At 41.4% G+C, this 71,938-nt stretch overlaps 2 protein-coding genes and 1 long non-coding RNA gene across 4 annotated transcripts; 2 read left to right on the top strand and 1 right to left on the bottom strand.

Annotated features, from left to right (window-relative positions):
- Nucleotides 1-3,470: 3,470 nt before the first annotated feature.
- On the top strand, nucleotides 3,471-7,441 carry LOC101156852 (alpha-tectorin-like). The gene is made up of 13 exons (XM_023948988.2): nucleotides 3,471-3,629; nucleotides 3,931-3,997; nucleotides 4,098-4,333; nucleotides 4,446-4,681; nucleotides 4,780-4,842; nucleotides 4,951-5,150; nucleotides 5,227-5,352; nucleotides 5,433-5,617; nucleotides 5,787-5,938; nucleotides 6,180-6,425; nucleotides 6,533-6,698; nucleotides 6,790-6,876; nucleotides 6,990-7,441. The coding sequence occupies exons 1-12, from the start codon at nucleotides 3,504-3,506 to the stop codon at nucleotides 6,874-6,876; spliced, it is 1,890 nt and encodes a 629-aa protein (XP_023804756.2). The 5' UTR covers nucleotides 3,471-3,503; the 3' UTR covers nucleotides 6,990-7,441.
- Nucleotides 7,442-12,519: 5,078 nt separating this feature from the next.
- Nucleotides 12,520-37,020, bottom strand: LOC101157091 (GRB2-associated-binding protein 1). Of its 2 annotated transcripts, none has more exons than XM_023966177.2 (12): nucleotides 36,602-37,020; nucleotides 28,629-28,757; nucleotides 27,045-27,210; nucleotides 26,539-26,728; nucleotides 23,745-24,370; nucleotides 22,491-22,549; nucleotides 22,290-22,399; nucleotides 18,167-18,465; nucleotides 14,340-14,436; nucleotides 13,399-13,528; nucleotides 13,179-13,313; nucleotides 12,520-13,041 (listed from the first exon to the last, which is right to left on the bottom strand). In XM_023966177.2, exons 1-12 carry the CDS (start codon nucleotides 36,674-36,676, stop codon nucleotides 12,856-12,858), a joined length of 2,202 nt encoding a protein of 733 aa, XP_023821945.1. In that variant the 5' UTR covers nucleotides 36,677-37,020; the 3' UTR covers nucleotides 12,520-12,855. The 2 variants fall into 2 exon arrangements, with proteins under 2 accessions (XP_023821945.1, XP_023821944.1); XM_023966176.2 differs by having other exon boundaries at nucleotides 26,539-26,731; nucleotides 36,602-36,973.
- LOC144986997 (uncharacterized) lies at nucleotides 35,981-36,801 on the top strand. The gene is made up of 2 exons (XR_013650847.1): nucleotides 35,981-36,117; nucleotides 36,588-36,801. It is a non-coding gene; the product is annotated as an uncharacterized LOC144986997 (long non-coding RNA).
- Nucleotides 37,021-71,938: the final 34,918 nt, after the last annotated feature.

Genomic DNA, 71,938 nt, shown 5'->3' with positions numbered 1-71,938 from the left:
AGGAATGAGTTCATCAGAGGAACAGCTCATGGTAGGTGTTTTGGAGATACATGCAGGGATGCAGATGGTTTGGACACGCTGAGGGGAGTAAAAATGATTATGTTGGTAAAATGGTGCTGAGGTTGGAGCAAAAGGTCACGTAAAGATGAAGAGGGTCAGGTGTGTCGTACTAATATTTTTTTTTTTTGCCTCTAAATCCTGTTTATTATGTGAGGAATCCATTAATTCAATTAAGAGTGCTCTCCTTGTGTTGCAACCTGATTTTTAAAATAAAACAGGGGAAAATCAGAGTGTAGTTGGTTTGGATATCCCAAAGGTGTCGTAGAGGCCCTTAACCCTTGTGCCATCCTAAGCACTTTAACATTGGAAGTTGGGTCATCTAGACCCACTAGACAGACAGCTCTGAACCTTTTTTTCTTCAATGATTTGTGATCTTCACTGGTGTCCATGGATTACATGAAATCCTTCCACCTTTATCCACCTTTGTCATGGTAGGGAGAACACGTCAATGTAAGGGTGGGGTCATCTAAGCACAAGGGTTACGTATCACATGCACACCCCGCGGGTCACTATGGGGCTAGTGCTCACACCTTACTAATGACTGAAGTGTGGCATAAGGGCACCGTACAACAGCATCGCCCATGGGCCATAATTGCATGGAACCTCCATTAGCCTTATGAATGCTTTACTATCCACACACCACACACATGGCAATAGTATGCACCATTCTCATGACCTCCCCTAAGGTGGTGGTATAAGCCTAAAAAGAACCTGGAAGACACACCTGCACTCCCCTTACAAAGGCACTGCTCCTCTCTGTAACAACCCCAAACCCAGAAAAAGCCATATGGGTACATGTGACTAAGGCTGACCTTGGAAGATGTAGCAATGGCATCAACAAGTACATCTAGTCCTACCAGTCAGCCCAACCCACGTTACACGAGGGGAACTAGGTTGAGATGCTTTAAACTAATGAGCAGTTTAGTTAATTTGCATTTTCTTTCCTTTTACAATGATGTCAGAAATTTCTTCACAAATGAAAGATGACAAACTCTGCATGATGGATGGTAATAAAACAAGAATGTCACACAATTACCTTCCAATGTAATAAGTCCAAAATAAACCTAATTATCTTTATTAAATTCAGCCAAGCTGATTTCTTGTGAACAAATACAAGTTTAGCTGCATTCAAGCTGGCTGTGAGCCATTTCAGCTGAGTTTGGGACTAAAAGCTTTGACTTAACCGAAACCTAAAGTGAAAAAGAAAACTTCTCAAACAATAGATCCGGGTGATGTCTTGAAGATAAATCATGGCATCTAGACTTAAAATCTTCTTCATTGAACATTTTCATCACTCTCTATGTGGCTCCATTTGCCTGAGGGAGATGGAGAAAGTGTAAAAAGAACAACTGTTTGCAAGCAGGTGGAAGAAGGTTTCAACTGGATCGAAGTGATTAAGTTATCAAGAATGAAAGAAAAGCTGTAGAAGACTGTGGTGAAAGGAGACATGTTGTTGTTGTAGAGACACTGATACACAGACAAGAGGCAGAATGGAGGTGACAGAGATATAGATGTTGTAGTTTTCTTTAGAAGGATGGAGAGGATGAGGAATGAGTTCATCAGAGGAACAGCTCATGGTAGGTGTTTTGGAGATACATGCAGGGATGCAGATGGTTTGGACACGCTGAGGGGAGTAAAAATAATTATGTTGGTAAAATGGTGCTGAGGTTGGAGCAAAAGGTCACGTAAAGATGAAGAGGGTCAGGTGTGTCGTACTGATATTTTTTTTTAGCCTCCAAATCCTGTGTACTAAGGAACCCATTTACTCAATAAATAGTGCTCTCCTTGTGTTGCAACTTGATTGTTAAGATTTAGAATAAAGGGGAAAATCAGAGTGTAGTTTGTTTGGATATCCCTCGGGTGTCCTAGACGTCCTTAACTCTCACATGCACACCCCGTGGGTCACTATGGGGCTAGTGCTCACACCTTACTAATGACTGAAGTGTGGCATAAGGGCACCGTACAACAGCATCGCCCATGGGCCATAATTGCATGGAACCTCCATTAGCCTTATGAATGCTTTACTATCCACACACCACACACATGGCAATAGTATGCACCATTCTCATGACCTCCCCTAAGGTGGTCATATAAGCCTAAAAAGAACCTGGAAGACACACCTGCACTCCCCTTACTATGCCGCTGCTCCTCTCTGTAACAACCCAAAACCCAGCAAAAGCCATATGGGTACATGTGACTAAGGCTGACCTTGGAAGATGTAGCAATGGCATCAACAAGTACATGTAGTCCTACCAGTCAGCCCAAATGAAAGATGACAAACTCTGCATGATGGATGGTAATAAAACAAGAAAGCCACACAATTACATTCCAATGTAATAAGTCCAAAGGAAACCTAATTCTCTTCATTAGATTCTGCATGATCTGCTGATTTCTTGTGAACTTATTCAAGTTTAGCTGCATTCAAGCTGGCTGTGAGTCATTTCATCTGTACTTTGAACTACAAACAAATCCAACAGGTCAAGTAAAGATGAAGTAGGTCAGGTGTGTTGTACTAAACATTGAATAATTGTTTAAGATTGAACATATGCGGCGATATACTAGTTTAAATATTGAAACTTTTCTTGACTCTAGTGAAATATTTAACTAAACCTCAGCAGACGGATGGGGATTTTTGTGCCCTCCAATCCACAATTTGTTTTAAAATGTTTTGTTTTAGTTTAGACCTGTAAACACAAAGTGTCATTCAAAGTTTTGACAACATGATCCAGATATGGTTCAAAATAAAGAAATAAGGCTTGGTAATAATTTTAGCTGTGTTTCATTATTAACTTGATTAAGAAGTATGATCTAAATCCCGTCACGTTGTACTGCAAGGATAATGAGGAATGTTGGTCTTCCTGCTTAGAGTTTCAGATTCATTAGTGATGATAAAGTGCAATTTCTTTCTTCAAACTCAAACAATTAAAAGATATTCCCTAAACGTGCCAATTTTTGTACTTTGGTGTTAAAAGGTGCTGAAAATACAAAGACCTGTGCAGTTCTCCTGTTAGCGAGTGCCTTAAACTTACAAAGGACCACAAAAGTTTTCAGATTGATAAATTCTGCTTAAACTTGATATTACAAACATTTTTATACATTTTAAATACTTACTCTTCCAATTTTTCACATATCTTAAAAAAAAATTATCCATGCAAGTTATAAATGTTTGAAGTTTAAAACGTTATGACTGAAGTATTTTCTGACAAATGTTTACATAAAATAAAACTTCTTACATTGAAGTTTTTTTGTTTCAAGTTATTATATTGACTTTATTTGCTCTATGAAAAATAACATTGATGTTTCTAAGTCATGTAATTATTAATTAAAGAGGACATACTGTTGCATTCCAAGCTGCAGATTCATCACATTACAGGTTGGTTCCCCTCAGGTGATACACCTCCAGCCCTCCCCTTGAATTCTTCTGGGTGTGGATAGAGGCCAGAATGAGCATAAAAAGAGGCAGACAGAGAGCCAGAGACACAACGGTGATCTCCACCAACACCCTGAGCAGGATCTTCAGAGAAAAGGAGAAGCATCATCATCTTCACTCTTCCTCCTGTCTGCTGAGGGTAAGACAGACTGCAGACCTGTTGGAGCATCCTTCTGTCAAAATGATTCCTTACATTAATTGTTGAGAGTTTCAAACTGATTCAAAGTCATTTATACCTTTTTATCAGGTAGCATCACTTTAGCTTAAATCAGTCCATTCCAGTCGTTCTATTATCTGTTTATTTCTGCTTATTGAAATATTAGTTTGGGGGAAAATGAAATATGTTTCTGAACAATTGAACAAAATCTCAATGTGGTTTCTAAAATGGGTCGTCTATTCCAATCTGTAGATTTTAATCTATATTTACTTCTATTTCCCAGCCTGATCTGATCTCCTCCAACATGCTCCGCCCCCTGCTCTTCCTGTTTGCCGTCAGTGAACTGACAGGTAAGAACTAACAAAGTATTGATAAACCATGTTCTGAAAATCAGATGATCTATTTATACAAAGTTTGGTTTAAAACTCTCACCTGTCTCCATCTTTGCAGGCGTCCATGGAAACCTCTGCACAGTCACTGGTCCCTCTGTCATTGACATCAGTGGAAATGTCAACTCAGTGTCAGACCGGTGTGAGTACACTCTGCTGCAGGATCAGTCTGCTGGATTCACTCTGAAGGCCAACTTTCTGGAACGGCGTCGCAGAGATGTGAGCTTTGTGGACAGTCTCACTCTGGACTTCAGTGAGGGTGCTGACATTCAGCTGCTACAAGGACAGATGGTCATGGTAAGCTGACTAAAACCTCATGAGTTGATCTCCTCCACACCTCCTCTGCTCTGAAAATGATTGAGGAGTTTTACTGACTGTTTCCTCCTTCAATCTGTCTGCTGTCCAACAGGTGGGAGGCTCACCTGTGACCCTCAGTGGTTCAGTCCAGACGTTTAATGGTGTTGGTCTCTCCAAGGACCAGACTGGAGTCACTGCCAATATTTCACTCAATGGTTCATCTGTGTCTGTGTTCTTTGATGGAACCACAGCTCAGATCTACATGGATGTACCTGTCGGTTACACTTTTACGGGTCTGTGTGCAGACTCTAGCAGTTCCTCATCTTCAAGGCTGTCCAGTGACTCCAGGTAACATCTGATCACAAAGTCAGAGTCTCACTGATTGCTGCTCTGCTGCTGTTTGATGAAAGTTAGAACAGTCCTGACTGTGTGTTGTTTGTCATCAGCAAATGTCAGCTGTATAATGACGCTGCTGACGACACCATTAACCCCACTACTGTGGCTCAACAGTAAGCAGATTCATCCATTCATCTTCAGTGATTTCAGTGATAAAGAACAAGTATAAATGATCATCTGTTTAATGTCTTCTTTGTTCTTCTCTTTCCTGCATTGAACAGGTGTGGCGTCCTGTCAGCTGCACCATTCTCCTCCTGTAACATTCATGTTGATCCAGAGCCATACATGGCTGCCTGCAGAAGCACTTTGAACAAGTATCCTGCAGTGGACGGTCTCAGGTGTCAGTTCCTTAAGGCCTACGCCAAAGCCTGCCAGAAGAGTCAAGCTACCGTGCAGAACTGGTGGACAGCAGCTAAGTGCCGTAAGAACGTTACAGAAATGATCTTTGTTTGTCAAAGCCCCTACATTCTCAGAGTAACACTTGTTCTTCTCTGCAGACCACCCTGAGCCCATCTGTCAGGACAAATGCAGTGACCATGAGTTCTGTGGAGATATCCACGGAAACACTGACTGCCGCTGTAGAGCCATTTATGCCTCACAGTACACTGAACAGAACAGACTGGGTATGTCAGCTGTCAGACCTGATTATCAGAACTTAAAAAGGACTACATTTCATAGTTTGACTCATTGTTCACATGTTCAGGAGGTCCAACTGTCTGCAAGGACAACACTGCCTCCCTCACTCTGGTGGGTTGTCTCCTGAAGGAAAACGGCATCGACTACAATCACCTACACCTCAATGACAAGACCTGCACAGGTGTGATGGACCCCGAGAGTCACATGCTGGAGTTCAGCTTTAGCAGTGACAGTTGTGGAACAGAGGTCATGGTGGGTTTCCTCCTCCAACTCTTCATTCTCCTCAAAAACATCTCCACCTTCTCTCTGCTAAGTTTCTCCTGCTGCTCTATAATTTAGGAACTTCTGTTGAATTTTATTCATTTCCTTTTCAGTTGACAAGAAATTGTTTTGATTTACTTCTGAACATCTGATTCCTCAGACCAACAACAGCCAGGTCATCTTCACAAATGCAGTTGTGACCCGGAACAGCTCCTCGGATCTCATCACTCGTCAGGATAAAGTCTATATTGAGTTCTCCTGCAGCCATCCTGCACCTGAACTGCAGAATGTGGCCTTCAATATTTTGGACAAGTACGTATCAAACTTGGGTTCACCCTCCAGGGGTAGCCATTGACTTGGACTTAAGCCCAGAACATAAAAACACAGGAATGTTCTCGCATGTGGTTGCTGTAACCTAAAGCAACTGGTAGTCCATGAGGTCTTACCTTGGTTTCTGAGATCAAAGATGATCAGGCAGGTCCAGGATTAGAATGCTAATTTGAAACTTGATATCAACTGGTTGGCTAATGAACGAACCTTCTGCTTTTTTCAGCTCTGTGAAAGTTTTCCTCCAATCTGGAGAGTGGCACTACAGCTTGACCATGAAGGCTTACTCTGATGCTGCCCAAACCCAACTTTTGGGTCCAAAAAGTGATGTCAGGCTGAACCAGAAGATCTGGATTGTGCTGGAGACCGAGGGTCTGGATGCAGAGGTGGTTTCTGTGGTGACCGACTCCTGCTGGGCAACCAGTGACGAGTCACCCACCAGCGTTCCAAGATATGACCTGATCACAGACGGGTGAGTTGATCAGAACTTGCAAACTGCTGCTTTATGGCATTTATTGTTTTGTTTTTTCCATCCTTCTCAAAAGTTTTGACAGTTTGTTTTTTCTTGTTTGTCACCAGCTGTGCAAACACAGCAGATGGAACAGTTCAAGTGATGGGAAATGGACAAGGAACCTCCAACTCCTTCTCCTTCAACATGTTTGAGTTCTCTGGAAAGGAACCTTCAGAAGTCTACCTTCACTGCCAGCTGCAGCTGTGTCTCAACAAGAACAACATCTGTGAGCCGGTACGTCTCCATGGAAACTTTACTGAATAAACACGTTTAATGAGAACTATGAGGACAGAAAATGTTCTAACGTCTGAACTTTGTCTTCCAGGGTTGCTCTGGTTCAGCTAGAAGACGCAGATCTCTCAGATACAGACGTGGAGCTCCAGCCTTGATCAGCATGGTCTGGACTCCTTAGGTGAGACACTCTAGTTAGGAAAATCCTATGAGGCGTCTTTAACAGCCTGATAGAAACAGATCATGACAACAAACATAAAAAACAGCATCAGTCTCACATGATTTTTCTTTCAGATTTCTTTCATGGGGACCTTGACTAACCATCAGAGTGCTGATCCAATCCTGGTTCTGAACCTGGATGTGTGAAAAAGATCAGTTCTGGCTGCTGTTAATCAAATTTGTTAACTTGAACTTGAAGGAATTCTGCTGCTGTCTAATTCTGAAAAGGGAAGGAAACTGTCGTTTATCAACTTTATCATTTATCTGTTCTCTGCTTTATTACTGACATGGGGAAGGAACTGAGTGAGCTAAGAGCTGTTATTTCCCTTTTTTTTACTGTTAGAATGACCATTTAAGATGAAGGACCTCTGATTTTCAGCTTGTTTTGGATCCTGCATGACTAAATTTACTGAAAAACTTGCAAATCTATAACTTCTTTTTTCTGTTCTTGGAAAATTATGACTATTTGTTAAGCATCCGAAAGACAAAAAATCTGAAAGAATAAAATATTGTTGGTGAGAAACAAAGTTGTGTTGTTTTTTCTTTGAAACAATTAATGCATTATTTCCTGGGAATGAAATGTCGACTTTATGATACTTTATATTAAGCAAAGTAATTAATGCATGGACCAGGGTCCGCTTGGGTGGATTCAGACCAAAAACGTGTTCCATATTAATGGGGGAAACATACTCTGGTTCACTTTACCCCTTGTGCTATCCAATGGGGTCAAGATAACCATTGACGTGTTCTCCCTACCATGACAAAGGTGGATAAAGGTGGAAAGATTTCAAGTAATCCATGGACACCAGTGAAGATCACAAATCATTGAAGAAAAAAGGTTCAGAGCACTGTCTAGTGGGTCTAAATGACCCAACTCCCAATGTTAACGTGCCTAGGATAGCACAATGGTTAAGCAGACCAAATGTTTCCAGTCCTAATACACCCTTAGTTCTTCCATCTTCCACTTGTTACCTGTATTAATGACACCAGTTTGAACTGGTTCTTTGTATAAAAGACACATGTCAACACCCTTAACCCTCCTATTATCCTTGGGGTCAATTTGACCCCAATTCAATATTTGTCATTCAAAAACGAATAGTTAATTTTTTTCTTTTTCTTTTTCTTTTCCTAATTTGATGGGGACAACTGATTAAGCATAAAATTATCAATGTCCTAAACACAAATTCATAGTAGTAAGTTTAGGGGCTGTCATCTGGAAGTAGTTTTTAAAGTTAGACTTTGACTTCTTCTAACTTTCCAGATGACAGCCCCTAAACATACTGTTATAATGGAATCAACCTGGATGAATGAGAGTCTTCATAGACTAAACACATATTGCATACATTGTTGTTCCTCTGGGTCAATTTGACCCCAGGCTGTTTTTGCTGTGTAAAACTTGTCTGCCGGTGTGTGTGACCTAACATCCCCACACCTTCAGGTGCAGAGTTGATACTTTTGAGTGGATACATAAGAGAGAGGGATGGGGAAACTCCTATTCCTACGAGAACGTAGACATTTTCTCATGGTGTGAACTCCTGGCAAAATGAGGAAGCCAATGTAGGCTTGTGAGTTGATCACATCCAAGTCTTTCCAACTACACATGCCTCCCCTCTAAAATGATCATGTCAAGATCAATATTTTCTATTGATGGTTATATATTTTATGTTTTATATATAATAAAAAAAAACTAAAAAAAAACGCCCCTCTCACCCTCTGCGGGTGGTTTCTCCTCCATACTCAGGTCCTCTACCAGAGGCCTGGGAGCTTGAGGGTCCTGCGCAGTATCTTAGCTGTTCCTAGCACTGCGCTTTTCTGGACTGAGAGGTCTGAGGTCTTTCCAGGTATCTGTTGTAGCCACTCCTCCAGCTTGGGGGTTACTGCCCCGAGTGCTCCAATTACCACAGGCACCACTGTCACCTTAACTTTCCAGGCTTTCTCCAGTTCTTCTCTGAGTCCCTGGTATTTCTCCAGTTTCTCATGTTCCTTCTTCCTGATGTTCCCATCGCTTGGCACTGCCACATCCACCACAACGGCTTTCCTCTGTTCTTTATCCACCACTACAATGTCTGGTTGGTTCGCCATTACCATCATATCAGTCTGGATCTGGAAGTCCCACAGGATCTTTGCCCTCTCATTCTCTACCACCTTCGGAGGTGTTTCCGCATTTTGACTTTGGGGTTTCCAGTCCATATTCTGCACACATTTTCCTGTATATTACTCCAGCCACTTGATTGTGGCGCTCCATGTATGCTTTCCCTGCCAGCATCTTACACCTTGCAGTTATGTGCTGGATTGTTTCAGGCGCCTCTTTGCACAGCCTACACCTTGGGTCTTGTCTGGTGTGGTAGATCTACACCTTGGGTCTTGTCTGGTGTGGTAGATCTACACCTTGGGTCTTGTCTGGTTTGGTAGATCTACACCTTGGGTCTTGTCTGGTGTGGTAGATCTGAGCCTCTATGGCTCTGGTGCTCAGGGCTTGTTCCTGTGCTGCCAGGATGAGTGCTTCAGTGCTGTCCTGTAGGCCAGCCCTTTCTAGCCATTGGTAGGACTTCTTGATATCAGCCACTTCAGTTATGGTCTGGTGGTACATCCCATGCAGGGGTTTGTCCTCCCATGAGGATCTGTCCTCCAGCACTGAGCATCCTCTGCTCTCCATTGCCTGAGACATTCACTGAGCACACTGTCAGTTGGGGCCTTGAGCTTGATGTACTCATGCATCTTGGATGTTTCATCCTGGATAGTGGCTTCTATGCTCACTAGTCCTCGGCCTCCTTCCTTGCAGCTAGCATACAGTCTCAGGGTGCTGGATTTGGGATGGAACCCTCCATGCATGGTGAGGAGCTTTTGTGTTTTAACATCCGTGGTCTGTATCTCTTCCTTTGGCCATCTTATTATTCCTGCAGGGTATCTGATAACTAGCAGTGCGTAGCTGTTTATTGCCCGGGTCTTATTTTTGCCATTGAGCTGGCTTCTCAGGACTTGCCTCACTCGTTGGAGGTATTTAGCTGTTGCAGTTTTCCTTGTTGCCTGCTCCAGGTTGCCATTTGCCTGCGGAATTCCAAGGTACTTGTAACTGTCCTCGATGTCTGCCATTGCTCCTTCTAGGAGTGAAACCCCTCCTGTGTGGACTACCTTGCCTCTTTTTGTCACCATCCGGCTGCATTTCTCGAGCCCGAATGACATCCCAATGTCAGTACTGTAGATCCTGGTGGTGTGGATCAGGGAGTCAATGTCACGCTCGCTCTTAGCATATAGCTTGATGTCATCCATGTAGAGGAGGTGACTGATGTTGGCCCCATTTCTGAGTCTGTATCCATAGCCAGTTTGGTGATTATTTGGCTGAGGGGGTTCAGACCTATGCAAAACAGCAGTGGGGACAGAGCATCACCTTGGTATATCCCACATTTGATGGACACTTGTGCAAGTGGCTTCCCATTGGCTTCAAGGGTGGTTTTCCACAGCTTCATTGAGTTTCCTATGAAGGCTCTTAGAGTCCTGTTGATGTTGTACAGCTCCAAGCATTCAGTGATCCATGTGTGTGGCATTGAGTCATAGGTCTTCTTGTAATCAATCCATGCTGTGCACAGGAGTTGGTGTTTGGCTCCTCTGGAGTCTCTACCAATGCCCTTCTGTGTGTTGCTCATGTATTGATCCATGTGCCTATTTATCTTGGTTGCAATGATGCCTGACATGAGCTTCCATGTTGTGGAGAGACAGGTTATTGGCCGGTAGTTGGATGGGACTGCACCCTTTGAGGGATCCTTCTGGATCAGGATCGTTCGCCCTTCCGTTAGCCATTCAGGGTGAGTTCCATCTCTTAGCAGCTGGTTCATTTGTGCTGCCAGGCGCTCGTGGAGTGCGGTAAGCTTCTTTAGCCAGTAGGCATGTATCATGTCAGGGCCCGGTGCTGTCCAGTTCTTCATACCTGAGAGTCTTTCTTGGATGTCTGCCACTGTGATGGTTACTGGATTCTGTTCAGGGAGGTTATGTTCTTTTCTCAGAGAGACCAGCCACTGGGCATTGCTGTTATGTGCTGTCTCTTTCTCCCATATACTTTTCCAGTACTGTTCAGTTTCCAGCCTTGGTTGCTGCTCGGCTGTTTTGACCCTGCCACTGAGCGTACACTTTTGCAGGTGGAGTTGCGAAGAGCCTGTTTATTCGTCTGGCTATATATATATATATATATAATAATGTTGAACTGTAACACTTGAAGGTCACTTTACTCTGCTGAACATCACTTTGCTGCTGCCACAGACAACAGAATTTCTCCATCGTGGGAGAAAGTTTAATCTCATCTCTCAAATGAAGAGCTGGAATAATGACTTTGTCTTCAACATGACTGACTGTGTGTCTGGTGGGACACACTTTTAGCAAGAAATATGTCTGCACATCCTGTGTACATTGGTGCAGACTAAAAGCTTGTCTCTCAAATTGACCCGAAGGGTGAAATTTGTGAGCAATATTTGAGGATAAATGAGGGTTAAACAGTCAGATTGCAACCTCTGCACCATGACTGAGACCAAAGAGCTGTCGAAGGACACCAGGCTTTTCTTTTCCACCCAAGTCAAATTGTATTTTCCTCTTTGTTTTGAACTTTTATGAAATTTGTAAACGTTCCCTTTGATATTACTAATAATAAATGAGAAAAAACACAGTTTTCAGTAGTTTGTCATTTATTGCCTCCAAAATGTAGACAGTAATAAAGTTTAAATGCCAGAATTGCACACTGAGAATGTAGATAGTTTCAGGTAAAAAAAAAAGGGGGGGGGAAATTTCAGCTGGCGTGGGCAGTCATTCTCAGTTTTTATCATAGATTAATGTGAATGTTTTGGCTGAATTGGGTCCCATTCATTGGTTTGATCTGCCACCACTTATAATTCAATCGGTTCTTCGGGTGTGTGAGCTGATTTAAACCCTGGAAGGACTAAACAAAATCTCGCATGCAGGCGTCAGTCAAATGTACATGATCCAAAGAGTAGTATTTAACAAAAGCACTAAAAGGCTAATGCATTATGGGTAAAGAAAAAGAGCACAAAGTGGTGGGTATGATTCACGTCGGCTGCCTCTCTTTCACCACGCCGCCAATTCTCTGCTCGGCCCCACTCCAAAAATGTATTCCTAAGGTCGATGCCGCCGCGGCTTGGGAGGAGCTACCAGCTAATCTTTTTAGCCAGATCGCCGCACGCTGTCTTCATGCCGTTTCCAATGCACGGAGATCAGGTTCATTTGCTATGAGGAACTCTACAAAAGCATCAGTAATCCATGTCTGTGTCATCATCTTGGGGTAAAGTGAGATGGCGCCAGTGGGTGCGGATTGCCGCCTGCTCCCGCCTTGTGATTGAATGTTTTTGCTTTTATTGATGAGTGTGAAGCAAAAATCTATCTGCCTGCTGGTTTAGACTCCCTGTGCCGTTCTTTGTTCTTTCTCTGATTTTGTCTCGTTTTAACATTGTGAAGCACTTTCTGAGTCACTCTCTGAAAAAATGCTATATAAACAACGATTTACATGGTTACATTTAGGTTCTTTGGGGGGGGGGAGCTTACTCTTTTAAATGAAACACTTACAAAAATCGCACCCAGATTTGAGAAGAGAGAAGTCCTCATGTTAGAGTCAAAACATTTTTTTAATCACACCATACAGTAGTAAATCAAGACATCCCATAGTATTTAGTGCTATCTAAGAGACTTAAAGTGGATCAATCCAGAGAATTGTTGGAGAAAGTGAATCCTGTATTTCCAATAGCAGATTGAGTTCCATCCTCTTGTTATTAAAACACTACAAAAAGACGAGGACTGAGCAGATTTCTGGAGTTAAAGTGGACTAAAGATCTCTTTTTCTGTGGAAAACAGACCGTTTTAACACAATTTCAAAAGTCTGATGTTTGTTTACTCTAGTCAAGTAAAGTTGTTCATTCGTCCGTGCGGTGTGCGTCTTCGTCTGTTAGGTTTTCTCCTTTTCAGTCGACATTCTCCCATCATGCCATGCTTCCCGGGTGTTCTTGAGGGCTTTCGTCCGTTTGGGATCCACCACCACATAGTCAACACGCGTACGCTCGCCTCGTGCGCGCTCTTCCTCTCCGTATCCCTGCTCAGAGATGCTGGTCCTGCCTTTGGGTGTGCATCGCTTCTACCCGCAGGAACACGGGTTACATGAGGGAAGCAAAGTGTCGTTACATTTGCAGAAAGGAAAAACATGAAATAAAGTGTATTGGTGACCTGTAGTGGCCATGTAAACATGAATATATTTGGTCAGCGCCCTCCTACTTGTCTCGTTGGAGTTGATCGACCAGTATGAAGGTCCAAGTCCAGATACTCCACCTGCTTTTCACCTTTCGCCCGCCGTAGCAGCGGACTACTGGCTCCGCCCTCTGATGCTCTGTGCAGCATGAGCCTGAGAGACTACCATCAAACAAATTTAGAGTACTTAAAAAAAGAGAGATCAAAAGCTGCTGAATGGAACCAAGGAACTAAGACAAGTGTTTACCTGCTCTCCAGCACTGAAGCTGAGGTTGGAGGGGACCATGGCTACATAGCTGTCCTCCAGGTCATCCGAATCAGAGGAGGGGGAGGAGCTTTGAGCCGAGTGCGGTCTGACACAGCTCCCACTGGAGGGACTTCAATACACAGATCCATTTCAAAACTCGGGAAACATTTCCAAATTTACATACAAAACAATAAATAACATATTTATAAGAGACAAAAAAATGCTTTATAAAATAAAGATTTTCATTAAGTGCTAGAGATACTTTTCAGGTGTTGCAGTCATTGACTATATATGGGAAATGGAGCGAGTGACATCACTCATAGACAATGGTTTACTGCCGGCTCCAACCAAACAAAGTCAATTCAGTCTATATTTCTTCGCGACATGGACGCAGCCATGTTGGGGTCAGACGTCGTCAGCAAGCTGTGGTAGGCCCTAGTTGTCTGAGTCCACGATTCTATGCCAACACATTTCGCCAACTGTAGCAGGCGACCAGATATCTGTCAAATGTTTGGAACGTTGGACATGGAGATGAGAAGGCTCCACCTACTTTTATTGAGGCATCTGATTGGTCAGTTTATGACTTGAATACCTTGAATTACAGAAACAAAGGTATCAGGGCATAAATGGTTATTCTGACTAATAGAATGACTGTGTAACAGCTGTTTATTTCTCTATAGAAGTCTGTGGGATTTTGGCTTCTTGGAGCCAGCTGGTCCTTCCTGTTTGGAACATTGGGGGGAGGGGTCACCTAGTCCACTTCTCATGTAGGTCAACAGTTGCAGCTCTCTCTTTTGTGGTCTTTGACCACTTCTTTATCAGTGGCATAAATCCACGGTAAGTCTTTGATGTGACCACAAGATGGCGGCAGAGTGCCAGATGTTTTGTCGTTTAAGCGGCATTTCCACTCTGAACTTCATATGCAAACATTTCACCATTACCCTCTTCTGAAGATTTGAGTGACAGGTGATCGTACTGGAGGTGGGACTTCTTGCCAGTCTTGTGGGAGTGGAGCGATTTTTAGAGGAGCTGGTTTCACTGGGAGACATAAGAAAATTGAAAATGTCAAATCTTCTTCAATGTTTTTTCCAATCCTCTATAACAATTATGCACAATCTTGTTAATAGGATTTAAAAACGCACATTTTCTTTAATCATTGCACATTTATGTTTGGCCTGTCATCCGGTTACTGGAGGGACGCTCTCACTGATGATGCCCAAATACAAAAAAATATTTATTCAACGACTACTACTTGTGCGAAGGTCTGTAATTTTCATCAGAGGTATTCATCAACTATGAGACAAAGTTAGAAAAATAAATCAAGAAAATCACACAATTTATTTGCAAATTATGGTGGTTAAAGAGGTTTTGGTTAGCAACTGAATATTTTTATTGCATTAAATTGCATTTCTGACTACTTTTTTATTCAAATTGTAAATCAGGAGCAGACGAAAAAAATGCAGTTTGAAAAAAATCGTATTTGTGACGTACGAAAAAAACGCTGGGCGGGCCACAAGCTTCCTGCTCTACAGTCTCAGCAGGGGTTGCTCAGCGCCAACAGTCCTGCCCACAACTCAAAGGTGAATTTCTAATGAACTCCTGCTGTTCGGCAGAAACTATGTTCTAGAAAACAAGGTTTTTTGATAAGATTGGCTGAAAACGTCATAATCTTGATTATAATCAGTGTGATGGTGTAAGGAGACCAACCGGCTCCTGAACATCTCATCCACCACAGGACGAAGACAGATGACCACATCGCCGTTTTTCATCAATGGGGAAAAGGTAGAGAGAGCTGCAGATTTTTGGGGGTCCCGATTGAGGAAAGCCTAACTTGGATCACAAACACTTCTGAGCTGCTGAAAAAAGCCAAGCAGAGACAACATCATCTGCCAGACTCCTGCTGTCCTTCTAGCGGTGCAGCATAGAATCCATCCTGACCTACTGCCTCAGTGGAAAGTTCGGAAGAAAGTCCTCCAAAGGGTCATAGACTCGGCCCAGAAGATCAACGGCTGTCCTCTCCCTTCTGCACAACTCCCACTGTGCAATAAGTGGACTAATCTGTGCTGTAAGTGGAATAATCTGTGCAACAAATGGGCAAATGTATGCAATGAGCGGACGAAGATGAGAGTAGTAGTTTTCTACTTTTATCATTCATTCTGTGTTTGTGTTTTCAGACTTGCCTTAAATGCTCCATAACATTGTTTTATTTTTGTTGATTTTTTCTGAACACTGTGAGCACGCGAGGACATGTTCTTGTGCATGTTACACATCAATGAGAATATCACCTATTCTAATCCTATTCTAATTTAAAAATAGATCTAAATATGATTGTTGTGAGTCTTTTAGGGTGTGGACAGGTGTATTTTTTGCAGATAACTAGTTCAAACAGGTGACATGAATAAAGGTAACCAGTGAAGAACAAAGAAGAAGTTACAGGTGAGGGAGGGACAGAAGTCTTGCTTTTTTTTGCTAGTGGTCAAAGACTTTTTTATTGAAGACTATACCAATTATTTCATTATAAATTATAATTATATATCCCTGAATCTGTGAATTTGATTGCTTTCTGTCTCTCAAAGCAGAGGTTGAGCTTTGACGATAATTACAAGCTTCTTTGATCTTTTTAAGGGGGAGAAGTTGCACAGTCGGGGGCTGAATTAATCTTGTCCATCTATAAAGGATATGAAAGTTGGCGACTGCCCAAAACAAAAAGGAACATTTAATAAAAAATATGATTTTTTTTCCAATCATGGACAAAATCTCATTTAAATTATTTTTCGTAAATAATAATTTTATATTTTTCCATATAGATTAATTTTTATGATGTATGAGCACTTTTGGCTGAGTTTGTGTGAAAACAGAAGGAGGAGAGTAACAGTCTGTCATGTGATTCAAATCACCGCAGAAACAAGGAATCAAAGCTGTTTATATTCGTCTTCCTGCTGTTTTCTGTCATCTCAGCTGTTTCCTCTCAAACTGAAGCTCCCAGTGCGATGACATCTGCTTATCTTCATTTGCCCTCAGAATAAATAATCTACTCTGATTTTTTAATTTGCATCAGGAGAAATGTAAACTTTTTAAAAGCTCCTTAACTAAGAGGAAGAAAACTACCACCAGCGTAACCTGTTCAACCCATCCACATTTAAATCTCCTTTAGGTCAAAAGTTCATTTCCCATTTGCATTTGAACATGGATTTTTCCTTTTCCTGGAACTACAGGAAGTTCTGCAGAACTCTGAAGCATGAATGTTTCATCTGAAAGTTTGCGTGAGCGGCTGGTCATCGAGCGTTTGCGCCCGCCGCTGTCATGAGCATGTGCTGCTGCTCGTCAAGCAGAGAGGGAGGACGTGAATAATTGAAGCTGAAAGAGGCAGGAGGAGGACAAGAGGCACGAGAGGAGAAAAAAAAACAGCAGCAGGAAGAGAAATCTGCCTCAACTCAGACTAGAACAAGTTTTCACGACTCAAGAACAAAAATGCTCCCACGGTTCACCACTTCTCCTTTATCTGTCAGCAGGAATCTGCCTTTCAAAAGAAAACTGTTCTGTATTTTTTACACGCTAAGCTAAAGCTTTGCATGGGAGACCGGACTGGTTCAAAGCTTAAAGTTCCACTCCGATCCTCCTTTAAACCATTGGTAAAGCATTCACATTGGTCTTAATTATAATTATGCAGATTTTTGCATAAATAACAATGTAATTCGTGTAAACATAGTTTTTGCAGAGCGGCAGGAGTTCATTAGAAAGTTACTGCTGAATTATAGGCAGGACTGTTGGTGTGGAGCACCCCCGTCCCCCTTCCCGTCACCTATAACAGAGATCTCTGTTTAAACTCTCTCCCACTAGCTTACAGCCCCTCGTATCGGTACAACAAAAATGGTGAGCGATATCAGAGCTATCCAGGCGCAGAGTTTAGATCCAGACTCCAGATCCAGACTCCAGCTCATTTGAGGAAAACAAAGACATTCATGGATCTATTTGTCTGCAGGTGGATACATCAGAATGGAGCAGAGCACTATGCTTGTATCGATAAATTTACGTTTTTTTCCCTACAGTAAAAAACAAGGTCAAGTAAAGGTAAGTGAGGTAAGTAAAAAATTGTGGTCCCTATCCCCCGGGCTGTGGGACAGTACCAACCTTGGAACAGTTGGTACTGTCCCACAATAAAAAAAAACTACTTTTTAAATGATCATTTTAACTGAAGGAAGTTTTATTTTGAAAATCTACTGGTTTCTCTCCCTTCTTGATGCACGTCACGTCACTGAGTCACCGGTTTTTGTGACAGTTTTTGTTGTTTTTGGTGGTATTTTTTGCTGCACCTTAAAGGTCAGACGAGCCTAAAGTTGGCTTCCGATCTTTTTGTTTCCACTTCAACAGCTATGGGTTAAGGAAAAATTTGATCACATTTTAATGGTTTCTACATGAAATGTAGTGTAGAAATAAAGTTTATAATATAATATAAATATTATAATAATATAATATAAAGATATTTTACAGAGGATGAAGATAAACTTAACCCTCAAAAGTTAAGGGATCCTGGAGGCTTAAAAAATAAAATAAAATAAAAAGTCAGACCCCCACTTCAACCTCGTATAGACCCCTCTGGGAAAATACCAAGCTGGTAGGTGGCCTGAAAAGGCTTTGGGACCACTGCTTTAAATGTTTCCAGCAGAGAGGAACAAAAACAAAAAATGTCTCCACATTTCTGAGTAAAGTTTATGGGAAGCCCTTTTTTTAAAGGTGCAAAGATCAATTCTGTGCAGTTCCCACTGACCTTTTCTCTGTGGCTTCAAGTCACGGTGGATGGGAGGGGGCACGACTTCAGGTTCGCCCCTGGTGGTGGTGGTGTTGCGGGGGGTTTTCTGGAGCGGCGGTGTGAGGGGAATCACTGGGATCAACGGGGAATTACGAAATCCCATGTGAGCAGGAGGAGGCACCTGCCTGCCCAGAAAAGCCAGGTCATCTGACGGGGGGAAGGCGTGAGTGGGAAGTGAGGCTGTGTGGGGGGTCATGGGGACGTAGTTGCAGTCATGAGGGTAAGAGGAGGGGTCCGAAGGGGCATTGGGAGGCACCCTGGGACAAGACAAGGAAGTGACGATTAGAACATTACATTTGTTTTACTTTACAAAGACAATCCACAAACTAATGCAGCAGGCAGAGTGTAACCTAGGAAATGCGTTCCTATGGTGAACACCAGCTGCTGACCTACAAAGGGCTTAAAAAACGGCTTCCCTCTTGCAGTGAGAGCTGCTTCCAGTGAGCGCGGCCCCAGGCTGAGCGCGGCCCCAGGCTGAGCGCGGCCCCGGCTGAGCGCGGCCCCAGGCTGAGCGTGGCCCCAGGCTGAGCGCGGCCCCAGGCTGAGCGTGGCCCCAGGCTGAGCGCGGCCCCAGGCTGAGCGCGGCCCCAGGCTGAGCGCGGCCCCAGGCTGAGCGCGGCCCCAGGCTGAGCGCGGCCCAGGCTGCTCAGTTCAGTGGCCGTTTTTAGCTGAGTACTGCCTCAAACGCTGCTCAACGCAAAAAAGAGCGATGTCTTTGTTTATGCCCCTCTAGGGACTCCTGTGGTTGACCTCCTAGTTGCATGCCTACGTATCGCTGTTTTGCCCACGGTTTGCATCATTGTGTTTGGTACGGATGTTTCTAGCATCACTGTTTTGGTCGTCGCTACGGACTGACGTGGCACCTTTGGGACTTTAACATGTGAGCAGTCTTAGACAACAGTAAAGTAACACGCTCCTGAACTACCAAAAATCTTTGACCATTTATGCAATGAATGCAATTCCAACAGATTCTGATACAAAGAAAAGCAGCGTCAAGTTATTATGCAACAGTTTATGTTAGTACTTTAAGTTACTTTACTTTAGTTTACATTACACAACATTTTAGGTTGGTACTTTAAGTTACTTTGCATTACATAACACTTTACGTCAGTACTTTAAGTTACTTTACTCTAGTTTACATTAAATAACACTTTACGTTAGTACTTTAAGTTACTTTAGTTTACATTATGCAACACTTTTTGTTAAAACTTCATTTTGTACGTCAGTAATTTACGTTACTCAACTTTACCAGTGATGAAAGTCAGGTAAGGAAAAAATCCCTGAACTTTTCTTTGAGCGATATGGCGGGCACAGAGCGAAATTTTGGAAAAATACGTGGTCTTAGATGCATTCTGGTGCATTCTGGCAGCTAGTTATTCACTTCTTTATCAAGAAACTAAGACTAATTAGAGCATCATGATTTGTCATTCAAACCCCTAGTTTGACTCTCCATTAAGGACTTGCTGGTCCTAAAAAAGAATTTGGAAAATTGCTCATAGTAACACAATCCTACAATCTACGCTTTTCCTTAAAGCTGCAAAACATACAATTGCTAAAATATAGTAACATCAAAGCCCCAAATGGCAAAAAGAACACCAGTAACTATGATATTCTATGAAAATACCTCAGTTATTTATACATTATTTCTGCTTTAGAAATGACTCATGTACAACATCCACTTGCACTGTTTTCTCAAACTATAATTACATCAAAATATGGGATCTGCTTTAAACTTTAATTCTATAACATAATACATCAATTCTTTAACACCAATACTAAGTAATCTGGGAAATATCAAAACAAACATACAAACTAAGCTAAACATTGTAAACATTATTTTTTAAGGGAGTGCGGGTCCAAACCATCAAATACTTATAATTAATGTCAACTATACTGAACTAAATCATGGGAATTAGGAAATACAAATAAATTAGATAGAGAAATGTATTCAAAATAAAAACTGAAACTCAAAACTAAAATTGAAATTATTTCAAAATGTGGTTTTGAGATTATTTTACACAAAAAAGTATTTGACCTACACTACCTTAAAAATCTTTTTTTTTCCAGCCAAGACCACTTCAATTTGTTTTTTATCGTCTTCTCACAACTGAGGTCGTGACCACGCTCAATAATGACGATGCCTGCCATTATTTTAACACAAATTTGATCGCAAACTCTTCAGATGTCTTTGTGAAAGTTTAGCGTGGGTCCGCCAGTTTTGGTCTCTAGGGAAGCAAGTCACGCTGACCACGTGGTGCAGACAGAGCCAATCAGACCTGTCGACGCATCCAAAAGCAACTAAAACGTCCCGTCATTGGTCAATTAGGCCGGGAAGACGAGAGATGGCCACGACCATAGAGGAAGCGATCTGCGGAGAAATATAGAAAATAAAGCTAAAATTAGCTGATTTCAGACCATTTTTTAATCCGGAAAGCGATTTGTCCGTAGAGATCAGGTCTTTATTTCCCGGAAAGTACGTTCGGTTTGCTCAAAAACCCGGATTTCCGGGAATTCCCGGAAGACTTTCATCTCTGCTTTACGTTTGCACTTTCTGTTACTTTATTTTAGTTTACAATATGCAACACTTTACTTAGTACTTTACGTACTTTTGTACTTTAGTACGTTACATTACTTGACTTTGTTATACAACATTGTATTTTAGTACTTTATGCACTTACTTTATTACTTTAGTTCTTTATGTTATTTGCTTGACTTTGCTATGTGATACTTTAGGTTAGTCTTTTACTTTACTTACTGTAAGGATGGCAGTAAGGATGGGCGGATATGTCTCAGCGTTGATCACTCTCAGCACCGGAGCCCCCCAGGGTTGTGTTCTGACCCCTCTACTGTACTCACTGTACACGTACGACTGTGTGGCCTCCACCAACTCCACCACCATCATCAAATTTGCTGACGACACCGTTGTGGTGGGCCTGATCACTGATAATGATGAGACGGCCTACCTGAAGGAGATTGGACATCTGGAAAACTGGTGTGAGAGGAACAATCTCCTCCTAAACGTCAGCAAGACAAAGGAGTTGATAGTGGACTTCGCCATAAAGCAGAAGAGGAACTACCAGACCCCCGTCATCGACCAGAGCCCAGTGGAGAGAGTGAACAGCTTCCGATACCTCGGTGTCCACATCACGCAGGACCTGTCATGGTCCTGTCACATCAACACCGTAGTGAAAAAGGCCCGGCAGCGTCTCTACCACCTTAGACGCCTGAGAGACTTTAGACCGCCCTCTGTGGTGCTTCGGAACTTTTACTCTTGCACCATAGAGAGCATCCTGACGGGAAACATCACAACCTGGTTCGGGAACAGCACCATGCGGGACAGACGAGCTCTCCAAAGGGTGGTGCGTTCAAATGAGCGCTTCATTCATACCGAGCTCCCTGACCTACACTCAATCTACAGCAGGCGGTGCTGGACCAAGGCCAGGAAGAGAACGAAGGACCTCAGCCACCCCGACAACGGTTGGTTCTCTCTGCTGCGGTCAGGAAAGCGATTCCGCTCTCTGAAGGCCAACACAGAGAGACTGAGGAGGAGCTTCTTCCCACAGGCGATAAGGTCTCTTAATCAGTAATCAGTACACCACACAGTACTCCATACTCATGGACATTATACACACAAGCCACTTTCACATATGTCACTTTAGAGCATATTTGCACTCATTCGGACATTCTGTTTTTATGTTTTTATATTTTTATATTTTATATCTATTTTCATATTGATATTCTTTCTTTGTTTGAGGTCGCGGGCGGTCGCCTAAGCATTTCACTGCACATTGTACGGTGTATGATTGTGTGTGTGACAAATAAAATTTGAATTTGAAAAATTTGAATTTGTTCGACTTTACATTATGTCATAGCAGCTTTTCGGCGTCAGTACCAGCTGGTTTACGTTAACCACATAACCACCAAACTACTGTCAAGTGTTGCATATCATCCCAAAGCTGCTTTTCTCTGCATCAAAATCTATTGGAATAGCGTTGATAGACTAAACGTACAGTTCCGATCGTTCCGAAAGTCAAAAGAATGTCAACACTGGCGCCACAGCTCCGGATGTCGTCATGCATACCTTGGTGCGACAGGAGGGTCAGAAGGGGCGGTGCTCATAAACACATAATTTTCAGTCACGTCCTCATCTTCAGGACCAGAGCTGCTGAGGGGAACCATGCCTTTGTTAAACTGAAAGAGATCAAGACATTTGCCAGAATGTCTTTACAAAAGCCTGAATGAGAAGGTGCGTGTGACGGCAGCGTTGTTGGTTTTGACTCACAAAGTAACTGCTGAAGCTCTCGCTGAACTCAGGCATGGAGCGAGGAAAAGACTCACAGCCTGAAAGACAAACACGAAAACACACAAATCCCTTTGATGTCAGTGTGAGCGGATTGAACTCGGCGCTTCCCGAGAACGGAACAACGACCAGCATTGTTGGGAACCACAACAGATTCACTCAGAACAGCTGCTTTTTTTGTACATCTCAAGCGGAGCCTGACCAGATCTGTGTGCTGATGGGCATAGCGGCTAGCTGCAGCAAAGGAGGATCAGGTCCAGACATGCAGGACCTAAAGAATCATCCTCTAAATCTCCCTCCTAGAGCCGTCAGGAACAGAAGGAGTTCATACTCCTGCTAATAATGTCATGGCAGCTCCTGTGCTTTAAAAACACAGAGCAATGGAGTTTGCTGCAAAAAACCAAACAAAACAAACTGTTACGTCTGTAAAGATTAAATCCAACAATGAGGCTTAGTGAAGCCTCTAAAGCCTCTCAAGCAAAGGGCTCAAAGCACCTCTGAGCTGCCAAAGTTCAAACTCCTCATCACTAATACCAGGTGATGAAACTGCATTTTCAAGCAGCAGCACAGTTGAAGCCGTGTAAATTTTGCTTTTCTTCACATTATCGGAATTCTCTCTAAGTATTTGTGCTGCAGGATTGCAGAGCAGATACCATGAAGGAAATTGAAAAATGTGAGGGGGTCAAAAATATGGTGCCCCTGAGTTTTGATGTATTTTTACTCAAAGGCCTAGTAAGAGAGAAGACTTGTCCCACATGTGGTGATGTTGTGTTTAAACACAATTTCACCACATTTAGGGGTGTGTAGATAAAGCTAAAGTGCAACAACCGTCTTCATGCCAACAACATTTCAGAAAAAAAAGAACAAAGTAGGAATAGAGCAATGAGCCTCAGTACGCATGTGCACTTTGCTGAATCGAGGTTTTGATTTGTTTGTCTGCAACCCTGTGACGTATTTTTGAGAGTGTTTTTAAATTTCGTTATCAAAGACAAACACAAATCGGATTCACAATACAAATGTTAATAAGAAATATAAAACCAAATGTTGCATTCATATAAGTTGTGCACAGGGGATTAGTTGACGCACTATAACCTTACGTATTTATTTTTTTGACAGTTACCTTACACCATAGTTTTCATTTTTAGCAGTCCAATTAACACGGGGTAAAAAATGTGAAACTAAGAACTGAAGCGATGTCAGAAAATAGAAGTCAGACCAAAGCAGTTGTGCTCGTACTTGTCTGAGTGTGTCCTGGGATGGTAACAGTGCTGCTCCTCGACGTGTGTCCTCCATCAACACCTTCATTTCTCCGCTCTGACTCAGAACTTGTTCTTGGAAGGGTTGCAGGCCCAGCGCTCACCGAGGCGGTCTCTCCGTGGGCTGCGAAGTTGGGGGGCTTTGGAGGGCGAGGGGGAGGAGCCGGGATGGAAGCAAGGAACTCCGCCTGGGTTAAAGAGTCGACGCTCGGTGTAGACGATGGACGATACAGGGGAGGGGGTTGTGGTGTGGATGCCAGACGGGGAATCTGGTAACTACTGGAGGTAACTTGCTGCACGGTGGAGTCTTTGAGCGGGCGCATGAGGATGTCTAAAGAATGCTTTCTGGGGTGGGGGGAAGGGTGGCAGCGAGATTTGTTCACTTGTTTCTGGAAGTCCGAGGGGGCATCAAGAGACTGACTGATGGGAGTCGTCATGGCAGCCACTGTCCAAGCAGCCGTCTTATAGCTGGAGTGAGAGGGAGGTGTAAGGCTGCTGGGAGGGAGGGAAGGAGAGGAGGATGAAGAGGAAGAAGCTGCAGAGGGAGGAGGGTTGAGGGTGTCGTTGTGCTCCGTTTCAAGAGAGACAGAAGAACCCAGAGGAGGCCTGGAATGGAATTCAAACAAGAGTTATATTTAGATGTGAAGGTATCCTGATTTGTAGCATAAAGACAATTAGCCATTAACCAAAGAGATTGAAATCTTTCCTGGAAGATACAAAGATTAGAGAACGTCAGGCCTCTCAGAAACCTGTGGGTGTGGATCAGGATGAAACTCTTTCTAAAGTTCAACTTGTCTAAACTTGTAACTCGTGTAGATGTTTTGGGTTTTGACAACACTACTTTAGTCTTAGTCCCGACTGCCCCTACGGGGGTTACAGGCTGTTTGCGGGCCAAAAATAGGCTAACCTGTACAGGACTGTATCATGGTCGTAGACCGCTCAGTGAATCCCTAGAGAGAAAATGTTCAGGGACATTTCTTTTCTGCAGGCATGCTGCAGGTTGTAATGAACTCTCAGGAGAGGTAAGTAGGTGCAGCCTGACTGTTAGAAATAAGGAAATTAGACAGAGTGTAGTGTGTGTGTGCGTCTAACAAGCACTTATGTATTACGTACACACAGTACTTGCATCTTACTAGAGTACCGTACGACTGCGTCACCTGTACGTCATAAGACCGGATGATTCTTTTACATTGGTAAATGGCCACCTGGGCACATTTGGAGGTCGCGCTGTGACAGTCCAGTAACAGGAAGGCAGCAGCGAAATCGTTGGCTGATAGGAGGGTCTCCAAAATAATCTGATGATCGGCCAATTTCAGACTGCAATGCCCCTGACCCTATGCTGCTGTCCCACTGCCACCGTTCAATAGTTCAATAGAAATTGTTTGATAGCAGCTCGGGAACTCGATGAGGGCTGTTTGAAATGGGCCGGTTCCAGGCAATGACCAGACAACAATCTGGCGATCCCAGCCACCGTGGCTCCTGCATATGAAGCCTGCTGTGATTGGACCGCTTGGACCTTCGTTTTGGGCGCTGGGCCTTTGTCTTAGCTGGGTTTCTTGCCGGGCTTGTAGGCGACTGGCGCCACCCTGTATGGACGGCGGCCATGCAGAGACATTTACAATCAGATCTGCTGCCGGCTGGCAATCCGGGTGCCACTGTCCTGTGGTCAACCAGCTGTTGCCCAATTTCGTAGTGGGCGGCAGCAGCTAATCTGAAAGATTCTACCAATGTCTCCCCGTCGCGCGATGGTAGTTGTGTTTGTGACCATGTAAGCCATCTTAGATAAACAGGTTTAGGTTTTTAATGTTTTTATTGAAATTCATTGAACTGTTGAGCTTCTAGACTAGAAAAAACTAAATTCAAGTGTTGACTTGCACATATCTGATGGAGAAAACAGGAACAGGCTTGCTGTCAGGTAAGGTCATGAGTCATGTGCAGAGGAGTTTCACAGCCTTTATCTTTTATTGATTGAATTAATCTCTTCCACTTCATTTTTTGCCCAGTGAGACTAATGTGAAGTACATTAGAAACAGTCACAACACACATCATATCAGAGACTAAAAGTTTGCTCAAAATGCAGACAAGGGCATAAAATACATAACACCACAGTCAATGGATTTAGTTTGGCCTAGAGACATTTTTGTCCCTGGTTTTGACCCAAATGGGAGTTAAATTTAATAATTATTGAGACAGACTTCTATTATTTAAGTCTTCTTCACAAATTTTGCATGAAGCTTATGCTTCATCTTCTTCTTTTATATTTTTAATGAATTATGATAAGGACTGGATTTCAATTTACTGCTCATTTCATTAGAAACGAGAGATTTTTGTAGTTTTGAGTTCTGGGTGTCATGGAGAATCCAGAATTCAGATTCCTTTCTCGTGTAGTTCCTTCCCGGCTCTGGTTTCACTTTCTACCACATTTGCTAGTCTTTGAAATCACTTAAGCTTTCTTGGAAATTCAGCTTCTTGGAAATGAAGGCAATGCTTGGAAATTCTTCATGGTGAAATGCTTTCCATCTTCCTGCATGATGATGTTTTATTCAATCTTCAATCAACACTCAGACATTCACCAGTCTAGGACTGAAAACCTTCAAATTAGATCACTTGTTTTTATATCCTGTTCTTATAAAATGATTATTTTAGTTCTGCTTTCAGGACCCTTAGAACTGGTACTTGCCTCTTTATCTCACATAGATGTATATTTTTCTCATTTTCAGAACAGATAATGTGTCGTTTGTTTCTGTTTGACCCGCGGCAGAGTCTCTGTTTACCTGATGTGACTCTGGCAGTTTGACAACCACAGGTAACCGTCTTCTGCGCTGTTGTAGGGCTCCGGGTGTTGCACCCTCACAGGGTCATACGGGGTCGGGACAGAACCCGCCACCATGAAGATAGCGGGGGTGGAGCTGGTGGTGGCTATGGAAGTCATGGAGGTGCTGGAGTTTGATGGTCTGTCTGGAGCTACTGAAAAAGATGTGCAGCATAGAAATGATGTAATCATATCAACGGTGTTTCCATTGTTGAAACATTTATGTTTTAACATAATTAGTCCAGCTTTTGCCTTTTGATCATAGCTGTATCTGAACTGAATTGATTTCATTTTATGCATTTCTGTGATACTGCAGCACAGTGGAGGACCTTCTGGGGCTTTTTTCCCCCTCTTTTCTCTGTTCTGTTTTGTCCTCCGACAGGTTTTCACACTGACTCAATCACAACTCCCACACACAAACACGCATGAGCAAAACAAGCGAGCAAACAACGTGGATGGGTGTTGTACCGTCGTCTGTGGGGTTGAAGCCGCAGAGCAGGCAGATGGAGGACACCCAGCGGTTCATGTCCTCCTCAGACTCGGCCACCAGGTACCAGATCCTCTTCTCTGTCCTCAGGTCAAAAACGTAGCTGCTCTCCAGCTCCTTCTTCGTAAAAGACAGACCAGCATCCACCTAATGTAGGGGAAGGAGACATATCAGTCCGAATGTGCGGATTGGTGAGAAGAGCTAAATGAGCCAATGGGGACCCAAATCCCATAAATTGAAACCGTTTTTATTTTAGGACTACTTCCTGTCCCCGGTTAATATTTTGACAAGATGACTTCCTGTTTCCCGTTCTCAACATGCATTGTGTCCAAATTCACTCCTACTTTGGATTCTGCCAACTGGATCTTTGGATTTGGACCTAGTTTAGACTTTGGATAAGGATTTTGGATTATCGGACCAGTTTCCTCTTCACCCGCCACTGAACTGGACTTCCATGCCACACCATCTCCACCTTGCAGCAGAAGATTCTGCAGATTTGGCGCCTTCTTCTTAAGCTCATCCTGAACCTGTTGGACTTCTCCTGTTGAGCATCTCACATCACCTGACGGCCATCAACACTTCCTGCTCCAAGTTGGTTATTAAATCTGTGCTTCACTTTACTAGGAGAACCGATGTTATAATTGGCTCTCATTATTTATTTGGTGAGTTTTAAATGTACTTCTCAGTGTTGCCATGCAACAGCTAAGGATGATCTAGATGTTCTCCTAAAAGTTACAAAAGGTTGTTAAGTTTTTAGGAAGGAATCGTGTACTTCAGGGAAAATGAGCCAGAATGCATCCAGTGGACCACAACACAGGCAACTCAGCCATAAAATGATGTACTAAATGTTTAAAATTACATATTTTTTTGTCAGCAGAAAAAAACAGAATGCGGTTTTCAGAAAGTAGGCCTGCATCTTACCTGCTGGTTCTGACTGTTATACAGCTCTAATAACTGATGCATTCATTGTTGACTTTATTAAAGTTGAAAACAAAAGCTTGGTTAAATAGAATAAAGTCTACTTGTTTCCAAATAAATGTAAGACAGTAGTTGGTTGGAGTTAGAGATTTTTGAAAAAGAGTGATTCTATTATTTGTATCAATATGGTATCAATTTCCCCATCATGGGATTAATAAAGTCTTCTTCTTCCTCTTTCGGCTTCTCCCATCAGGGGTCGCCACAGCGAACAAGTCGCATGGTATACTTGGCAATGTTTTACGCCGGATGCCCTTCCTGACGCAACCTTCTCAAACCGGGCTTGGAACCGGCACAGAGGTGGAGAAGGGAACAGGGAGCAGCCCGGAGTCGAACCCGGGTTTCACGGACGGAAGGCGCCGCAAACCAGCATGAGCTAAACCAACTCCCATGGGATTAATAAAGTATCATTCTATATTTATTTCTAACAATACAATGTGTTTTCTCCTTTAATAAGACAGCCCCCCCCCCCTGTACCCAGCCAGTCTTTTCTGTTGACCTTTAGTCATAAAACTAATTTTTAGGTTGTTTAGGACTCAACATGCACATTTAATTCTTCTTGCTCGTAGAACAGTATCGTCAATGTTTACCTGTTCACACAGATTGAGGTTAATGGTCTTGATTGGCTGGCGGGACTGTTGGTTTTTGTAGTACTGCAGGACATCCGGATCTCCAGTCAATCGGCCACTTCGAAGCACAAACCAGCGTCTTTTCCACGCCTAGACACGAGACAAAATATTTGTTTTATAGAATTAATCATTAAAAATTTATATTGCCTGACACATAAATTGTTTTTTTTAGAGAAATAAAAAAAAACGGACAGTGTGATCATGAAATAAGTGAGTTTTTGCGTTTTCTTTTTTTATATAATTGACTCCCTAAATTTACAAGAAGTCACGTCTAATTGAGAGTTCTGGGCTAAAATGAGACATGTAACAAGAAAACTCCCCTTTTTTCCACAAAGACACCGGTTAAACAATGTAACTGATTAATCCAAGATCTGCTAAATTTAAGAAGAATTTAGTTATTCTCAGTTTACTTTTACAAACAGTAAAAAAAAAAAGCTCCATAGCAAATGAGTAATCAGAAACGCATAAATTCTGCAGAGAACATTAATGGAAATTTGCTTGCAGGGTTCACACAGCTGGAATAGCCTCAGGGGGAAACTGTAGAACTGTCTGCATGTTTCTACCGAAGCTTTTACTGCTGTATTGAGAAAACGTTTTCTTGTGAAATAAAAACAGAAAGCAGTTCTAGCCTGAGGGATTAGCTAATCCTCTGAGATCTGGCAGCAGCGGCGGTGAGGCGTCATGCTAAACAGCTACTTACATGGAGCAACATGCATCCATTTGCTTTAGGTGTGGCTGTTTACATCAGAACAAACATGCGCGTTAATTTAGTTACTGAAGCTTGAAAATTTGAATGATAGCAGGTCAATTTAGCCTCTTTAGGCCTCCAAACGGTTACATTTAAAGCGAGTAAACAACGGGAACCCATGAAGGTGCTTAGAAATGTGGCATCTGAAATCTGAACAAATAACAAGAGACGTACCTCACGCCGCCAGTGTCTGCGGGTTTTTAAGGAGTTACATAACAGATTATGCATGAGACTGATTGCACTACAGACGTGGCTCATGACTGAGCAAAAAGATGCACTTCTACAAATACAATAATCTCTCAAACTTTACTATCAGCTAGAAAAGCTGTTCCAATGTTGGACACTCACACAAACAGCAGCTTTTCTAGAAGCTTAATTTGACTGAACTAACATTATTACGGCTTTAAAACTGTAGTCACCGTGTCTCCTAACAAAGTAGGACGTATTTATGTATTAACTTGATGACTGCATATGTTCCGTGGTAAATTGGTACCAGTACCAACATAAACTACTACTGGTACCTTGTAAAAATGTTGATTTCGGCACTATGTCTTACTGGTTTTCTTTTCAGTTTGGGTGTACAATTCTATCCAATCATTTTACCTTTCCAACAATTGTGGAAATGAGGGTGGGTGGAGCTTCAGTAAAAGGCCAATGGCGTTTCCAATTCAGTGGCCTGAAGAGTGACTTGATCAGTGCTCTGAAAAAAAGATCGAATTTGTGGCCATAAGCCGTGAAGTTCTACTTTTAAAATTATAGAAGAAATAAATGAGACTCATCTTGTCCAATCACAAAATGGAAGGAAGGAAGGAAGAAAGAAAGAAAGAGAGAAAGAGAGAGAGAGAGAGAGAGAGAGAGAGAACCTTCATTTCAGGTTAACTCAATTCTTTCTTAATTTTGAGGTTCCGTTGCGTCTAAGTGGAGGTGTGGCGATGACGGTGGTGGTGGTGGTGGGGTGGGGGGGTTCCTTGTGTAAATTTGATAGCTTTTTGGTATCTTAACTAGAGAAACTGCTGCCTGTAAAACACTATAAATTTAAACTTAAAAGTTTTACAGTGTACCTTTTTTATGTCAGTCATAGGGCTCCTAACAGAATCAACTACTGTAGAAATATATCCTAAAATGTGATGTCCACACATGTGGAAAGGAAGTCCTAAGAGGTTAAATCCCAAAAGGAGAAGATCTTCGATTGAATCTGGACAAGACAAACCTTTGAATTCATGTCTTGTTTTATTTTTATGAAGCTCAAGGATCTGGACAGACGTGTTAGATGACGTCATGCCACAAAAACACTAAAACTATTTTCTCTGTCGAGTCAAAAGCTTCACGCTCCAGTGAACACAGACGCCGACCGAACATGGAGCACACGGTCGGTGCATGGTGAAAGTCCTGTTATCATAACGGGCAGTGTCCTTTGAGCGATCCACAGGATGACACCTCATATTTCAGCCATGACTCACCCGCTGTGTAAGAGTGTTAGTGTGTAGGCGGGAAAAACACTTGGTGATGATTTAAAGGTGTGAAGTGAAGCATTTTGGAGGACTTTGATTCAACAACACAGCTTTAAATGGAACGTTTCCTCACAGGTCTGCCATTAGAAGCGATTTGACGCAGTGAAAAACTGTCTGCCTGTTTGCACGTTTGGGTCAACTCCCACCAAGTTATCATCAGAATCATCTCCTCTAATCCTCCTCTTTGTGGTGTTTCTGCACAACGCCAGCAGAGCTGCACACAAACTGTGTGTGTGTGCGCGATTACAATGAGCAGCAATCAGGCCCCTGTTTTCTCCAAACACACACAGGAAGAGGAAGTAGCTGAACAGGAAACACTGGCAAGACGTGGCAGTGGAAGTATGCCTGTTTATGTTTTGGTTGTTTGATCCGCTTTCTTTAGACAACATGGAAACAGCAGCGGGACAGAAACTCGCTCCGTGATGTTTGTACAGCGTCAGAGTCAAACGCCAGAAATAAAAGGCAAAGATGGAGAAAAGCTGGAATTTAAGGAAATGTTTAAAAGCTACAATAACAATGCAAACAACACACAAAACAAAAGAAAAAGGGAGAAAAATTTTAAAAGAAATTGATAGAAGCTCGGCTTCTGTCCACTTCTATCCACTCCCTTCCCTAAATGCCTAAACTGCTTTGCTGAGTATAATAAATATTTTTATCCTTATTTGTTATTTTTGATGTCTTTTATTGAAAAACGAAAGTTCAGTCTTCACTTCCCACCACAAGATGTCTATTTTATAACTAATACACATCTATTGTTCATGTCTACTGGACATCTACTCTATTGAGTCACTCTGTTACCCCGGACTTCCTCCAGTCCGCATGCAGAGCATCTCCATCGCGTGGCGTGAGGAGTCCGTCTCACGGCCATCAGTTAGTTTACATCGTCGCCGCTGTATACTTACTGAATATTTGATTTACAAATATACAATAACTATACAATTAAATAACTAAAAAAATGGATTAAATCAATATTTAAACCTATTAAGTTAACTAAATTTATTACATTTATAATTTAAATAGCTAATTATAAATTTGTATCAGCTCTGTTACTAAATAATGAAAAATGCATTTTTAAAAACTGAACATTTTAGACCACTGCAAAAACAACCACCCCCACCCCCAAATCAATTACAAATTTATTTGTAAATGATTTTTTTTTCGTGTGCAAGTCCGACTTTATTTTCTGCAGACTTTGTTACCTCAGCGTCTGATGGATTTGGAGGTGATTTATGTCTGAATAATGTTGAAGCTGTGAATTTAGATGCAATATTGATAAGCATTGTTGTAGTGTCGCCTCCTTCCAAACGTTTGTTTCCTCTATTGACCTTTGACCTGGAGAGGAAGTGGGCACAATAGATCTAAAAAAAAAAAAACATTTCCTACTTCCTGTCTGGAAACCAAAATTAACCCCAGACCTGAATACCAAAGTTCCGTCGTTTAGTTCCTCACTTCACAGTTATTTTGAGTGATGTCTTTGAACTGGAGCGACACGTTGCTAAAACTGAGGACACTGGAGGAGTTTTTCCAAGAACCTATTGTAATGCTGTGTGGTTTAAAAGCACGGCGGATATGTGTTTTAAGCTTTAACTTATAGCTGGATAAATCACTTTTCAAATCATTTTGTAAAACAAGTATCTTTATTTTCAAAACAGCAGTTTAATGCTAACAATAGAAGGGGGGGGGGGGGGGGGGGGGTTGGTGGAGCTCAGCACTGTGGTCAGAACTTGAGTCTTGCCATTTCTGAAACTGCTGACCCGACATCACCTGAGCAAGATGTTGCAAGCGCGCTGATGCGTTTGAGTAATCGTCACGAGGGAAACCTCTTTTATTTAAAACATAAATTCAATAATATTTGGAGAATAAATCAAAGTTGCAATGTCCAGCTGCTCTGCATCTTCAATTATCTCCAGTTTAACTTTCCCTGACCCTGTTTCACATTTATGACAACCATCCGTGCCTTCAGACCACAGGATGGACTCTGCCTCTAGCGATTTCACTTTCATCTTCATGTGCATTTGAATCTGAAAGTACTAACATGCTCCTCCACATGTCATCCAGGTGGCTGCTACAAGTCAATCCTGTAGACATTCTCTTAAATGTAAGCTGGTCCAACTTCACAATAGACAAACTACTCTGTGGTTTTAAACTTTTCCTTCTATGGCCAGATCTACGATCCCAGAGGATGTCAGAGGGGGCAATTTCTTTGAACATTTTTTTCTACAGGCTGCAACAGTTGGTGGCGGACATTGATTCAAGGGTAAGAAGTAAGGGTAAAGTTGGTGAGCAGCAGGCGTGTTGTATATATTTTTCATTGTATCAACCTCCACATATCCTGTAGACTGGACCAGTAACCCGTTGGTACTATTGACGTGATTAGTCTGCGCTACTTACGGGAAGCCTGACTGTTAGGATTTAGGGAAATTAGACAACCAGAGTGTAGTTTATGTGGATGTCTTATGGGCACTTAACGTATCTCGTGTACATCACATCCTGTGCCTGTAGTATTTATCCGCAGTCAGTAAGAAGCCAGTACTTGCACCTTACGTCTAGAGTGCGGACACCGAACAACAGGGTCACCTATCCTTACGAATACTTCACGACACATTCAAACGCATAACAATGGTGTGTTCCATTTTCAATGACGCATTTTAAGGTGACCATCAAGCATCAAAGGACCTTCAAGACACAAAACAGGTCCAGGATGGATAAACCTGAACCGTTAGAGATTATCATACGTCTCTACAGTCATTTCCTTTAGTTTTGGGTCTCATAAGACAAACCAGGACAAACTAGGAGCATCTCTCTGTGGAGTTTGATTCAAGAAGGAGCTGAGATTCTGGAACTTTTCTGACTATTTTTTAGGTTTTAAGAGGTTTAAGTAAGAAAACAGAACACCGGATGATTGAATGAACAAACTCCATCTGACCTTTGGGGTGTTGAACGTCTGTTTTTGTGCTCACAGAGTTTGCGTCATCGTTCCAAGGCTCTGTGCCATCATCTGTGTGTGAGTCTTTGTGTTTTTCCAAATCTTCTAAGTCTTCAGTGACGGCCCCCCCTTCACACCCGCCAACCCCAGCTGAGAGTGATTAGCTGATTACATCACGGATCTTAGCACACAGAGGAGGGCGTGTATGAAGGGGTATACCCCCGCCAACTGGATTGTAATCCTAACACGTGCAGCCTGTTGCTGGTGTGTCAGGCAGCTCAGTGCATTTTTGTGGTGAAAATAACAGCACTGCTTGCCAGAGAGAGTGTGTAAATACACACAGGGTTGTTTATGCCTTTTAGGCTGATTGTATTGGACTTCTCAACAATGCAGTTAGTGCTTTAGGGCAACAGCACCCCCCTCTTTATATATTAACGGACAGGGGAGTTGTCTCAGTTAAGGTATAATTTATAAAAATATATTTAACCCTGTAAACTCCACCACATCAGAGAATTGATAGAACATTCTTTTTTTTTTTTTGGTAAAAAGATGTTGACGTCATGTTGACTTCATAAAATGGGCGACACCCACAAGGAGCAAAAGGCGGGGCCTCAGAGATCAAGTCGTGTTACTTCCTGATACCAAAACGAGCCGCGAAAATAATTCATATTTGATAAAAAAGTTGTTTTTGACATTTTTCACATTATTTTGACCGTGTCTTTACTTTGATTCAAAGTGGAAAAGAAAAGATGTTGGGGTTGTACTAAAAAGATGGACACAAAGCCTCACAACAATAATAAAATAAACTAGAAGGAGCTGCATTTCCAGAAGAAAATGCAGGGTTGAATGCTGTACTGCTGAATGAAAGCTAAATTTGCTGAAGAAATGGCTGAACTGTACTGGAAAAACCTTTAAAAGTTAAAGGATCAAAAGTCCTGGCATGACTAGGCTGAAAAAGTTGAACATTGTAATAGTAGAATGGCTAAAATAGGTCAAAAATTGTAGAAGGAGTTAAGCATTAAAGCTTAAGTTGATGAAAAAATGGCTGAACTGTTGAAAATTTGAAGATGTTGCTAAAATGGCTAAAAGTGCTAGCACTGAAATCAGCATCATCAACTGACTCCAAAAAACCCATTGTTTGAGAGTATCGTATTGGTAAAAGCTACATGTTCTAAGTTGATAGAAAATCCACTTTTTCAAAAAGGCGGCTTTCCTATTGATTTTATCTCCATAGCAACCATTTTATGTTTGGGTCGCCTGGGGATGACGAACAAATCGACATTAGTTTCAGACAAATTGGAAAAAGTAAACCTTTGGACGTCCTTAGCAACGAAGTTTGTTGGCTAACCACGCCCACATTCCTTATATGTCCAGATCCAGTGAATTTCAATATGTTCAGTTCCAGCCATGGATGAAGTTTATTGCAATATTTGCTTTAGATTTTGTCAAAAAATGGCTACCAAACAGTAGGTTGTGTCGACATCGAATAATGATGTCTAAACCTATTTTATAGTCCAAAGCCTTGTGATCAATTTAACGTTTGAACAGTGTCTCTAGCTAAAGGCATGTTGAAGTTATAATGGTTGAAAGAAACAAAGGTTATCAAGGATTCTCAATGCATTTAAATGGAGCGAAAATCTTGGAAAATCCTGGAATATCTTGAAAGGGTCAAGGATTTGAAGGACCAAAAGTAATAGCTGAAAGGAATAAGCTGAAAGGGTTGAACATTTTAATAGTAGAATGGCTAAAATAGGTGAAAGTTTGAAGAAGTTTAAAATTGAAAAAAAAAAAAAAACTTTATGTTGAAGTTCAAAGCCTTGTGAACATTTCAATGTTTGAACGGTGTCTCTAGCTAAAAGAATGTTAAAGTTACAATTGTTTAAACCAATAAAGATATGAATGCTAGAGCGAAGAGTAAATTAGGAAGAAAAGTGCTTAAAAAAGCCCCATCCTAGTAAGAGTAATGCAATACCTTCTAGATACATCTAATGACTCTTCTCTATATTCATTCTTAACATTGCAGGCTCTTCTGTCATATGTGTACATAAGTGGGCGAGTCTCCCTAAACAATCCCTGCCGACCTTTCCCTCTGTGGGGAAGAAAACCTACTGACCTTAAAAGAAAAAGAGGAAGTGCCACGAATGAATGAGTGAAGCCAAAACTGCTGAAGGAGAACTAAGAAGCAGCGCAGACATTTCTTGGGAAATGAAAGGTTTTGAGAGAATATGGAAGCGGCAGATGAGGAGCGCTCGGCTCATTGGGAAGGTATGTCAGAAATGTGGCAGATGTGTGTTTGTGTTTCCAACTGAGCTGCTGGGAGAAGAAAGAAACACAACTGGGGTTGACTTTTCTTTGATCTTTGTTAATAAAGTTACACAATCGGAGTAAGGTTTGTATTGTCTTTAGGCATAATTCCCACATTTGAGCACATTAGTCAAGAAGGGAATAAGAGGCACTTACTTCTCTGTCAAATAGTTCATTCAGAAAAACATCAATGTTACTCATAAAAAGTGTTCCTGAAAGGTTAATGAAGCAGAGATTTAGGTCGACGCATTTTAAAGTTTACAATCCTCAAAGTTTGACAAAGTCCAGCGTTGTTAACACCGCAGAAGCTGACAGCTGTCACTTTATGGTTTTATTGTTCGGCTGCCTGTTTGGGTGTGATGACACCGTGTTTGCACATTTCCTAAAACGGGACGTGGTGAAGTTAGTGCTTTATTTGCTCTATCTTTCAGGCTGGAATACTCACATAACGCCGCAGCTTTTTCTCTGGAGGGGATTTTCGTAGCCACCCTTCGCACACCACATCTCCTGCTCCACTCATCCTTTCAAACTCTTCTTACTTCTCAACCAGCGGATCGGATGTCAAAGAGGATCCTCAGCATCAAACTGAAAGAACTGAAATTCCTTGTTCTGGCTTCCCGACTTTACTGTGATCCGCCCTCCAACCGGCTGACCCATAAAACGGTTGGTTGACCTTTCACGGCACTTCCAGCAGCAGCGGCCCGGTTTTCAGTCCGCTCCTCTGTCTCCATGTTATCGCACAGTTTCCATGGATATTCCCATGTGAGGCAGAGCTGCTGCGTTTCCCTCACTCAGTCTGAGAGACCCCACCTCCCTCGGATAGACTGCCCTCTTCCCAGCAGAGTCCCTCCTCTTTCTGCTCCAGCGGGAATCACACTACAGACTTCAGCTCCCTTTCGTCTGTCCTCCTCAACCCTCCTGTTTTTCCCACAGACTCATATCAGTGCCTTTTTTTGTTATAAAGTAATGGGTGTGTATTATTTAAAAAAATGCAGACTCTACAAAGAAAAAAATGTAAAAGGTAAAAAGAAAATGAAAGGTTTTTCCCGCTAGGAATAAAAGAAAAAAAGCCTCAAATCCAACCTATTTTTTTTGTCATGAACCTGTTTATTTTTATCCAGCTGAATCGTATGTTAGATGAATCCAAGAAATCCAGATTTATGCTAAAACAAAACAGAAACAGAGACTGGGATTCACGGAGAGTTTAGGACATTTAATGACATCTGGTGTTCTATTTTAGGAGCTGCAGGTTGGTTTCTAACTTTTAACAGGCTTCCTTTCAAAATAAAAGACACCCCATGTTAAGTGGGATTGTCTCAATGCAGCAAATGTCACAGTAGTAGTAGTAGTAGTAGTAGTAGTAGTGGTAGTAGTAGTGTGTTGATGTAAGCAGTGATTTAAAAAGAAAACAGTTAATTTTACTGTTTGTGGTGCAACACACTCAGACGTGTTTACATCTAAGAACAAATACAATTAAATCACAGCTAATTAAGTGACTTCTATGTATTTTTAAACATAAGCCGCACTGGAAATCCTTGAACTTAAAAAAATTGGAAATCTGTTATATATTTAATCTGGTGCACCTTCATTCTGGTTCTGACCTCCAATTGATTTTTAGTGGAACACAGAAATGTCGAAATGTTTCAGTTCAACTTGTGATTGCTACGGTCCACCAAATGTTTTTGAACGAGTTAAAAAGAAGTTTGAGTTAGTTTACTTTACATTTCTTTGTCACGGTTACTTTTTTTCAAATTAAAAAGTTTTTAGTTTCAGGAATCGGTGGTTTGGCTCCCAAAATGTTGGAGATCAGGTGTAGTGAAAGAAACTGACACATTTCATACAGAAATTAAAACACGACAAACCCAAAGGAGCAACAAAATAAAATTGCTGGGTAATTGTCACTGATCTTTTTTACTTGCAGACATGGAAACATTCTCCTCCCTCAACAGCTCTTCTAATCTGACTCACTTGTTCTTCATCGACTCCAACATCCTCTTCAACCTGGGCTGGACGGTCTCCAAACCAACGTCCTCCATCATGATAGCTCTTTACATCACGCACATCTCGCTCCTCCTCCCTCTCTGCATCAGAATCCTCCACCATTGGTGCCAAACCACCTCTGCTGTAACGAGCCACTCTGACTGCTTCAGCTATCACACGGCTGTTGTGGAACTGATTGGCGTCCTTGGTTGTCTCTTCAGCTGTTGTGTGGTCCTAAAGACCGAACTGGTCTTATTTTTTGTTGGGTATGTCCTTGTAGTCTTTACTTGGGTGGCAGAGACGTTCTTCCATGTTTTGACGTGTGTGGAACGCTACATGGCTGTGGTTCATCCCATCACCTACCTGCACCTGAAGAATGAAAAAGCAATTAGGGCCAGAAACGCCACTCTGGGCTGCGTTTGGCTGCTTTGTACTCTGCTAACCACTTTGTTGACTGTTGTAATGTTTGCCATCAATTTGTACTTACTGATAGTTAGCTTGGCAGTCATCGTCTTCTGCAGCATCTCCGTTCTCTGTGCGTTGGTCCGTCCAGGTCCGGGTAAAAAGGGCGGGCGCTTGGAGAGAGTTGACCACTCAAAAAAGAGGGCCTTCTGCACCATTTTGGTCATACTGGTGGTACTGGGAGTCCGATGTATGTGGGGTCTGATTTGGATTTCCCTAAAATCAACAGATAATTGGTATCTTTGTTTGCTGATGTCCTGCAGTTACTGGTTTAATCTGCCCAGCAGTCTCGTGCTGCCTCTGTTGTTTCTTCACAGAGCTAAGAAATGAAGGTGTTGCAACATGCAGTTACAATTGTGTCTTTAGACTAAACACTCTCTTTTTAAACTCAGATGTTTGCATAAACTTTCAACATTTCAAACATTTTAAATAAAGGCGAATTAAGTTCCTCAGAACTTTGAAAATATCTTTTGTAAAGCTACATTCACGCCGCTCTTGGCCACGCCCTTTCAACTGGCCCTTTCCAATGAAAAGCCTACGTAAAAGCACATTTCAGGCTTCTGTATCCAAAGCTACGCAAGGTTCTACCCCAGTTTTTAGGCTCCAGGTACAAACACAGATTTGTACCACTTCGACCTTTCACACCAAGCCTCTTCCAACTCTAGCTGATGGACATGCGCTAGTAAACTGTAGAAACACTTGAAACACTTTTTATTTCCTTTCATGTATTATTTATTATATTAGTAGAAAGTTGTATACTTTTTTTGATGTATGAATGTTGCACTGACCAGAAGTCACTTTTAATTTCATTGTATGCATGACAATGACAAATAAAGATCTAACTACCTATCTAGAAAAAGAAGAAGCCCCTCCCTGCTTTTCCAGTGTGAACTCCATGTGCACATTCCAAAAAATTGCATGTAGCTCATTCTGGGATGCACGTCACATGTCCGGTGTGTCGATAGCTTTAAAGTTGTGCCAAATATAGAAAGTAACTCACCTGTGAAGTGTTTGTGGGATTTGGGTATGTCTTTGGTCTTTTTTTCTACTAACTCATCTATGCTAATTTATTAGGATGATATTGATTCATTTTTACAGGGAATCAAAGAAAAATGTTTACGGCGTATACTTTTATAGCACTTTTCTAAAACCTTGCCCAATAACACTTTGACACCTGGGCTGCACAAGATTTAGTTTTTTCAATGTGGTTTTGCAACAATGCCAAGTTATCTGAACTGTAATTTATTGATGGCTTATATATGTGACATAGAAAATATTTAGGGAATTTTCACCTTTGTCTTCTGAAATGAGTGGAGTGTAATGAAGAAAAACAATCTTTAAATGGACAAAGATGAAGAATATTCCATCAGAATCTCAGCCAGGAAGAAGGAAAATTCAGGGAGATGTACTTTGGGTTTCATTTTTAAGCTTAGCCTGACCAAAGCAGCATGCACCAAAGTGTTCCTTACCAACCCATTGGCTTAGCAACTGGCACCAACGTTTTATAAATCGGTCACATTTATCAATGAAAGCCAATCACTACCACCTAACATGAACTCAGCCAACATAATCCTTCTTCGAAAACCAATGATCCCACAAGTCCTAAAGCTATCGTCCCATTCCTTTAATCAATGCCGATGTAAACATTATCTGCAAAGCACTAGAATAGATAAAGAAATCCTTTTGTTTGAAGTGTTCAAATGTAGCAACAATTGGTCTTGCATGCTGGTTATCTGCCCTTCTTCCTCTTAGCCGGTGCACCCTCTGAAACGCGGTCTTCTGTACCTCTTCCTTGGGGGGCTTCAGGTGAGCTTCCATGAAGGTCTTCACCGTGGCCTCCGGGTATTCTCCTGCCTCCTCTGGAATCCGTGAGATCACCAGGTTGTCCCTCATGCTCCTCGCCTGAAGATCCAGCACGGTTTCCTTAATGGAACGGTTCTCTTCAGAGAGACGAGCGGTGTCGCTGCTCAGGGTCTTGACGGTCTCTCTGAGGGCCTGGTTCTCCACTGCGAGCTCCTGCACCTGCCGCAGGCCTTGGAACTCTGTGGAGGATCTCCAGCAGATTCAGGCGGCATTCAAGGCTGGAGAGTTTTTATCTATGGAATCTAGTGTGTCACTGATTCCGCTGCCTGGAGAGGAGGCAGCTCTGGGAGAATCTTCGGGACAGCCAAGTTTGGAGGAAGGAGTGGTGGTGATGGTTTTCCCCATAACTAAGGTATTGTAGCAGCCGTCCAAATAATTCTCCAGGTCCTCCAGGCTATCAAAAGGCTTATTAAACTTTTTGTTGTTAGTTTTACAGCTGATTTTAATTTGGCGGTAAAATGATATAAGACCAAAATGTTTGTTCAACTACATAGGCACCGCCAAGTTGAGTTGCCACACTGGTCTCGTGATACTACAGCATCAGGTTTCTCCTCATCCCACCTGACTGAATTCCCCTAACGATCATCAAAACACCATCCATAACGTTGTCGTTTTGCCTAAACAAATGACCCCTTTAATTCATTCACAGCACCACAGTCAGGCAGACACATGGAATGGAAAGAACCAGAACTGGATCAGAAATCACTGAACACTCAACTGTCTATGGAATTTAGCAGAAGCAAGTTTCAAGAAGAAGGTGAGGGTCACTACAAAATTATGACTATGACCTATACTTACCTGTTGTTTTCTAGTAAAACCTAAAGGAATACAAAACAATAAACTGGAGGATTGTTTTGGCACATCTTTTTCACCTAACTAGAATTTTAAACATGAATCATTTTATTAATAAACAATATATACTTTCTTATAGGATTTGTTTTTACAGGGGATACATTGACTTTACATTAAATATCAATTTTAGCTAAAAAAACATGGAATAATTACTTTATTGTTTATTTACTCTACTCAAAATTGTATTCATAATCAAAAATACTACTCTCCCACTTCAATGTTTTTCTTTTGCCTTATTTGAGTACTTCTAACATACACACACACACACATTTATTTCACATGTTTTGTTCAATGATAAAAAATGATTTTAACTGTGTGACAACCAACACTAACACAAATAATATTTCTTGACAGAGTAGAGTCTTAAGGCTGTGTCACACACCCGTTATGTACATTTTGTGGATTTTCCATGAATGACATGTGCATGTCTGTCAAGAGTTTCGGCTGACCGGTCTTTACGTGAATTCAAGTCTTTTTTGGTCAGTAGACAGTTATGCAGTTTACCCATATTTTATGTGGTTTTACACAATCATTACATCAATCTTACACAATATTGTGGGATTTTAACAAGATGCATACGCAAATTTGTGGCTTTCCATGACCGTTCAACGTATGTCCTTATATGTTTAATTAATGCATATACCACTAATATTTTATTGCCTATACAGCGACATATCACGCTAAAATGACATAATCATGTAAATTTGGGGCCAGATTTTTGGCTTTTTCCTTGCGTGGTTTATTCAGGATACATCTGAGGAATTTTCATTTTAATAACTATTCTCACTTTTTCAACCTTTATTCAAGTATGACCAATTTCCATCCGTGCATTATGCACAAAATGAACGTAGCGATTGTGTGACACGGCCTTCAAAATACAATTGTGTTCCTGGCAAATCTGGTAACTTTGCAAACCAATAAGAAAAAAACAGAAAGCTTTTTGTTGACATGACATCAAGAAATGTGAAAAACAACAAATGTTTAGCTAAATCTGAGACAGTAGCTTGACTCTAAGGAGGTTACATTAGCAAAGGAATTTGCATAAAGGATGGTCAGAACTTAATGGCAGATGCGGTTCCTGGCCCAACCAGACTGTGACCCAACCTGGACTTCCTCCAATGACTAGACACTGATTACATCCGTGTAGTGATCTCACCAACTCTGTTGTTACATGGAAAACAACAAAATGAATAAAAACCTCTTGAAAAGGAACTAAAGACCATTACATTTTCAAAGGTTGGCTATAACTGCTTGGGTGGAGAAGTTTGTCTGCTAAACAATTGGTCAAGGGTTCGAACAAAGGCTAACAATGACAGTGGTGTCATTGTTTAATACAAATGTATTTATACTGCTTAAAATTGCCGGATAATTTGTAATTGACAGATTTTCCAACAGTGGAGCTTATTTACAAGATGAAATGCATAGAAACTAAAAGCACCATTTATTTCTTCTTGGCAACAGTTAAAGTGTCTAAAGCGGGAGTGAAGTGGCAATCAAATATTTCCTATTATATAATACATTCTCCTAAACAACTGTGTCATCCTCAACTATAATGGGCACTCTAATACAAAGAAAAACCGAAACATTTCCAATATATCTGAAATGTTATTTAATTAACAAACAGCAGGTCAAATATCTATTTTAGAAATCGTTGACATTACCTCGCTAAAGTGCTTCCATAACAATATTGCATAAGCAAAATAGGCTGAAATTGTGATGGAACTGTTTGAAACAAAAAGTACTGCATTTGTGGTATTTCATACCTACAGCGATAAGATTGGGTTTTTCAGAACAAAACCCCATCAATATTTCTAAAAACTTCACAACAATTAAAATGAAAAATAAACAAGAGTATTTTGATTTATTCATCTTTTGTTAAAGTATGACACAGGGCCAAAGTAACTCAATGTAAGTGAATTCTGTCACGGTGCATGTAAAATTAAATGTTTTTACTTTTTTATGTACTGGAAGTATGTTAATTGAAGTTAAATACATTTTCTGCAATTAGACAGCATCATTATTAATTTCCCCCCCTAGGAAATAGAGTGGCAATCACTTGTACTATTCATTTCAAAACTTGTTCACATTTCATTTTGACGTTTGGCAGAACAGAAAGAAAGTCTGGATTTAATCTGAATATGCTTGGTTATCATTCAACAAACTGAATTTATAACTTCCTAAATGTCAGCTGCTGCAACGGCAAAAACATGACTAAAAAAAACAGCTGTACAGTCATAAACGTCCGCAGATTGTGGACCCGCTTCGCACTTTTCCCACTCACGCACATGCTCCCGTTCCATTGATAGACACTCATTTCACTCCACCTGTCCTTTTTTAACGGCAACAGTTTCATTATTACAGAATCATTATTACAACATTTTCATTTCACTGTGGCAAACTTAGTTTTTTTTCCCTAAGGAGCGAATGAATTCAAATCGCCTGTTCATTAATTGGAAAAGTGGCAGTATTTATAGGCTACAGGTAGGTTGGGTCATATTGATTGAACCTTTTCCATATGACGCCATAGGGGAAACAAGACCATTGTATGAAGAAATGATCACTCAAACCCAACTTTTTTTAATCTAAAAGATACAAACAGACAACATCAAGTGCGTATTGTTGTCACACCCCTGCATGGCACTGTTCTTTACCTCCGCATACCAAGTGTGGCACACATGCCCTGCGTGGCTGACCCCTGGCCTAAAGCCTTAGTCATGTTGACCATGTACTGGTCAATGGGAGGTTGACTGATACGAGTGCTGTGGATTTTTGGGAGGGTCGTGGAGAGAAGCAGACACATCTTAATGGTAACGTCTAGGTGTGTCATGCAGTTCCCTTGAGGCTTGTGCGGCAACTTTAAGGGTAAATGGTAAATGGTAAATGGCGTATACTTATATAGCGCTTTCTACCTTCTTTCGAAGGCCCAAAGCGCTTTACAGTCACAGTCCCATTCACCCATGCACACACACATTCACACACTGGTGGCGGCTCCGCTGCCAAACACTGGCGCCAACCTCCTACCAGAGGCAAGGAGGGGTTCAGTGTCTTGCCCAAGGACACTTCGACACATGGGCGTGCAAGGCGGGAATCGAACCTGCAATCTTACAATCATGATCAGAACACGGAGAATCTTACAATCGTAGATCTTACAATCGTAGAATCTTACAATCGTGGTGCATTTTCATGACGCCCCTTGGGCGTCATGAAAATGGATCTCTTTGGGAGGCAGATGTATGCTGCATGAATTTATGACTTACTTAGAGTATCTTTATGATACCCTTGCATCTCACCTACTACACCCTTACTCATGCCTGTACTAAAAATGTGAATGAACATTTTTTGCACTACAGGCTTACCTATTTTCTACAGGCCAACAGAGTGCCCCATACTCTCACTCTCATACAGCCCAGATCTACCCATAAGGGCAGTTGTGACTAGCGCTTCAAGTATTGAGTTGTCCTTTGTGTAATGTTCAAGTGTTTTATTTATAGAATGTTTTAATATTTGTGTTTCTGAGTTATAACGTCTGCTGGCATTCAATGTGGTTGACAAATTTAATGAACACCTTATTTCTCTTTCCAGATATGTGGAGGAACATATCGTTTAGCCACTCTGTTTTCACAGCACAACAGCCCCTAATGAACTCTTCCCACTCTTTATACATCCACTGCCTCATCGACACTCCAAGCTCCCTTATGTTCATCGCTCTTGAAATCACCACCATCTTGATTGTCCTCCCTCTCTGCATCTTTACCCTCTACCATGGCCTCCAGAAAAGGTGGCAAAAGCGCTACACGTCCTCTGTTTCAGCCATGAGTCACTCTGACTGCTTTACTTACCACCTGGTTGTCATTGAACTGATTGGAGTCATTGGGTATATCGGCAACTTAGCTGGTATCTGTGGTGATTGGATAGACATTTTATTAATTGCAGATATATTTACATGCCTCACCTGGTATGGTCAAATATTCTTTCACATCCTAATGTGTGTTGATCGCTACATGGCTGTGGTTCATCCCGTCACCTATCTGACGACAAGAGATGAAAGAGGGGTCACTATCAGGAACATCTGCATCGGCATTGCCTGGTTGCTTTGCTTTGGAGGAATGGCATCAATGAAGATGACTAACTTTTACTATGTTGTGGATATTTTCCTCCTGGTATTGTCTCTGACAATTGTCTGTTTCTGTAGCATTTCTGTTCTCCGTGTTCTGATTCGTCCCCGTCCAGGGGAGAAGGGTGTGCAGAAGAAAAGGATTGACCAATCAAAGCAGAGAACATTCTACACTATTGTGGCCATACTGGGAGTACTGGTGGTGAGATTTGCTTGGAATATGGTCTGGGAGGTCCTATTCATATTTGGAGAAAATAGCAATTGTGTTATCGTGGCCACTTGTGTATGGTTTAATTTGCCCAGCAGCCTGGTGCTACCAGCGCTGTATCTACACAGAACAGGTAAAAGTGGGTGTTGTAAGCATACCATTCACTAAGAAGATGAGAAATATTTTTTAAGGAAGAAATCAGTTAATTCATGAAAATATATAAAAAGGTGGACATTAAATACATTAGACAGCAAATTTAAAATTCCTTTAAATCCAATGTATACATATATTGTTTACCCATTTTACAAATTAGAAAAGGGAAATTTTGGATCAAGAGAAAGTACTTAACCTGAAACTAAATACAGTATCATTGTCAAAGCCTTAGTCATATGCTACTGTATTGGCATATATATATATGGGTGCTATGGGTTTTTAGGTTGTCCTGACTGGTGGGGGGTCATAGAGAGGAGCGACTGGATCATAATCCTTAGTTGCACAGGGAGGTTGTCCCGTACGGGTGTTGCAGGTTTTTGGGTTGTCTGGTAGTCAGGAGTGCGGGTGTACTTGATGCTCATCCGGCTACCTCTAGGGACATTGTTGAAAATGGAACGTACCATTGGTAAGTGTACTGTGGAGATAAATGGGGGGGCTGAACGCATGTGGTTTGCAGATGATATGTATGCCCATAGGACACTCGTAGGATGCCGACACGAATTACTCTCTTACAGTCCATGGGGGTGGGGGGGCAGTAGATTTGTACCTATCCATAGCCAGGTTAGGCTCTGGCAGCCCTGTGAAACTGAAAGGGAAGTGGCAAGTACGAAGGAGATTGTTGTGGATTTCAGTGGAGGCCTCACCCAACTGACCATCAATGGAGTTTCTTGGTGTGCAAATCTCTGACGATCTGTCAAAGAGTAACAGCACATCATCACTGGCCAAAAACCCAGCAAAGCCCATGTGCCCCCTGCACACAGACTTCTTGCTGCCAATTGCACTATTTGCCTCTTTTGCCATACTGTCTCTTTTAAAAGCCAATGTTTCATATACTCATTGTTCTTATTATGTCTGGATTGTAATATGTCTATATTAATACATATTGTACCTATTAGTTGTATGGTTATACCCGTGTCTTTTTATTATTTATTTTTCTGGATGTTTGCACCAAAGTCTGAGAGGACAGCAGTTTAATCTGTACTGTATTTTAAAGTTATATTGCACATTGGGCAATCAATAAATCTTGAATCTTGAACTGAATCTAACACTCGTGTTGCTGAATTGCTTTAAGGCTATAAGGGGAAAATAATTTGGATTACAAAAAAAGAACAACCACTAAATCAATGTCATTACATGGTTTCTATTTCAAATAGAGGAACATTTTCTATAATCAATTGTTTGGTTTAACCTCTTGACATCTATAGATGCAAATTCATATTAAATCCCTTCTGCTCTAAACTTATCTTGATTTGGCATCTATTTGAAAGCAAAAAACCCAACAGTTTTTTTTCTTCATAGCTGGAAATAAATTCGGGCATCAAGGGATTAAATTACCCTTAGGGTGTATTCAGACTGGAGAAGTCTGTTGGCCCTGACCGAGCCTGCTTAAGTTGGTACAGATCACATCCTGAAGCTTTTGTTGGGTCTGTATTCAGACTGTTGTCAAGCAGACTTTTGTGTTTCAAACCAAAGCAACAAAACCACGTGACTAAAGATCTCTTCAGTAATTGGCCAGAAATCAGAAGGGCGGGGCAAAGCAACAAGAGGCAGAAATTATGGAAGTACTGCGCTTTGTGATCCTTGTTGGAATAGTTCACTAATTCAATATTTCGTTGAACAATTTTGAACATCCGTATGAAAGTCAGGTACAAAACTTTTCAAAATAAAAAAAAACAATGTGTTTCCTGTCAAATGTTTTTTTGACGAGCCTGCATTCATCTGATCACATTTCAATGAGTTTCTGGGTCTCATGGTTGTTGCATTGTTGGTAAGAGAATTCTGTTAAGGAACTACAAGGTAGCTTGTAGGATAATGTCACAGCAGTGCCAGGCGCATGCCGGTGGTAAAATAAAAGTTCGAACAAGTAAGCCGTTGGACAAATTATTCTGTTTGATAACATGGCAATCATTGCTTTACATTTGTCCGCTGTTCATCGGTTATTTCATTCCTACTCTGTTTATGTCCCATAATGTCCCACCGGCTATGGTGGCCATTGTGTTCCAGTTGTTCCACTTTCAACACGGATTGTATTCAGACTGTCGAATCTCAGAGCGACCCAGAGCTCAGTATGGTTGGCAAAGAAACAAGACCATCTCGAAAGATGGGTCACAGAGCCTGGTTCTAGACCAGGGTCCGATTGGGTTTTTTCAGACTCTGGTACAATTTAAAGTTAATTTGCTTGTATATCCAAATAAAATAATATAAATCTCATCACATCTCAGTGTAATAGGATCATTAGATCTCAGTTGTGCAACATGTTATAAAAATCTTTACTATTAATTTTGTTCAGCTGACACATATGTGAAAGTGTTTTTTTATCAGTATTGGTTATTGTGATAGCATTAAAACAAGGAAAAATAAAAGAAATAAACAATCAGTGAGTCATATTAAACTCACAGAATGAAAACATAATAAAACAAACAAACTGATTATTCACTTAATAATGCTGTCAGAGAAGTTTGCTTTATGTTTAATTTGGTACGTTGCAGTTTGTATGTTTGCCCACCATATCTAATTAATATTCAAATATATGTATTAATGTCTTTGTAAAAACTCATCAATAAGTAAATTTTTTTACACAAGCATGACTAACTGCAAAAAAAACTGTTGTGATATTTTTGCAGTTTTCACCAAAAACAGTTTTATGAAGTCATCACTGAAAATGTATTATTTTTGTTGAACTATATCAAGAAATAAAGAATTATTTATTCCTGACTCGCAACATTACTTTTGAAGTGGACACCACACATTTTATTTTTTATGTAAATTGTCGTCAGTCTATCACCATAGCAAAAACATACAACAGGGGAGAAATTTCCCTTTTGGAAATAAACCGTGTAAAGGGAATGACCAATACGTGCAAACAGCACAAACATTAAGCCAATGCTTCCATATGATTAATTTTGCAATGAAATGTCTTTCTTTTTAACCACTGCAAGACCTTTTAAAAAAAAAAGCTAACTAAGCGTCTTTCAGGAAAACCTTTACACACATATAATCTGTTGTTAATGACAAAAAATTGTTAAATCTAAGATCAACAGGTTTTTTTCTTTTCTATGAAATTAACTTTAGTCCTGTTTTTAAAGCATGGTTTTAACCCTTGTGCTATCCTATGACCCCACCCTTACATTGACGTGTTCTCCCTACCATGACAAAGGTGGATAAAGGTGGAGAGGATTTTATGTAATCCATGGACACCAGTGAAGATCACAAATCTTTGAAGAAAAAAGGTTCAGCGCACTGTCTCACTCACAATGTTAAAGTGCCTATAGCACAAGGGTTAAAGTTAATAATAATAAAAATGGATTAGATTTATCTGCGCTTTTCCAGACGCTCAAAGCACTTACAGCGTGTCCATTATTCATTCACTCCTCATTTATACTGGGGAACGGTAAGCTGCTGTTGTAGCCACAGCTGCCCTGGGGCAGACTGACAGAGGCGTGGCTGTCGGTTCGCGCCTACGCCCCCTTTGACCATCACCTGGACATTCATACACATTCACACATCAGTGGAGCCACACTGGAGGCAAGGAAGGTGAAGTCTCTTGCCCTGGGGGTTGGCTGGGGAGAGCGGGGATCGAACCGCCGACCCTTCGATCATTGGACGACCTGCTCAACCGCCTGACCACTGCCACAGTTGTGTTTATAAGCACCACACGAGAAAAAAACATCTTTTGATCTATTTCAAAGTGTTCCCACTGGTCCTTTAATTAACTTTTTAGCCCAAATTAAAGGTGTTTTATTCACTTTACTTACTATAATTACTTAGTGTTTTATTTCTGCTGAGCAGTAGCAGTTCATTAGAAAATCACCTCTGACTTGTGGGAGGGACTGTAGGCGCAGAGCAATTCCGCCCCACTTCCTTTTCCTGCTTCTGAAAGCGCTTTCACATTGGGGATGTGAGGGGCTGTAAGCCAATTAAAAATTACTGGTGCAATAACGATGGCAAGCAATATCGGAGTTATCCAGCTATACAATTTTAGCCATATTCCAGCTGAGACAAAGAAAATGAGGACAATTTTCTGTCTGCTACTGATTCACAACAACAATAAAAATACTCAGACAGGCCCCGCCCTTTTTGTACTACATTTGAACTGTACCGTAACGATAAACAACCAGTAAACCTGTCTGCTCTATGCTGCTTCATTGTCTTACCCCCCCCTTTCACTATCACCCCCCCCCCCCCCCGACATCCCTCCCTCTTCTTCCCTTCTTTCCTTTTCCGTCCGGTCCAACACCGAAGATTTTCAATCATGGTTGAAATGAATAAAGTTTGGCCTCAATTACAAAAGGGGTTTGTTCAGTCACACCTTTGGTTTGTCTGAAGATTAATAACCCCTCTTGTTAAAGTAAAATATGTCCAACACAAGAGGCCCTCAGCTCTCATCTGCCTGCCTAGCTGTTGGACAGGACAAGTTAAAAAAAAAAATACTCAGACATTCAATTAAAACCTTAATTTTCTTAATATATATGTCCTCCATCATCAGAAAAATGCAAGAAGAGCAGAATGGGTTTTTGACTTATTTTTATCGAAACATCAATATTATTACTTTTTAGTTAAATTACAAAAACCACTAACCCTAAACATCTTTAATCAAAGTGAAAATTATGTGAAGTGTCCCCATTGGTGACAGAGTCCTGAAGAGAATGGTGAGTAAACCAAAACACGTCCTCAAAAGATAACAAATACAAGGTTACGCACACACACACGCACAATAGAGCCATGGGCATTTATTTTTTGTGAGACTGCACAGCCTTAGACCTGGAGGAAAGGTGCGCTCCTTTAGCTCCCTTAGGCACGGCTAGTTTCCCCAAAGAAAACACTCTAATGAAATACGTAAAAACAAAACATCAAAAACAAGGGAATTCAAAGTCAAAGAGCAGAACTTTTAATAATAATTCAAACAAACAAACAGATGTGTATTTACTGTAAAATTATGCCTTTTAATGTAACAAAAGACATTTTTGATAACTGCGTTCAAATTTACTTTGCACCCTTTCAAAAAAAAAATTCTCTCTCTTTTGTGAAAATTGGGTCTTTAGTAAAAACGGTATGAAACCTGTCTAAATTTGCACAAATAAATGAGCTGTGAAACAAAGCAGGCAAAAAAACAACATTTTTACAAAATGCATACCTGCATTTTTCTGTATCTTCTGAGCGGCACTGGATGCCTCAGTCACCAAGGCCTCCAGATACACAGCAAGAAAAAAAAAAGTAAGGCTGATAATTTATTTGTGTTATTGTGATAATTTTTAAAGTTTATTTTAAATAAGTGTAAAGAGTTGCAGCTGGTTTTATCTATTTAAAGTTTTTAGCCATATAAACAGGACCTATTATTTACTTTCAAGTTAAAATGTTATGTTAATGTTGAGCCAGGCTGGTGGTAAAACAAAACAACTGAAGCATTGGTGGCGTATACAATATTTTATTTCATTCAGCCTTCCTGACAAAGTTCTTCTTACTTCAGCCCACAGGATTTTCTTGACGTACCTGGACAAAACCAAACACCACTGCAATGTGTCAAACTCTTTGGGAGCAGCAAGCTTAATCCATGCCGACACAGCAAACAAACACTGAAACACTGCACTCAAAGACTGGGTACAGGCTGAGCACTACCTTGCTACAGGGTCAGGAATGGGGGAAGTGAAAAAAAAAAAAGATTTAAATGTGTTAGTCTGCTCTAACAATCTACCTAATCACAAACACGTCTGCCTGGAGCGGACTAACAACAAACATCTAGGATCCTGACGCCATAAAGGCGTAGAGCAGTTGCACTTCACAACTCTATTTACTGCAGAAAAGCGTAAATATTGTGAAGAGCAATTTCTAATTATTCCCCTAAAAGAACACAGTGATGGAGGTATCTGAGAATTACAAGAAGGTGCTTGACTTCGTGCTGAGGAGGTCAGAGCCATGAAGATCCTGCATGGACAGATTCTAAATGTGATAGAGGAGGTTCGAGCTCTGAATGATCAGAATGTCAAAAAGATTAAGATAATCGAAAAGCAAATAGATGGCTAGTAGCAGAACTCCAGGACAAACGACGTGGTTAACACCGGATAGCACAAGGATTATTGATAATATATTTAAAAATGATATAGAATACACTCATTTAAATGTCAAATGCCCCTTGGTTAACCACCAGTCAACAAAATGCTTGTAAAAAGAAAAATAACCTCTATAAAAAAAATTGTAAAGTTAAGCATACTTTAAAAAATTTTTGTTTATGTTAAGGAATACAATCATGAATTTTCTTGAATATTGACATAAAAGTTATTTTTTATGTGCTATAGTGCAAAAAAAATTACATCATTAGGCTGAGATTTCAGAAATTGTAACTTTGTTGTTTAAAGTTAATAAGCAGTGATTTTTGCTTATTTAAGAAGAATATTGAGTTTAGCAGTAGTTAATATTTTTGTTCTTGTTTCTTCATTATAGGGCAATAATATAAAGCTGACTTCATACCTTTTATTGTTGTTTATTTGTATGAATAATGACAAAACTGATCACTGGTTTTTCATCCTTCATTTGGTCAAGGTTTTTAACCCAGTTAAACTTTGTTTTTACACGTGTACAGTTTCATTTTTTGCTCCCTTGTGCCACCTGCTGTCAAAGTGAACTTTGAATGATTTTATTTTTATGTGCCAGAATGGCTTTCAGACAGAAAATATCAAACTTGTGCCGTATCTCTGCACTAAAACAGTCCAAAATAGTTAACCTCAAAACTTTTAGTTTAGAAACAGGTTATTTATGATAAATAACCCTTGTTCTTTTTGACTCATCGTATTTAAATCTTAACGTTTTTTATACCACAGATGCCTCAACATGTCATAATAATGCCATATGAGAATGTGGCCAAAAATAGAACTTAACTTGTTATATTTTTATTTTCAGAATTCATTTTATTAGTAAATAATTAACGTCAGCACTGCATAGATTTTAGAACCAGACTAGTATTTGCATGCTATCCGGCTCTGCTCATCATTCAAGCATCTCTGGATTCAAGTTTCAGATCCCTTATCTCAGATGTTAGTCAGCCACATCCTTTTTTACCCCAAAGGTTTGCATCCTTAGAGACTCATCAATAGTGCCACACCTTTAGAAATACAAACCAAAAGACGACTGAATGCATTGAAAAACATTCTATTTAAACATAAAAATTGTCTAGATCCATTTTTTCCCCAAAAATATTTTCTATTATGTTTATTTACATCTATCATTCTGAGTGTTTTCTGTTAATCTTAGGTCCCACCAAACCTGAAAGCAAAAAGAATGCAACAGGAAGTGATTCTAATCTGGCCCCACTAAAGGCAGCATCAAAAAGGAGTTTTGTTCAGGACAGTTTGACCTACTTTTTCAAGCCAATAAAGTCAGTATCTTGGATTTACTCAAAAAATGTCAAAATATTACATGTTCAGCTTTTCTAAAAGTGCTAGTATAGTATATGTGTTTGTATATTGTAGCAAAAGCATGAGTATTTCTTTTCAAGTTTAATGCTTTCTCATTAAACCCAGTTTAAAGTTGTCGCTGTTCCAAAAAGTGTCAAGCTGTACCGTTCACCAAGGCTATGTCTGAAGTCCCTCACTACTCCCCAACCCCTAAAAGACTATATAGTTTGGGGCTTTCCAGTGTCCTGGATTTCTATGTAATTTGAATCCATCCATCCATCCATCCATCCATCCATCCATCCATCCATCCACCCATCCATTTCTGTTCATCCCGGAACAGGTCGCGGGGGATGCGGTCTGACACGTGAAAAACCAACAACAATTGTAGAATTTAATATAATCTAATCAAACAAATTTGGTCTTTGGGTGTTCATTTTGGGAAGCAACCAAAAATCTTAAAACTAAAACATTTAAAAAATTTGGGCTCTTTTTCAAATAAATTGTCATAATACAATGAGTTGTGGTCTATGTTTGTCAATCTAGTGAACATCAATACACGTGGGTTTTTCACAGAGACTTCTGGGAAATTTTCAGGTCACATAATTTTGTTTGATTCAGACACAGGTACGGTTTGCATTTGCTTTGTTCTGATCACATGCCTGATGTAGTTCTCATAATTCACAATAGAGGCTTGGTTTGAGCTAGAAATCTAAAAATGACACCACTATGAAATCAGTGAACCCCTGGGAAAAAACTAAATATGTTACACTTTTTACCGCCTTTTGAGCCTGAGATTGTTTTTCAAAACACAAATTCAGACCCCCAAAACACTTGTAAGGACCGTTTCATGTAGATTCTTTCAGAGGTTTTTGGTGAAGCCTATTTATTTGACTGGAATAGCATATTAGTTACAACCTGAAACAAAGATTGCAGCTTTGGCAGAGACACAACAAAGGTGTAGCTGAGGTTGGGACATCTGCAATGGCTTAATTTATGTTGATTTTTCTTCACAGAACTTCCAGAAATCAAGGTTTATGACTGGTCTCACAAAGAAAATTCTGAAAGTAAAATGCACACGACCAGAAGCAAACTCAAAATCAACACATATCTGAGAAAAACCCAACCATAGCATTGGAATAATTCTGCAAAGGAAACAAATAAGCCAGAAAAAAGCAGGGAAATCTTAGATCACAATAAACAATGCACACTATGAAATAGGATTCAGCTTTTTTGCATATGAGATACATTCAGGTATAAATGGAGACATCCTTCATTGTGGATAAAAATCCATTTGCATGCGGAATTGTGTAACAATAATGACAAAGCTTCAGTCTCATTTGCAACATGCAAAGATTTTACCATATCCAGTCTTTGAGATGCCGACCTGGACAAACTAGCACCAGGAATACTTCAAGCATTGTAGCAGTCATTAGGAGTTCCTTAAAAGGAGAGCTGGACTCTGTGATGCAGCTCCAAGACCACTAGAAAAAGACGCTACCAAGACGGTAAGTGCATCATTTGAGATATTCTTATTTCTATCAAGAAAAGAATAGAAACTGATATTTGACTGTGTTATTTTACTATGAATAACATTTTTTTTCCATTTTCCACCTTTCTATAACATGACTTATAAGTCAAGTGACCTTTTAGAAACTAGAAATATTTTCATATAAACAACTGAATCACATTCTGTAGTTTAAAATCATGATGTAACCAAAATTTCCACACTAAGTCGCGTTTTGCAAATTCTGTTTATTTAGAGTTAGAGCAGTCCAGTTCACTGTTATCATTGCTTTTCTGTCTTCCAGACATGATGGATAACTCTTCTGTGTTTACCAATTCAACTAAGTCAATTTTCCCCATCTACATGAACTGCTTAATCAATAAACCAACGTCCTTCATTTTCATTGGTTTCGCCGCAACCTACACCTGTCTCCTCCTGCCTCTCTGCATTCTCATCCTTCACCACGGTTACCGTCAGTGGCGGAAGAAGGGCTCAACCTCCTCAGTTGCGACCATGAGTCACACTGACTGTTTCACCTACAACATGGTCACCATAGAGCTGGTCGGTGTCTGCGGGTGTATCATCAGCTGTTACGGAAGCATCATGAGGGATTTATGGGTGTTAACTATTGGGACTCTTCTTGCATCTTTTATTTTGCAAGGAGAAGCATGTTTTCATGTGCTGACATGTGTGGAGCGCTACCTGGCTGTGGTCCATCCCATCATCTACCGGAACCTGAGGAGTGACCGAGCCATAGCCATCAGAAGCTTTGGCATCGGCTGCGTCTGGCTGCTCTGCTTTGCAGGGGTTCCTTTGTTATTATTTGCCGATTTGTTCAGTATCATGGATATCTGCCTCCTAATCTTAGCCGTGCTCATCACAGCCCTCTGCAGCATCTCTGTTCTCTGGATTCTGATTCGTCCAGGCCCAGGGGAGCAGGGCGGGGACAGGGAGAGGGTCAACCAGACAAAGATGAAGGCTTTCTTCACCATTGTGACCATACTGGGCGTATTGGTGTTGAGGTTTGCTTTGGGTCTGGGTCGAGCTGTGTTGTTTGTGTCACGTGCAAAATACACTTGTCTTATAATGGCCTTAAGTTTCTGGTTCTATCTGCCCAGCAGCTTGGTTCTGCCTCTGCTGTTCTTACTCAGAAAAGGCAAATCAGTGTGTTTTAAAAGTGCCTAGCAACCGTTAAGTCTACAAGACTACAGTTGTTTATTTACAAGCTGTTTTGACAGTCAAACCTTTGCATACACTGCACAAACTGAATCTTAAGATAGTAAAAAGATTTTTTCTGTCTTGCAAGAAAATGATCTTCTCAAAAAAAGGTTTCCAATAGCAAAATATTTACAGAAAACATGTCTTAGTAACTAAAATGTCTTTCTTAAACCAAATGTTCTTGGTAAGACCATTTGTCTTACCCCATTAGTTGATTTTTTTTTTACCTTATGGGAGGTTCTTCAAATTGTAAAAACTTTAAACTTATTTCTAGACAGACAAGTACTAGCAGGGTGTTTTTGCAGTGTATGTCATAGATTTTAGTCATATTTCAACAAGGGTGAGCATTTGAACTTGCTTGTTGATGTTGGTCTGATTAAAAAAAACAACACAACTGTGGTTGGTGGGAATTGTTATGAACCTAAGTTGATATTCGGCATTGAAAATGTGGTAAAATACATAATGCTTGTATCATAAATTGGTGACAAATCTACAACACAAAGTTTTTCATATATCAGAATAAACCTGTGAAAGAAAAAGCCCGGAGCAAGATTTGCACTGCTTTGACATTTGATGCTTGGCCTCTTTAAACTGCAGGTACTGGACATGCGCTAGTAAACAGCTGAAAAAGAAGAAGAAACCCGCTCCTTGCTTGTCCAGGGTGAACGACATGGACTAAACATACATTCAAGAACGCCTTCTTCAGTGCACATTAAATGCCCAGTGTGTATGTAGCTTAAGAGTTATATTGAAAGAATGGAAACTTGTAACTTCCAAATAAAAAAGCTGAACAGAAATCGTTCATATTGTTGTCATAGTTTACAGCGATGCTTTCACGTCGTTTAAAGATAGAAACTACAGATAAACCAGTCGGATTTATAAAGTTCATTTTATTGGCTAAAACAAACATGAAATATAACTTTTATTTTAAAAAAAACAAATATTTTAAAACTGGAAAGGTGGAAATTCAATCATTCTTTTTTAACTTAGTTAATTAGGGTCACAGAGATAGAAGTTCGTTAGTCCTAAACTTGTTTAAAGTTAATAAATGCTGGTTTTAGAAAGTTTGTCTAATTATAATTAAATCTTTAGGCTTCTGGCATCAAGTAAGTCAGTCGATTGAACTCTTCTCTCAAAGCTGCTTGCTTATCGTAAATTGGGTGATTCCAGTCTTGTTCAGCTCTACAAGCTTGTCCCAGATGTCCTTTGACAGCTCTTTGGTCTTGGTCATGGTGGAGAGGTTGCAGTCTGTCTTTTTTACAGATAACCAGTTTAACCCTTGTGCTACCCTAGGCACTTTAAGATTGGGAGTTGGGTCATCTAGACCCACTAGACAGTGCTCTGAACCTTTTTTCTTCAGTGATTTGTGATCTTCACTGGTGTCCATGGATTACATGAAATCTTTCCACCTTTATCCACCTTTGTCATGGTAGGGATAACACATCAATGGCCATTTTGACCACATAGAATAGCACAAGGGTTAAACAACAAAAATTATTAACTCAAACATCTACAAGTGTTTTTTTCCTTTCTATAAAATTAACTTCAGACCTGGTTTTAAAGTTTAAATATTTTAAACCATGGTTTTAAAGTTGTATTTATAAGCAGCACACTAGTGTCAGCTAGAATTTTCCTTTTGTATTTTAAAGGCCGAATTCAACCATCTTTTGATCTATTTTCAAAGTGTTGCCAGTGGTCCTTTAATTGGGTTTTTAGCCAAATAAAAAGAAAAAAAGTGTGATTTTATTGTAAATGGTTTCTGCAGAGCGAAAGCAGTTTATCAGAAATTCACCTCTGAGTTGTGGGCAGGACTGTAGGCGCAGAGCAATCTCACCCCCCTTCCTTTTTCCGCTTCTGAAAGCGCTTTGGTGATGCGCTTTCACGCTGGTTTAGAGCCCCTCACGACCCCAATTCAAGATTACTGGTGCAGTAAAAATGGCGAGCAATATTAGAGTTATCCAGCCGTACAGTTTTAGCTGTATACCAGCTCAGACAAAAAAAATGAGGACAATTTTCTGTCTGCTATGACTCCCAACAATATAAAAAAAGAAATTCTCAGAAATGCAATTATTGATTTTCTTTATATATATCCTCCATCATCAGAAAAAAGCAAATTTTTATTATTTTTATTGAAACATCAATATTACTACTTTTTAATTAAATTACAAAAACTAACCCTGACACCCACACACACATACTGGTTTCCACGTTATGTGGATACCAATATTGTGGCCATCAGTTAAGGGGACCACCCATTCTTGACGAACTAGAACTCCGAAAAAAATCAGGTGGCCTCAGCAAAACATTTGTCATTATCTACATTACTTTAAAAAGCCAAAAAGTCTTAAGTTTTTGGATGCACCTGTTGCTACCAGATTATGTGGGGACACAAAAAACAAAACAACAACAAAAAAAACGCACACACATTTTACATGGGGACCTCATTTAAATAATATTTGCATTTTTTACACAAGTTTCCATTCATGTGTGGGGACTTTGGGCTAGGACCTCACAAATTAATGAAAAACTAATGTCTAATATTTCAATGGCACCCAATGTCTCCTGCTTGACACTCAGCATAAAGGGGCAGATTGGACGACTCTCAAGTGCAGCTGTGTCTGCTGCTCGCCTCTCCCCCGAGGGATGGGTCAAATGCAGAGAACAAATTTCACACACCTAGGTGAGTGACAGCTAATGATACTTTCACCAACTATTCATCACAATCAACTGAATGCCTTTTACAGTCAAAAGCTCCCAACTACTGAACTATAGTCTTGTTTTGTTGTTTACTTCACAAGCACTTAAAGTGAAATACAAGTAAGCTTAGTCGGACGACAAAAGACCTGACAACTCTGAAAATGCAGACTTAAACATTTAATGGCAAATTAGCTAATAAAAACCTGAGAATTTGGAACACTCCCCCCCCCCCCCCATCTTCACGGTGTGTAACAAGCTGGAGTAATCAAACCAGTTGCAATGCAGTTATAAACTCAATTTTAAAAAATCTAACACTTTCTTCCCCAACAGAAGGCAATTTAAAACATATCACTGACACTGGAGTTTCCTTTTGTATGCAATTATATGATTCTAAACATAAAACTTAAGATGTTGCCTGTCTCAATTCTTCAATGCTTCCGGTTCAGCTGCAAAACACTTCTCGCAATCAGCCTTTGCTGGTACACAACAAGATGTGATGAATGGACTCATCTGCCTTTCCACAGCCTGAACTTTGTTTTTTGTCCATGGTCTTTTCCTTCTTTTTGTCGGATTTACCTTTGACATAGCACACAAATTTGACAAATCTACATTTTTGTTATGCAAAGAGAACTGTCAAATTATGTTATCTTAAATACAATTAGATTTCAGATGTTGAAGATCAGAGTTTCTCAGAATGAAATTACAGAGAAATGTCATAGCAACGTTTGATTAAAAGATGTTTAATCTCGCTTCACATTCCTTATTTTCATCACCTACACAGAATCTGGAATTCTCTGGTCCTGAAGAGCTACTACCTTTGATTTTTTCTGTGTGTAGCTTTTCTGCCTAAACAATATAGTTTCCAGGTTCAGGTGTGTTTGCCAAGTCAGATCCTGAAGGATACTAATTAAAGAAAGAATGTAATCACAAAATTAAATCTTAAGTGAAATGTTGCAGTGCCTTTGACTGAACACATCTAATCCTGGTATGGACAGCAGCATAAAAAACCAAGTTAAAGTTCAGTATCGAACTCTATTATCTAAATGCTGCAGTCAGTTAAATCTGAATAAATGGCACTTTGCCTCTGTGTACACAAGGTATTCTACAAATGTGCTAAACATTACCTAAGAAGCACATTAACCACAACTTTTACTTATGCACAGAATCAAAATTAAGTAAATCATTGCAAAAATTGAGTAGGATATTTCTATATAAATTTGCGTTTCAGATTAGGCTTCAGTTATATCCAACACCTTCCCCCATAGCTTTTCCTTGAACTGTGTGTCCAGAAACATGTCTTTTGGGGACGCCGTGCGAGTCAAAATTAAATTCACAATAAAGTCAAAAACTTACAAGTCTAAATGTTCAAAATCACAACAAATATTCCATCAACAACCATTTATAAATTGCATGATTCAAATCTGTAAATAGTTACTTTTACTCAAATGTAACAGAACACATCAGCTGGTTAGGCCCTCTCAACTGGTCAGATATTTCAAAATGTGAGCAAAAAAGGTCTAAGTAATATTCAAATTACAATCTAAATGCAAACAGAGCTGTACCTGAAGTAAAGAGCTGCACAGTCCATTGGCATCATCTGTCTGGATCTCCGGCAGTGTTAAAGGGTGACCTTCTTCCACTGCATCTATGTGAACACCGTCTGTTGGTGACTGTAAGATGAAAATATATTTACAAAAGATTTTTGACAGAATTAATGACTAAAAACTAACGAAATAGTGCATTATCTTAGGTATAACGATTGTTCAAGCTGAATATTTCATTTAAAAACACCATTATTGAAGACATAACTAGGTGACTTCAACAAATGGAAATATGAATGATTTTAATATTTAAATATTGAGAAAATTGGGAGGAGCACGTGATGCTGTAGTATCGCGAGAGCCGACGAGAGGAGTGTGGTGAGTTTACTTGGCGGCGCGTAAGTTGTGAACAAACATTTTTGATTTATTTAATTACACCGCCATATTTAAATAATCCAGAAAGTTTAAAAAATAAAAATCTGAAAAAGTTTGTCAAGCATTTGCCAGCCTGGATGACCTGGAGGACCTGGAGGATCTGGAGAATTACATCGACGAGTGTTTCAATACCTGCCTCATGAAGAAATCCAACACCGCCACTCCGTCCACCAAACGCAACCGTCCCGAAGACTCCCCGGGGGCTGCCTCCTCCCCAGGCAGCAACATGAGTGATATCCTGGATTCGATTGATAAAAGGCTCTCCAGCCTTGATTGCCGTTTAAATCTGCTGGAGATCCTCCATAAGGAATTCAAAGGTCTGCGAGAGTCTCTGGAGTTCAGCCAACAGCAGGTGCAGGAGCTCGCAGCGGAGAACCAGGCCCTCAGAGAGACCGTGAAGATCTTGGGCCACGACACCGCCCGTCTCTCTGAGGAAAACCGATCCATCAAGGAAACCCTCCTGGATCTTCAGGCGAGGAGCATGAGGGACAATCTAGTGTTCGCAGGGATTCCAGAAGAGGCAGGGGAAGTCCCGGAGAACATTGTTAAGTCCTTTATAGAGGTCCACCTGAAACTCCCCAAGGAAGAAGTCCAGAAGATCTCCTTCCACAGGGTTCACCGGCTCGGAGGAAAAAGGCCGGACAATCAGCGTCCCCGTCCTATTGTTGCTAAATTTGAACATTATAAACAAAAGATGCAGGTAAAAAGCAGAGGGCGAGAGCTGAAAGACACACATTACAGCGTGAATGATCAGTTTCCAGGCGAGATCCTCCGCCGGCGGAAAATCCTCTTCCCGCTGAGGAGGAAGCACCTGTCTGCTGGAGCTCGTGCGGTGGTTGCCGTTGATAAACTTTTTGTGAATGGCAAGCTGTTCCGGGACCCAGAGGTAACACCCTGGCTGTGCTGAAGGCTTTCAGAGGCGCACTGACATCTGCGCTGCCCAGAAGAAACCCGCAAACTTATTTAACTAGGAAATAATCGGATCATCAATAATCCACACCTCTCAGGAAAAGTGTTTTTTTCTTTCTCTCACATTCATGTTTCTGTTGTTGTTTCGTTGTTTTTGTTTTTTGTTCTTTCTCTTTCCCTCTCTCTTTTCTCTTGTCCCCCCCCCTTCCCATGTCCTCATATGTGAATCAGGTAAAGTCAACGCAACCACGGTGAGTATTTATTTATGCACGGAATGGGCGCGCGCGCATACTAGCGCGCATAAGAGCATGCACATGCGATCCCGCACACACACGTTGATAAACTGCAAAAATCTCACTTAGGCTCACACAGGACGCACGTAACATGCAGCTCATAGCCAAGACACGTTCACCCACAACGCATAGCGCTTGTCAGTGTAGCAGGAACGCACAGCGGGCACGCGCACACGGACGGGCACACGCACTATTTAGCCTTGCACTCTCCCGGTTAGAACAGCTATGAACAGTCTTAACATCGTTAGCTGGAATGTGCACGGACTTGGTTCTGGGCCAAAGAGATTGAAAGTGTTAAATCACCTGAATGATCTGAAAGCAGATATAGCTCTGCTGCAGGAGACCCATTTATCTTTATCAGCTGGTCAACTCCTGTGCTGTTCCCAGTATCCAGTTATGTATTCTGCCGGTTTCAACTCCAAACAAAGAGGGGTTGCAGTTTTGATTAAAAAAAATGTTACATTTACTCATAAGGATACAGTTACTGACCCAGAATGCAGATTTGTAATCATTAATATATCCATTCAGAACAAGGACTTTTGTATAGCGAGTGTATACGGTCCTAATTTTGACGACTCTTCCTTCTTTCACAGATTCTTCACCTCACTCTCAGTTCACTCTGACTCCACAATCATTATAGGAGGAGACGTCAACCTGGTTTTGGACCCTGAACTTGACAGACTCAGCACAGCAGCAAACCAGCGTACATGGCAGTCTGCAAGTATTCTAAAGCAGTACATGAATGATCTGGGTCTCTGCGACGCTTGGCGCTCATGTCATCCAAGCACTAAGGGGTTCACCTTTTTTTCTCCAGTTCACCATTCACAATCTCGTTTAGATTATTTATTAGTTAGTAACTCCCTTTTGAAAGAAATTAAAAGTTCCAACATTCATCCAATTATTATCAGTGACCATGCACCAGTTTCTGTTACTATTTCAAGGGAAGTACCCAGACCCTCGGGTTCAACCTGGAGGTTTAATACGTCTCTGTTAAAAGACCAGGAATTTATTGAATTCTTTAAAAAAGAGTGGGCAACCTTCTTAGAATTCAACGATACTTCTGAAATATCACCAAGTATTCTTTGGGAAGCAGCAAAAGCAGTCATGAGAGGGAAAGTCATCTCTTATTCAACGCATAAAAAACGCAAGGAGAAAGCAGATTTATTAGAATTAGGAAATAAAATAAAAACTCTGGAGACTGCTTATGCTGCTTCTGCACAGGAACACATACTGGGGGACCTGAAAAATTTAAAGCTGCAGTTAAATGACATCATCAATAAACAAACACAATTCCAGATACAAAGGCTTCGACTGGAAAGATATGAAAACTCAAATAAATCTGGCAAATTTCTAGCTAATCAGCTTAAAATTAATAAAGAAAAATCAACAATCACTTCGATTCTGGACCAAACAGGGAATGTCACCCATGACCCGGTAAAAATTAATAATGCGTTTAAAGACTTTTATCAAAACTTATACACTCCACAGATCAATCCATCAGAACAAAGCATCAACTCATTTCTCAACAATATAAACCTGCCCAAGTTAAACGAAGATCAAATCACAAATTTAGACTCTCCGCTCTCGTTGTCTGAGCTTCATGAAGCTCTGTTACTTATGCCTAATGGTAAAGCACCAGGGCCTGACGGCTTTCCTGCAGAGTTTTATAAGGAATTCTGGGAACAACTGGCACCAACGTTTTATAAAACGGTAAAATTTATCAATGAAAGCCAATCTCTACCACCTAACATGAACTCTGCCAACATTATCCTTCTTCTAAAACCAGACAAAGACCCCACGAGTCCTTCAAGCTATCGCCCCATTTCTTTAATTAATGCAGATGTAAAAATTATCTGCAAAGCACTAGCACAGAGAATAGAAAAAGTCACTCCTCACATAATTGACTTTGATCAAACTGGATTCATCAAAGGCAGACACTCGGATGACAATGTCCGCAGACTCGTTAACATAATAGACTTTGCCACCATCAAAAACCAGGAAATGACTATACTATCACTGGATGCTGAAAAAGCCTTTGATAGAGTAAATTGGAAGTTCCTCATTGCTGCCCTCCATAAGTTTGGGTTTGGAGAATCATTCATCAATTGGATCAAAATATTATATCACAACCCCAATGCATCAGTTAGAACTAATAAACAGACTTCCAACAGGTTTTTTCTTGGAAGAGGAACTAGACAGGGTTGCCCACTCTCCCCCTCTCTTTTTGCAATATTTATCGAGCCTCTAGCTGCAGCAATAAGACAGAATGAGAGTATTAAAGGAATTAAAACCAAACACAGCCATCATAAAATTAGTCTCTATGCAGATGACATATTACTGTTTTTAAGTAATATACATTCTGTAAATGAAACGGCAACAATCATTAATGAATTCTCTTCTATATCAGACTATTCCATTAATTGGAATAAATCTGTTTTATTACCACTGAACAGTAATGCGGAGCAAGGACTCACAATACCAGTTAAATCAGGCAATATAAAATATCTAGGTATTTATTTTTCCCCCAAAATATCAGAACTGGTGCAGCTAAACTACACCCCATTACTGAAAAACATACAGGACGATCTAACACGCTGTACCAACCTGCCTTTGTCCCTTATGGGCAAGGTAGCCACGGTTAAAATGAAAATCTTACCCAAAGTTAATTATCTCTTCTCAATGATTCCCACACAACCGCCATTAAAATGGTTCAAAACATTAGACTCATCCATATCAAGCTTTCTATGGAACAATAAACCTGCAAGAATTAGTCTAAAAACTTTAAAATCTGCAAAAAGCTGTGGAGGATTAGAATTACCTAACTTCCACAATTACTTTCTTGCAAATAGATTACAATACATCTTAAAATGTTTAAAAAATAATCCAGAAACCAACTCATGGTTAGACTTGGAACAGGCGTTATGTGGAAAGATCAACCTGTCAGATCTTCCATTTATTAGTCAAATAGTTAAAAAACAGGATTGTTTCAAAAGTATTAATATAAATGCCACTTTAACAGCCTGGTGGGAATTTCTCAAAATATCAAAATCATAAATTTAACCGTGCAAAATGACACCCATCTGGAACAACCCAGACATCCTCATAAACAAAAAAATTATCCACTTCCCAGCTTGGCAAGCAGGGGGCATAAAACAACTAGAGCACATAATTATTGATAGAAGATTCATAACTCCCCAGGAACTTCAAGACAAACATGGAATATATAACTTCTTGGAATATCAGCAACTTAAATCAATTATTACTAAAAAGTTTAAATACAGAGACAACGATTTAAAGCTACCAGATGTAGTTACCACTCTGATCAATTTCTCAATGAATAAAACTCTCTCCAAAATACAAACTTTTATGTAATTTAGATAACAATATTTCACTTCCGACAACAAAATGGGATGCAGATTTGAGCATCAGCACAGATGAAAGTTTTTGGTCAGAACTTTGTCTAAACACCTTTAAAATGACAAAAAGTCCAAATCTGCAGCTAATCCATTTCAAAACTCTTCACAGAATTTACTACACTGGACAGAGGATGTTCAAGATGGGTCTCAGCAACTCAGACATTTGTCAGCACTGTGACAGTAATCTACCCGACAATTACATGCATGCACTATGGTTCTGCACGCCTGTCCAGGCTCTCTGGCAGCAGGTATGTGCCGATCTATCAGTCTGGCTTAAGGTTTCAATCACAGCTTCACCGTCACTTTGTGTGCTTGGTGACATGAGTGCCATCGATGTAGAAGGAGGATTAGGCTTTATCATTTTCATAACTCTTTGCATTGCTAAAAAAACTATTTTAATAAATTGGAAAAGCAAAAAAAATATAAATATAAGTCAACACAGATATCTGCTGCTTGATCATATCAGCTTGGAAAAAATGTCAGCCCAAAGTTCAAGTAACTTTGAAAGAATTCGGTCTCTCTGGTCTCCCATAGCTAACTCCGTGACTTAGGGGGTGGGGGGGGCATGGTCGTCGCCCCTCTAACCCCTCTGCCGTGGGCCGGGGTGGGGGTCGGGGCCTCCGGTGCCTGGCCGGGGGTGGTGGGGGCTCCGTTGGTCGGGGGGTCGGGTCCGGCGCCTGGGTGGGGCGGCCTGGGGCGCTGCGTGGTCCTCTGGGCTTGGGTGTGGGGGTGCGTGGTGGGGGGGTGGGGTGGTGGTCTGGCTTGGCTTGGGGGGGTGGTCCCTTTGCCTGTGCTGGGGGGGGTTGGCGGGGGGCGCTGCTCGGGGGGGGGGGCCCAGCGGGGCTGGATGGGCTTCCCGTCTACACCTGGGGCTGGGATCGGCCCTTCCCTGGCTCTGGGGCGGGACGGGACAACCCTCTTGGGGCCCCCGGTCGCTCTGGGTGTCATCCGCTTCGGCTGCGGGGCCTGGGGGTGGGGTGGGGTGGGGGTCTTGTCGGCCCTGTCCTGTGGGGGGGCATTCTGGGGGGGGGGGGGGCACTATTGGTACGGGGCAGGGGGGGTTGACGGGTCGGGGTCTCCGCTGAGGCCATCGGCGGTTTCCCCGGCCGGTTGGCTGCCTCGGTCCCGTCGAGGCCTGACCAGAGCTCTTCTAGGGCCGGCGTTTGGGGGTGGGGGCCTGGGCTTGCTCCGGGGGGGGGGGGGGGGGGGCGGCGCTTTCTGGCTCCTCTCTCTCTGTGTGGGGGTGGTGGTGCTGGGCCTGGGGTGTCTGCGCCTCCGGGGGTGGGGCCCCGGGGCTGGGTGGGCCTGGCCCCCTTGCTGGGGGGGGGGGGCGGGGGACGGCTGTTTGACCACCGGGGGACAGTCTATCATCTGTCCCCAACTTACCCCCTTCCTCATATAACCTCATAATAGGGTGAGGGGGTGGGGGGCTTAGCCTGCGATGAGCCTTGGGGGGGGGGGTTTACTAGGCAGTGGCCCCCCTCCTGTGGTTGCCGTATGGAGTGGGCCCCCCCTCTTTCGGTTTTATTTGCACCTTAGACATGTAGGGCCCTTGGTAGGGGGGGTGCTTGGACATCACTGCCAGCAAGCAGCGGATGTCCTCCTAGCACCCTACCCGCCAATTTTAACCGCACCTTAGACATTTAGGGCCCCTTGGTGGGGAGGGTGAGGGGACGTCACTGTGAGTAATCAGGGAGTCCCTTTAGTGCCCTACCCGCCAATTTTAACCGCACCCCCCTTAGTACACACACCCCTCCCCCTTCAATATATACATCCCAACATAAACACACACACATGCACACACACACTCTCTCAAACACACATACACGCACACACATTTTGCAAGGAAGGTGGGACCTAGGACCATCTGTCCCCTGCCTCTTCCCTGGTGGGGGGTACGGGCCCCTTTGCAACGGCGGCTGTGTCCCCGGGGTGCCGGCTTCCTGGGCCCGGCGGTGCTCTCTCCGCGCGGTGGGGGGGTTCACATTACATCTGAGCCGGGGGTGTTCGTGTCCCTGGGGGGTGGGTTCTGGTCCTTGCTCCTGAGTGCTGGGCCCCGCCAAATTTCCAACTGTGGCCGAGCCTGGTCGGGCCATATTTACAACACCCCTTGTGGGCCCTCTTTTTTCCCCGGGGTTCCCCCCTTCTGGGCGGGGGCGGGGGGCCCCTGCCTCGCTCCTCCCTGGACCAACCGTGGGCCGGGCGGATGGCTGCCTGGAGTGCGGAGTGGGTCTCCCTTGGGGGGTCCTGGCTCGTACCTGGGGTTGGGGCGGGGGGATGCCCGGAACTCCTGGGTGGTGGTGGGGTGCTCGTCTGGGGCTGTGGGCGTCCTTCTCCGGTGGGGCCCTGCGTTGGGTTCTCCCGGCGCGGCGGGGGGGCTGCTCTCCTGGTTGGGCTGGGGCGGCGCCCTCTTTCCCTCCGCGCCTCCCTGCTCTCTGGCTCTGGGGGCCTTGCGGCGGCCCTGCTGGCCCTGGCCTGGGTGGCGGGTTTGGTCGCCCGGGCGGCGGTTGTTCCCTGCCGGTTCCCGTGTGGAGTTGGGGGGATTCCGGCTGCCGCTGCTGGTGCGGTGGGGGTCTTGGGGTGGGGATGGCTGGGCACTCTCCCTCCTTCTTTTCACGTTCCACCATCCATTTTAGAAGAACATGAACACTCACCTGAGCACAGGTGTTAGCTCAACAGACTGAATAACTGAAATATTTCACACTAGTTGGTTTTAAGGCATAAGTATGCGTGTGAACACTATCTGTTTTGTGTACATGTCGACAGGTGGACATTTTTGCAACTAACAGGTGTGTTTATAACATTTGAGTGTGTGTGTGGACAGGCTCCGCCCTTTTTATTTTTTTTTGTTTTTTTTTACATTTGAACCTTACCATAATGATTAACAACCAGTAAACTTGTTGCTTTATGCTGCTTCATGGTCTTATCCCCCTTCCCCTCCTATTATCACCCCCTACCCCCCCTCTCTCTAACGTCCCTCTCTCTTCTTCCCCTCTTTCCTTTTCCGTCCGGTCCAACACCAAAGATTTTCAGACATGTTTGAAATTAATAAAGTTTGGCCTCAATTACAAAAGGGGTTTATTCAGACATACCTTTGGTTTGTCTGAAGATTAATAACCCCTCTTGTTAAAGTAAAATATGTCCAACCCAAGAGGCCCTCAGCTCTCATCTGTCTGCCTAGCTGTTGGACAGGACAAGTTGGAAAAAAAAAAAAAAAAAAAGAAATATTGAGAAAATTGGTAGATTTTTAATTCAAGAAAATGCCAGGAGTGTTCAAAGCAGTAATCAAATCAAAAGGTGGCTACTATGTAAACATATTTTCCATTGTTTCACACTTTTTTGTTATGTATGTAACCTGAAGCAAAGATTGCAGCTTTGGCTGAGACACAACAAAGGTGTAGCTGAGGTTAGGACATCTGCAATGCCCTAATTTATGTTCACAGAACTTCCAGAAATCAATATTTATGACTTGTTTCACAAAGAAAATTCTGGAAGTAAAGTGCCCACGACCAGAAGTAAACTCAAAATCAACACGCATCTACGGAAAACCCAACCACAGCATTGAAATAATTCTGCAAAGGAAACAAATAAGCCAGAAAAAAGCAGGGAAACCTTAGATCACAATAAACAATGCATACTATGAAATAGGATTCCGCTTTTTTGCATATAAGATACAATCAGGTATAAATGCATACATCCTTCATTGTGGATAAAAATCCATTTGCATGCGGAATTGTGTAACAATAATGACAAACCTATAGTCTCTTTTGCAACATGCAAAAAATTACCAGACCCAGCCTTTGAGATGCCGACCTGGACAAACAAGCACCAGGAATACTTCAAGCATTGTAGCAGTCAATAGGAGTTCCTTAAAAGGAGAGCTGGACTCTGTGATGCAGCTCCAAGACCCCTAGAAACAGACGCTACCAAGAAGGTAAGTGCATCATTTGAGATATTCTTATTTCTATCAAGAACAGAATAGAAACTGATATTTTTTGGTTTTATTTAACCATGAATAACTGTTTTTGTGCCATATTCCGTCGGTTTATAACATGACTTATAAGTTAAGTGACCTTTTAGAAACTACAAATATATTCATATGAATAACAGAATCCCTTTCTGAAGTTTAACGTCAAGAGGTAAACAAAATTTCCACACTTAGTAGCGTTTGGCAAGTTCTGTTCATTTAGAGTTAGTGCAGTCCAGTTCACTGTTATCATTGCTTTTCTGTCTTCCAGACATGATGGACAACTCTTCTTTGTTTACCAATTCAACTAAGTCAATTTTCCCCAACTACATAAACTGCTTAATCAATAAACCAACGTCCTTCATTTTCATTGGCTTCACCGTGACCTACACCTGCCTCCTCCTGCCTCTCTGCATTCTCATCCTTCACCATGGTTACCGTCAGTGGCGAAAGAAACGCTCAACCTCCTCAGTTGCGACCATGAGTCACACTGACTGTTTCACTTACAACTTGGTCACCATGGAGCTGGTCGGTGTCTGCGGGTGTATCATCAGCTGTTACGGAAGCATCATGAGGGATTTATGGGTGTTAACTATTGGGACTCTTCTTGCATCTTTTATTTTGCAAGGAGGAGCATGTTTTCATGTGCTAACGTGTGTGGAGCGCTACCTGGCTGTGGTCCATCCCATCATCTACCGGAACCTGAAGAGTGACCGAGCCATAGCCATCAGAAGCTTTGGCATCGGCTGCATCTGGCTGCTCTGTGTTGCAGGGATTCCTTTGCTATTATTTGGCAATATTTTCAGTATCATGGATATCTGCCTCCTAATCTTAGCTGTGCTCATCACAGCCTTCTGCAGCATCTCTGTTCTCTGGATTCTGATTCGACCAGGTCCAGGGGAGCAGGGTGGGGACAGGGAGAGGGTCAACCAGACAAAGATGAAGGCTTTCTTCACCATTGTGACCATACTGGGCGTATTGGTGTTGAGGTTTGCTTTGGGTCTGAGTCGAGCTGTGGTGTTGGTGTCACATGCAAACTACAGTTGTCTTATAATGACCTTTAGTTTCTGGTTTTATCTGCCCAGCAGCTTGGTTTTGCCTCTGCTGTTCTTACTCAGAAAAGGCAAATCAGTGTGTTTTAAAAGTACCTAGCAACCGTTAAGTCTACAAGACTACAGTTGTTTATTTACAAGCTGTTTTGACAGTCAAACCTTTGCATACACTGCACAAACTGAATCTTAAGATAGTAAAAAGACTTTTTTCTGTCTTGCAAGAAAAATGGTCTTCTCAAGAAAGGTTTCCAACAGCAAAATATTTGCAGAAAACATGTCTTAGTAACTAAAAAGTCTTTCTTAAAACAACATTTCTTGATAAGACCATTTGTCTTACCCCATTGGTTGATTATTTTTGATTTTTTTTGCTTACCTTATGGGAGGTTTTTCAAATTGTACGAATTTTTAACTTATGTCTAGACGGACAAATACTAGCGGGGTGTTTTTGTAGTGTATGTCATAGACAACTGTGGTTGGTGGGAATTGTTATGAACCTAAGTTGATGTTTGGCATAGAAAATGTGGTACAATACATAATGCTTGTATCATAAATTGGTGAGTGTAGAATTTTCTGCACTTACAGGGCATGCGCCTGTAACTGAAAGCCCTGTGTTCCACCTGTTTCTCCATTGTCAAACCAATAGTTATTTTTTTCTTTTGACTTCATATTTCATGACTTTTCTTAATTTGATGGGGACAACTGATTAACCCTTGTGTTATCCTAGGCACTTTAACATTGGGAGTGGGGTCATCTAGACCCACAAGACAGTGTGCTGAACCTTTTTTCTTCAATGGTTTGTGATCTTCATGTGTCCATGGATTGCATGAAATCCTCTCGTATCTTTATCCACCTTTGTCATGGTAGGGAGAACACGTCAATGTAAGGGTGGGGTCATAGGATAGCACAAGGGTTAAAAAAGGGATATGTTCTGCAGACATCACATCCAGCCAAGTAGGTGACTAACCCTAACCCTAACCACAAAGATTATGAAACTAGATCCTTTACTGGCATTTTTTCTCATATATGTCAAGCTTCGATCACACCTATTTCAGCAACGCATGTCCAAGCAGCCACTTCCATTGAAAAGTCCATTAAAATAATGGATTTTAATGGACATAAATGAGTGTTTCGGGATTCTGCATTCAACACTCGTGTTCGCGCATAGCTAAGCATGCTTTTACGACTGTTTTCCTACAAAGTGTGTGGCCACTGAACACGCATTGCAAGTTGATCTTTGATCAACCAGGGACTCTGTGACAACTGTCTGAAAATTGATTATGAAGGAGATAGCAATAATTGCGGTGTGTGCCCGGCTAGAATTCTATAACACCAAGTCTTTTATACAGTTTACAAGACTAGAGCTGTCAAAGATAAGTCCGGAGCAAGATTTGCACGGCCTTGACATTTGACACCAAACCTCTTCAAACTGCAGGTAGGGGACATGCGCTAGATAACAGTAAAAAAAAGAAGAAGAATTCCGCTCCTTGCTTGTCAAGGGTGAACGACATGGACTAAACATACATTCAAAAACGCCTTCTTGAGTGCACATTAAATGCCCAGTGTGTATGTAGCTTAAGAGTTATGTTGAAAGAATGGAAACTTATAACTTCCAAATAAAAAAGCTGAACAGAAATCATTCACATTGTTGCCATAGTTACAGCGATGCTTTC

This window comes from Oryzias latipes, chromosome 18, assembly GCF_053564925.1.
Source record: "Oryzias latipes strain Hd-rR chromosome 18, Olatipes_Hd-rR_3.1".
Lineage (NCBI taxonomy): Eukaryota > Metazoa > Chordata > Actinopteri > Beloniformes > Adrianichthyidae > Oryzias > Oryzias latipes.
This window is presented reverse-complemented; position numbering and strand designations above follow the sequence as displayed.

What these genes read in the sequence shown, in the direction of transcription:
- LOC101156852 (XM_023948988.2), top strand. Translation starts at nt 3,504, where the DNA reads ATGAGCATAAAAAGAGGCAGACAGAGAGCCAGAGACACAACGGTGATC. An exon ending in CCCACTACTGTGGCTCAACA is followed by an intron (nt 4,843 to 4,950) that starts GTAAGCAGATTC and finishes TGCATTGAACAG; the next exon opens with GTGTGGCGTCCTGTCAGCTG. An exon ending in GTTGTGGAACAGAGGTCATG is followed by an intron (nt 5,618 to 5,786) that starts GTGGGTTTCCTC and finishes CTGATTCCTCAG; the next exon opens with ACCAACAACAGCCAGGTCAT.
- LOC101157091 (XM_023966176.2), bottom strand. Translation starts at nt 36,676, where the DNA reads ATGAGTGGAGCAGGAGATGTGGTGTGCGAAGGGTGGCTACGAAAATCC. An exon ending in GACCCTCCTGTCGCACCAAG is followed by an intron (nt 18,466 to 22,289) that starts GTATGCATGACG and finishes GTCTTGTCCCAG; the next exon opens with GGTGCCTCCCAATGCCCCTT. An exon ending in GATCAACTCCAACGAGACAA is followed by an intron (nt 13,042 to 13,178) that starts GTAGGAGGGCGC and finishes TCCTGCGGGTAG; the next exon opens with AAGCGATGCACACCCAAAGG.